The sequence below is a fragment of the Peromyscus maniculatus genome, chromosome 23 (assembly GCF_049852395.1).
Source record: "Peromyscus maniculatus bairdii isolate BWxNUB_F1_BW_parent chromosome 23, HU_Pman_BW_mat_3.1, whole genome shotgun sequence".
Taxonomy (NCBI): domain Eukaryota; kingdom Metazoa; phylum Chordata; class Mammalia; order Rodentia; family Cricetidae; genus Peromyscus; species Peromyscus maniculatus.
Window position 1 is genome coordinate 24945182 of NC_134874.1, and position 72089 is coordinate 25017270.

The 72089-nt window shown below is 43.9% G+C and overlaps 1 long non-coding RNA gene across 2 annotated transcripts; it reads right to left on the minus strand.

The window, feature by feature from the left end:
• Window positions 1–28149: 28149 nt before the first annotated feature.
• Window positions 28150–50023, minus strand: LOC143270527 (uncharacterized). 2 transcript variants are annotated; one of them, XR_013047722.1, is made up of 5 exons: window positions 49944–50023; window positions 48954–49222; window positions 37045–37192; window positions 34300–34360; window positions 28150–28443 (listed from the first exon to the last, which is right to left on the minus strand). It is a non-coding gene; the product is annotated as an uncharacterized LOC143270527 (long non-coding RNA). The 2 variants fall into 2 exon arrangements; XR_013047721.1 differs by lacking the exon at window positions 28150–28443 and having other exon boundaries at window positions 34270–34360.
• Between the last annotated feature and the right edge of the window lie 22066 nt (window positions 50024–72089).

Below are 72089 nucleotides of genomic sequence, written 5' to 3' on the forward strand. Positions count from 1 at the left end.
GGAAATTTATCTCTTAACAAGAGATTTTCCACAGCTCTAATGACTTATCAGATCCCCTTGCAGGACAAGACCAGATACCAGAAAATGATGAGTCAGTTGTGGGCAGGACTATACCTTGACCCAGGAACCTAGACCCAGGATGTTTCAGTGTGCATATTCATGGCCATCTATTTAAACCATAGTATCACTTCCAGGCCCTGAAGATAGACTAGAGAGGGTCCCTGGATCTCTTTATCCCCTTTCTAGTATGGCCACCTTTAATAAACCTCCTTTTCCTAGTTTTTGCTATTAATTTGGCTGTTTTTATTGTTTTTTTCTAGGACAGATGGCCAAATCTGGATTTTAGGGGTACAGGCTATGACCTCAAGGTTTGTAACAGCATGCTTGCTTCTGTATCCTTCGTTTTCAGTCACTTGCTTACCTCTGTCTGCACGTGTGTATGTTAACCACTCAGGGGGTGTCTGTCTATAAACCAGTGAGGCCTGATACATCTCCTTCCCCTTCAAATTTGGAAGCATAGAGATGAGTCACTAAGGTAGCTCGCCATCAACATCGTGCCTCCTTCAGGGCCCCTCAAAGATGACTGAAGCCCCCCCCCAGGCATTATCATAAATTTCAGTCACCTTGGATTGCAGGGACCCCGGCAGATCACCTCATGATGAAAGGACACCCCAAGCAAGAACAGTCATCCTAGAAGAGAAAGCTTGTCAAGTCAAACAACAAGATTTCTTTGGGCCACGTTGTGGAAGCAGAGCAGAGACAATGCCCAACCAGACCACAACTTGACCAAGACTGCTTAAACACGCATGCCTCTTGTCCCTGCCCAAATTCTTCCTCTTTTTGAAACCAAGCCTATGTCAGATGGACTCAGTCACTGGCCCCCTTCCCCTGTTCCTCCTCTCAGTGTGCGCATTGATCGAATCTCATTCCTCTGCTTTGTATCATGATTCATGTCCTCAACTGGTGCGTTGAGGACAAGTGGCCAGGTCCACTCTGTTGGGCAAAAGCTAGGTGTGCTGGCACATGCCTGTCATCCCAGCACTCAGAAGCAAGTGGCTGGGGGATCATTAGTTCAAAGCCATCCTGGGCTACCTATCAAGACTGTATCTCAAAAAAAAAAAAAAAAAAAAAAAAAAAAAAAAACATACAAACAGGGTTAAGAATGTAACTCAGTTGTAAGAATGCTTGCCTAGCATGCACAAAGCCCTGGGTTCTACTTTATAGTTTATCTGTTTTTCTACAGTACCTCATTGGGTAAGATTACAATCCCATTTTATGGATAGAAGAATTATTTCAGAATGTTTGTGCCAATTGCTGAAGGACGCCCACAAGAAAAAGGATTTACCCACAGTTGGGTCTATATGGAAAGCCAGGATTCTTCCTCGGTCACCAGGGATCTGGGGACAAAAACTCAATATATATGGAAGATGAATTTAATTGTAAACCAAGTGAAATCATTCTACCTACAAACAGGTCACTTTGTTTCTAGGTATGCAGATAAAAGCTTCTTAGGAACGTTTTGGCTCACCGCTAATTAAACGATGTGGGTAACATTCAAAAAAATGAGCTTGTAATTTCCACTTTTTAAATTTTTAATGAATAAATAACAACCATATTCTTTATTTAATCCAGCTTAAAAATGTTAATGAATGGCTCGCTTTCTAATTGCAAAACTGAGTGTTTAAGAGAGCCTGACACCTCATAAGCGTTGAGCTGTGAGCTTTCCTGTGTTGGTTTTCTATAAACATAGGAATTGAGTAATTACCATCCCTGCTATTCATTAAAATTCAAAATTAGATAAACAATAAGCAGAAATGTGGGGTTTTTATTCATTACTATTCAGATCAAGTATTTTGTTTATAATTTCCCTTGCCTTTTATTGTGTGTGTGTGTGTGTGTGTGTGTGTGTGTGATTTTTTTTGTGTACTGTCCTGTCCTATTGATCATTCCATGTTACAGAAACTCTTTTTCCTTCAGATTTAACTTTCATTAAAAAAAATTCTGTAACCTTGTGTATGTGTGTGTGAACATATGTGCAGTGCCTGGGGGAGGCGAGGGGAGGGGTGTCAGATCCCCTAGAGCTGGAATTACAGGCAGGTGTGAGCTGTCATGTGAACGGTGGGAACCAAACTCAGAACCTCGGCAGGAGCCGCAAGCACTCCTGACCCTTGAGGCATCTTCCCAAACCCTAAATTTAACTTCCTGTTCCCAAGGGAGTTGTGTTTATGCAGCAGGGAAGGGGGTGTCAGAGAAAAATAGAGGCTGAGGGTTGGGAGAATCCTGGTCTCAGATCACTCGATTGCAATGGGTCCATACCCACGTCACTCACCTGCATTGGGCTTTGGTGTCTTTGAAAACACCAACAAAAAGATAATTGACAGCAGGTGCTGGCTGTTCAGTCTCATCTTCCACAGACATCTGGGAGTAACTGTGTGCCAGCTGCTGTCCTAAGTGGTAAGGTTCTTCCTAGTGGTAAATAAGAAATGGGAAAAGCTATTTGTGGTGGTGTGCAGCAGTTTCCTCCAAAACTAAACATTGTATCTAGAAGAGAAGCTCTCTAAGATGCAAGATATTCTGAAAGGGGAGGAGGGAGTGAAAAGTCCATCATGTAGGGAAACTTGTTAAAACAATTCAGAAGCTTCAGGAAGTCCCTGAAATTGATCAGGTATACGGGCCCCTCTCTCCCAAGCTTATATAAGAAGGAAGGACTGATGAGAGGTGCTTTCAACCAAGATGAACTGTCCAGAAGAGGCTCAGGCCAACTCAGCTAACAAAATGGGACACTGATCAAGCAGTCTGTAAGTTGTACAGCGGGTTCTGAGTCTCCAGATTTTGTGAGTGCTCATGCATGCTGAGGTTGACTTCTGGTAATGCAACTGTCTTTGAGTCATTTCTGCTCCTGTAAGTAATTCCTCGCCCATATTCCTGTAAGTAACTTCAATAAAACCTGCCGGTTCACCAAGCTGGAAATTAAAGGTAACTTTACTTTGGTCTGTTGCCGAGTCACCGCCTGCTGTGAGTAGATGTTTGCTTACATCTCTCACAACAGGTACGACACAACAGATGGCACAGGCCTCTTCTCATAGTACTCAGGAACGGGATGCTGATGCATCATGAGTTCAAGACCAGTCTGGCTTTAGTAGGACTCTGTCTCAAAAAAAAAAAAAAAAAAGACACCACAGTAGCCTGTAATCCCAATACTCAAGATGTAAAGGCAGGGAGGGGTGAGGGGAAGAATTCAAGGTCATTCTGGAGTACATAGGAAGTTGGAAGATAGTTTGTGCTAAATGAAACCATGTTTCCCCCAAAAACCCAACCAACTAGCAAAGAAGTAAGGCTGAGGAGAGCAGGGGGCAGGGGTGGGGGGGTGGGGAGAGAGAGAGAGAGAGAGAGAGAGAGAGAGAGAGAGAGAGAGAGAGAATGAGAGAGAATGAATGAGAGAGAATGAATGAGAGAGAATGAATGAGAGGGAGAATGAATGAGAGGGAGAATGAATAAGGAGGAGGGGAGAGACCCAGAGAAAGAGAGGTGAGAGTGAGACAGACAGACAATACAGAAATGAGAGAGAAGAGAAAGGTGGGGGGACCCATAATGACATACTTTCCTCCACCCAGGTGCCACTTTCCAGTATCCTACTGATGAGACTGAAGCCCTATGATGTCTACACCTCTCTCCTCTGAGCTCTGCTGCAATGAGAAGCCTTCAAAATAATTTTTTGAGATATTTCAGATCCAAACCACAGCAGAAGTTGTTCAATAAATATTGTTTCCACTTTGTGTGTGTGTGTGTGTGTGTGTGTGTGCGCGCGCGCGCGCGCGCGCGCGCGCGCCTGTATATGCACAAGCCTGTATATGTTTGTAGAAGCCAGAGGTCAACCCCAGCTAATGCTCCTCAGTGCTAGACACCTGTTTGCTTAAGTCTTTTGCTGACCTGGAAATCACCAAGTATGTTAGACTGATTTGCCTGTGGGCTCCAAGGAGCCCCCCCATCCCTCCTGTTTCCACGCTTCCAGTGCTGACATGGGATTCCAAGCACATGCCATCACACCTAAACCTTATATGGGTTCCGGGAACCGAACTCAGATCCTCCTGCTTTCCTGGCAAGCAATTGAGCCATCTCCCCAGATCCTCCTGCCACTTCGTAAGAATCACTTCTTAGCTCTACTATGCATTAACTCCACTAGCGAGCTTTAAGTAATAAGAAAAGCTTCCAGGAGGATCACGCCAGATCATTGTAATTAGCATCCCTGGGAATACACAATATTCACAGTATCACAGAAGCCTTGTGGGCCTCTGTATGGGGGCCCACCCTGAGTCTGGCTAGGATTAAGCAGTCTCAAGACTGAAGGCTCGACGCTGGGACCTAGAGGACTTAAGGCCTGTGTACACATGAGTGACAGCAACAGCTAGTGGCTGCTGCAGTGACCTTTCTAGGCAAGCTAGCCACAGGTAGACGTGTTTGCAATTTCTGAGGGACTCCGAACTGTGGAAATGGGATTTTCAGTAATAAGGTCTCCAACACAACAGGCTGTGTCAGCAGGCAGTGTGGCCGCAGGCTGCTGGGGAATCACAGGCAATCAGCTGCAGCAGGCTGGCGAGGCAGCTGCAGTCCACTTTGTAGCTGCTTAGGCTGGCTTTGTGTGGCTTAATGAGGCTTTCCTAGGCTCTTCTCTGCAGCCAGCTGGCAAAAAGCTGGGATTGGATAGAGGGGGCTGCTGAGGCCACCCTGTGAGCGCAGGCAGTGATGCTCAGAACCCCTCTTCTGTCCTCTGAGCTTGATGGAAAGAGAAGAAAAGCAGGCTGGGGAGATGGCTCCCTGGGTAAAGTGCCTCCCACATGAGCATGAGGACCCGAGTTCAATTCTCAACACCCATGTGAAAAAATGCCATTTGTGGTGGTATATAATTGTAATCTCAGCGCTTGGGAGGTACAGACAGAATTACCTCTGGGGTTCACTGACAAGCCAATCTAGCCCGTTTGCAAGTTCCAGGCCAGTGAGAGACTCCATTGGAAAAAAAAAAAGAAAGCGGGCGATTCACCTTCGATCATCTTCTGCCTCCACAAGCACACCCATGTCCACATGGGTGAATATGAACACACACAACAATATCAACAAAGTGTTACCTCTTCTTTCAAAGTAGTTGTACCCTGCTATGCTTGTCTTGAGGCGATGACTTATAAAAATTGTGAATGGAATAGTGAATAGCCAATGAAGAAACAGCATAACCAAGACAGAGACATCTTCCCTGGCATCAGTGTATACTTCCTATGTTCCGCTTTCAGTGTAGCAGGTGGTAGGTGAATGGCTAATGTGGGAACTTAACAAGGTAACTCCACGTAGTTAAAAAGGAGGTTTATTTGGGTGTAACTTACAACCAGTAAAGTCTGGATTGGTTACAGGATCCGGGAGAGGTGAGGTGCAGTCCCACAGGAGAGAACCCTTGACTCGGTCTGCCATCCAGCATCCAGGATCACCAGGAACCAAGAGAGGTTGGCACATCTGGATCTCGGGTCTTAAGGGCTCCTGTCCCAACCATGCCCCAGGGGCAGGTCCTAGGTAGGCATGGCAGTTACTGGCTGCCTCACTGGGGGCGGTGCTGCTTCGAGGTCAAAGCTGGAGCAGCTACCCACTACAAATGGCACTAAGTATAAATGACGCTGGGCATGGTGGCACACAGCTGCAACCACAGCACTTGGGAGACTGAGGGGACAAGAGGCTTCGACCTGCAGAACCCAAGCTGAATCTGAGCTACACAGTGAGTTCAAGGCCAGCCTGCCCTTCATAGCCAGACTCTCCCTCAAAACAAAATAGCAATCAGCTGGGGCTGGAAACATGGTCCAGGGTCAAGAATGCTTACAACTCTTGTGAAGAACCTGAATTTGGTTCCAAACACCCATGTCAGGCAGCTCACAACTTCTTGTAACTCCAGTTCCAGAGGGTTCCAATCCCTGTGGCCTCTGTGGGCACCTGTACTCAATGTGGGAGAGTACACACACACACACACACACACACACACACACACACCAGAGAGAGAAAGAGAGAGAGATTTTAAAATAAAAACAAAGTCATTTTTAAATCAACCAAACGATTGAGTACATAAATAGTTGAAATCAAAGCTCCTAGGATGTGTAGGTACTCTATACCTAGAGGCCAAATAGAGGCAGATGCACCAGAGTGATGGTATAATCCAGGTTGACCTTGAATTCACTATTGTAGCACCCGTCTATCCTCTAATTCATGATCCCCCTGCCTCCACTTCCCAGAAGCTGGGATAACAGTTCTGCACCACCATAGCTTAGCTTCTGGATTAGTGATCATTGAGAAGCAGAGGAGGCTTTCCGAGGAGGTTTCTAGTTGGAAGAAACAGATCACTGGTGGCATTCACGCTTTTGATGGATAGGATGGCTAGTAATGATTGCCAATCTGACAGGATCTGGGATCACCTAGGAGACAAACCTCTGAGTGTTATCTATAAGGGAGTTTCTAGATTGGTTTAAGTGATACAGGAGGACTCAACCTAAATGTGGCTGTCTTCATTCTCTGGGCTGGGTCCCATATTGAATAAGGAGAGAGCAAGCTGAGCACCAGCATCCATCTCTCTCTGCTTCCTGGCTGTGGATGTCATGTGACCAGCTGCCTCATGCTCCTGCTGCTGTGCCTTCCCCGCCATGATAGACTGGTAGTCCACAAACTGTGAGCCACAGGAAACCTTCTTTCTTTATATTGCGTTATCAGGTATTTGATCTCAGCAATGAACAAAGTAACTAATAACACAAAGGTTTTATCTTGTCTCTGGCCCTTTCTCTTCCCTTCTTTGCTTCCCAGCCACCATGACCTAGGCAGCCTTGTCTGTCCCATGCTCCCTGCCTCCACCATTACCTACGGCACTTTGGGCCCCAAAGTTACCAGGCCAACCATATACCGAATCCTCTGAATCAGACCAAAACTAAACCTTACCTCCTCTTAACTTGTATCTTGTCACCAGCGGAAGAAGGTTATCTAACACACTGGCTAAACCTCACGACTGGGAGAGGCGGAGGGGAAGTTGGAGGGCTGGATACATAGAGGAAAGAGAACAGTACTTAGGAACTTAGGAACAGTAAACAAGATGTGGAAGACAGCAGCAATTCTCCAGGAAGAAAAAGAAAAAAGGCAGATCTTCTGGAAGCTCACACAGGCTGGCTCCAGGGTCAGGTTAATGAGTTTTTGTAGACACTGGTAACTCCTCCCAGATGAACAGATGTGAATGCATTCACCTCCCATTCTACAGAAATCACATCAATACAAGTCATTGGCTCCAATCCCCCTATTGCTAATGAGCCCCAGGTGTGGGGGCTCCTTGCTCCTCTGTCTTGCACCTCTATGGCATGGAAAAAAGTATGAATTTTAGACATACAGAAAGCACTTTGTTTGCGATGACATTAGACCTCCAAAAGCAAGTGTGAACATAAATTTGGAGATGAATAGCAGAGCGCTGGAAGCCTGCCTCTCTGCTTGACTTCAATAACTTATCCCAGCGAATCCCCAGCAGAAAGCATCTTACATCCTTCAGTTCTTGAGAAGATGAGACGTGAATGCTGGGGGATTATAAGACAGAGGGGCTTTATTGCAACAGTGAACAAGCTGAAAATTACAAGGTAATGGAACACAGCGGGAGGCCCTCCTACCCTGCCATTAGCTAACTCCCACAATGATTGCTTCAGGATCAGCTCGGGTTACATCAACTGCAGCAAGGTTTCCACATTTTGCACCCTCATCTGGGCTTAGCCCAGAGACAATTGCACCAGAAGGCAGGATTTAAAGCTGCCTTCCAGAATCTTCCACCTCGTGGGAAACTCTCCACAATTACCTGATTAGAGGGTGCTTTATCCTACTAGAGGTGGTTTCATTTGGGGCTCTCACAGTGTACTGTAGCTAAGGAGAAGCAGGGAGGTGTCATGCATCTCTCTGCAGGCTGTGCAGACTTTGTGACGTCACTGCACTGAGTGACGAGCCTGAGCTGGGACCTCGATCAAGAGCATAATGATGCCACATCCTAGAAAGCTCTAGGCTTTTAGGAATGGGGGTGAAAAATCTTGGCCTCATGGTGCATTTTGCAACACCAGGGCCCCCATCACTCCATGATGACACCAGATACAAGCTGTAATCCAGGCCAGGCGAACTCCACATGTCTTTCTCTGACCTTTCCAATAGCCTCACCTGGCAGCTAGTCTCTGTTCTAGTACACAGCTCATGGTTCAGGGATACGAACACCTGGATTATATGTTTCCACAAAACACTGTATTCTAAACTTTTGCTCTTTTTATTTATTTATTTATTTTTTATTTTTTGAGACATAGTTTCTCTGTGTAGCTTTGGTGCCTGTCCTGGATCTTGCTCTGTAGACCAGGCTGGCCTCGAACTCACAGAGATCTGCCTGGCTCTGCCTCCTGAGTGCTGGGATTAAAGGTGTGCACCACCACTGCCCCGCTGAACTTTGGCTCTTTAGGGATTTTTTTGAGTGTGTGCATGGGGTAAAGGGGTGTGTGTGTGTGTGTGTGTGTGTGTGTGTGTGTATTTGTAGTGACACGGTTCACAGAGCAATGTGAACCAATGTCAACTGACCCCCAGATAGGGAACTGACAACAAAGTAAATAAACCACCCAAATCCAACTTGGTGAACTAGTGAGTTTTATTGTGATAACTTAGAGGACTATGGGGAGGGGTTACTGACAGGAGCAGAAAAGGCTCAAAAGCAGCAGACACACACACACACACACACACACAAAATGGGTGGCAGCTTATGAAAGCTGTGAGCATGGAGCTTAATCCAGTCATTTACAGGAGGTTGAACAGGACAGATCAGGGTGTCTTCTAGACAGCTAAGATGGTCTGAGCCTCTTCCAGATCACTCCAGTAGACTGCGTCTCCTAAGAAACACAGCTGGTCTGCATTCTAGGTAGCTTGACTTCCTTCTCTCAACCTCAGGGGTAGCTTGGCTTGTCAGAGTATGTCTCTCAATAGTCCTTACTGCTTTACATAAGCTTGGGAAGGAGGAGTCTTGTGAATCTGGTCATTTTCAAAGACTTCCTGGGGTTTTTAAGTTGTTTGCTTCATGAGTTTAATGAGTTTCCCAGCAGGATGGAGTGTTTCACCTTACTTTAACACAGTGGTTCTCAACCTTCTTAATGCTGCGACCCTTTAATACACTTCCTCAGGTTGTGGTGACCCCTCGACCATAAAAGTATTTCATAACAATAATTTTCCTACTGTTAAGAATTGTAATAAAAATACCTGATATGTGCCTCCCAGAGGGGTCACAACCCACAGGTTGAGAACCATTGCTTTATAACACCCTATGTTTTAAAGGGCTTCCTTCCAAGATGCAATGTTTGATCTCAGAGGATATTGCAACAACACAAGATATTACATGACTATGTGTGTGTAGGTGCAAGTGCATATATGTGTACATGATAGAAACTGGCTCACATGATCATGAAGGCTAAGAACTCCCACAGTCCTCTTCCATCTACAAGCAGAAGAATAAGAGAGTGTCAGATTCCCTGCAGCTAGAGGGTGCTAGGAACTGATGTCTGTCCCCTACAAAATGAGTGAGCACTCTTAAGCCCTGCCCACCTCTCTGTCACCTGGAATGGGTCTTCTTTACTTAGTGAAGAGCTCTTCCACTTTGAAACACTCTCCCAAACACGCTCAGAATAATTGTTCCTGATATAGAATGTTCCCTAAGGCTCATGCCCTGAATGCTTGGTCCCCAAATGCCGTGTTATTTGGGGATGTCATCAAACCTTTAGAAGTCAGTCACTGGGGATATTATCTTGGAGGCATGTAATCTGGTTTCTTCCTGTCTACCAAGAAGTGAAAAGTAACTTCCCTGACATGCTCCTGCCACACAATGGGAGCAGCTCTACCACATCTTCCCCAGCACCATATCCCAAAGCCCCTGAAACCACAAGATAAAAACAAACGTCCTTCTCTTAAGTTGTTTCTGTCTGGAATTTTATCACAGCCGTGAAAAATTAACTTGTGCACCCAGAAACAGTATTTTAACAGCTGCCTGGGTATTCCCAAGCCCACTCAATTTGACACCCAAACTAGCCGTTATATTATACACTGTTGTAGAACATTATTTTAAGATGTATTACATTTGCTGATGCTGTGAAACATTTGTTTTAATAATGCAAAGATGTGTTGCATTCTTTTATGTTGCATTTGTTTAACTCTGTGAAGCTGAGTTACTTTGCCTGTCTAAAACACCTGATTGGACTAATAAAAAGCTGAATGGCCAATAGCAAACCAGGAGAAAGGATAGGCAGGGCTGGCAGGCAGAGAGAATAAATGGGAGAAAAAGAGGGATGAGGAAGCAAGAAAGAAAATCAAGGAGTGAGAGAAGGAGGAGGACTCAAGAGGCCAGCCACCTAGCGATACAGCCAGACATGGAATAAAAAGTAAAGAAAGGTATACAGAAATAGAGAAAGGTAAAAGCCCAGAGGTAAAAGGTAGATGGGATAATTTAAGTTAAGGAAAGCTGGTTAGAAATAAGCCAAGCTAAGGCCAGACATTCTTAAGTAAGTATAAGACTCTGAGTATTTATTTGAGAGCTAGGTAGAGGGCCCCCTCAAAGAGCCAAGGAGTAAAATCAACCAACTACAATACACAATGTAATACTTGTTAATTACTCATGTTTAAACCAATTGTCCATTTTTCCTGGGCTCAGATGATTTAGGTAACAGCAGAGAGTTAGGATGTAGCATCTCAGGAGGGGCCAGGTGCTTGACCACACGCAAGAGGTGAATTTATCAGAAAAAAATAAAAAAATAAAAAACTGTATTTCCTGAAACAACCGTGACTCCAAGGAGAGTCATGAAGAACATGACAGAATTCCCTCAAAGATGGTGTGGTGGCCTAAATTGATTCTCAACTTGACCAGACTTAGAATCGCATAAGAAATAAGTCACAGGCAGATCTGTATTTCCTTAGTTAGGTTAGTGAAGGTAAGAAGACACACCTTAAAATCTGGGCAGCAGAGTCCATGGACCAGAGTCCCAGGCTGAATAAAAAGAATCTGGCTGAACAGCAGCCTTCACCTCTCTCTGCTTCCTGACTGTGGATACCATGTGACCAGCCACCTCCTGCTCCTGCCATGGTGACTCCTCTGCCTTGATGGACTGCAACCCAGAACTGTGTGCCAGATAAACTCTTTCCTCCTTACGTTTGCTTCTGGTCAGGTATTTGGTCACAGAAAGTAGAAAGTAGCAGAGACAGTGGAAGACGGTCAGATCCATGGCAGTGTGGATCTCTACAAGTGCCTACAGATTAAAGACGGAAGCAACACCCTTAACTGCGGTGCATTTCGTGTCAATCAAGGCATGGTGGAACAGCTCACATTATGATGGTGGGGGCATGTGGAGAATCTACTCTTCAGTTCTTGATAGGCAGTAATAGTGGACAAGAAGCTTCATTTCCGGGGAATGGGTGGCCTAAGGTAACATGGGGACACCATGATGTGTCCTAGAGCAATGATCAGCTCAGAGTAGCACAGAATAGAAACCAAAGCTGAGCAGAGAGCTCAGTTGGTAAGTGATTTCCATGCACACTCGAGGACTTGAATTTGATCCCTAGAACCCACATAAAAGGCCAAACTGTTTGGAAGCCCAGTCCTGGGGAAGTAGAAACAGGCAGATCTGTGAAGAATGCTGACCGGCCAGTGTAGTCTACTTGTCAAGCTCTACATCAATGAGAGACTTTCTCAAAAACCAAGGTGGATAACATCCAAAGAATGAGAGCTGAGGTGACCCTCTGGCCTCCATACATGTGTATATGTATCTATATACCTACAAAAATGTATATGTTTCTACACATGTGCACACACACCACACACACACACACACACACACACTAGAGCAGGAATCCAGGAAGCAGGCCCAACAACTATGGTTCCTGTAGCAGCAGCTCGTCCTCTATGTCAAGAGAAGAAATGTTTATTTTCAGCTCCTAGTGGGACCAGGACACAGGTCGAGGACCTGTACAAATGCACCAGCAGAGTCTAGAAGAACACAGGCTGGGCTCACATGTCTTGGAACGACTCCCAGGTGTATGCTAATAGGTAGCAGCTCCATCTAATGTTTACAAAGCTCTTACAAGCAAGGCTCAGCTGTCATCCTAGGCAGAAGGGAACTGTGTGGCTAATTATGTATGAAAGAATAAAGTGCTAAACCCAGAGCCATGGAAGTGTGAAGAAAGGGAGAGGAGCCAGGCGGCTCCGGGGCAGAAGAGTGACATCAAAATGGGTCAAAGTCGAGGCTGGAGAGAGGGCTCAGTGGTTAAGAGGACATGCTGCTCTTTCAAAGGAGCTGAGTTCCTCTCCCAGCACTCACATTGAGTAGCTCACAGCTACCTGTAATGCCAAGCTCTGGGGAATTTGATGCCCTCTTGTGTGGCTTCTGTGAGCACCCTTACATTCATCACATAAACACACACACACACACACACACACACACACACACACACACACACACACACACACACACGAACTAAAACAAATCTTTAGAACAGATCAAATTTGCTCTCTTTACCTTGGGGACTCCATTGTCTGCCTGTATTTCCTTTGCATCTCCCCTCCCCGGGGAGGGGGGCAGCACAATTAGCTGATATTGCAAAGTTTATACTACAGTTCAGTTTAGCCATCATGTTCTGGAAGGCTATTATGCATTCAAAGAAAGAAAAGGCAGAGACTGAGGATATATCTCAGTGGGTAGAGAGTCTGCCTATCATGCACAAAGCCCTGGGTTCCACTCCTAGCAGCAAACAATCAGGTCATCGTGGTGCACACCTGTGATTCAAGTCTAGCACTTGAGTGGTAGTTACAGAAGGGCCAGAAGTTCAAGTCTATCCTCGGCTACATACAGGCTATTTCCTGTCCATGTCCACTTCTTGCTTTTCCTGTGCTTCCTGGCTGCTATGAAAGGAGTAGTATTTTACCACCTTTCTCCTCTGTAGCACAAATCTTAAAAGGTCTTATTAATAAAAACAAACCTGGAGCCAGGTACTGGGGTCAACTGGAAGATCAGAGAAGCAGAACAAGCCACAGCTACCTCACCTTGCCAGTTCCTCAGCTGATCCTGTTTCCTCAGCTGATCATGCTTCCTCAGACTGGAAGAAAGCCTCTCAGTCCTCATCTAGAATAAATCTCAGCTGAACTGTGCTGCTCAAAAGCCTAAAACTTTTTATGTGTTCTTGGAGTCTGTTTGCCAGTATTTTATTGAGTATGTTTTGCATCAATGTTCATGAGGGAGATCGGTCTGTAGTTCTCTTTCTTTGTTGCATCTTTGTTTGGTTTAGGAATCAGGGTAATTGTAGCCTCATAGAAGGAGTGTGGTAATGTTCCTTCTGTTTCTATTGTGTGGAACAATTTAAAGAGTATTGGTATTAACTCTTCTTTGAAGATCTGGTAGAATTCTGCGCTGACACCATCTGGTCCTGGGCTTTTTTTTGCTTGAGAGACTTTTAATGACTGATTCTATTTCCTTAGGAGTTATTGGACTATTTAAATAGTTTATCTGGTCTTGATTTAACTTAGGTATGTGGTACCTATCCAGAAAATTATCCATTTCTTTTAGATTTTCCAGTTTTGTGGAGTAGAGGTTTTTGAAGTATGATCTGATGATTCTCTGGATTTCCTCATTGTCTGTTGTTATGTCCCCCTTTTCATTTCTAATTTTGTTAATTTGGATGCTCTCTCTCTCTGTCTTTTGATTGGTTTGGATAAGGGCTTGTCTATCTTGTTGATTTTCTCAAAGAACCAACTCTTTGTTTCATTATTTTTTTATTGTTCTCTTTGTTTCTATTTTATCAATTTCAGCTCTCAATTTGGTAATTTCCTGGCATCTAAAAACCACATGATCATCTCACTAGATGCAGAAAAGGCATTTGACAAAATCCAACACCGCTTCATGATAAAGGTCTTGGAGAGATCAGGAATACAGGGAACATACCTAAACATAATAAAGTCAATTTACAGCAAGCCAACAGCCAACATCAAATTAAATGGAGAGAAACTCAAAGCGATTCACTAAAATCAGGAATACGGCAAGGCTGTCTGCTCTCCCCATACTTATTCAATATAGTACTTGAAGTTCTAGCCAGCACAATAAGACAACATAAGGAGATTAAGGGGATACAAATTGGAAAGGAAGAAGTCAATCTTTCCCTATTTGCAGATAACATGATAGTATACTTGAGTGACCCCAAAGATTCAACCAAGGAACTGATACAGCTTATAAACACCTTCAGCAACATAGCAGGATACAAGATCAACTCAAAAAGTCAGTAGCCCTCCTATTGACAAACAGGATGAGAAGGAAATCAGAGATACATTACCCTTTACAATAGCCACAAATGATATAAAATACCTTGGGGTAACACTAACTAAGTAAGTGAAGGACCTATATGACAAGAACTTAAGTCACTGAAAAAAAGAAATTGAAGATGTCAGAAAATGGAAAGATCGCCCATGCTCATGGATAGACAGGATTAACATAGTAAAAATGGCAATCTTACCAAAAGCAGTCTACAGATTCAATACAATCCCCATCAAAATACCAACACAATTCTTCACAGACCTGGAAAGAATAATACTCAACTTCATATGGAAAAACAAAAGACCCAGGATAGCCAAAAGAATCCTGTACAATAAAACAACCTCTGGAGGTATCACGATCCCTGACTTCAAGCTCTACTACAGAGCCACAGTAATAAAAAACAACTTGGTACCGGCATAAAAACTAACAGGTGGACCAATGGAATCGAATTGAAGACTCTAACATTAATTCCCACACCTATGAACATATAATTTTTGACAAAAAAGCCAAAACTGTACAATGGAAAAAAGAAAGCATCTTCAACAAATGGTGCTGGCATAACTGGATGTCAATGTGTAGAAGGCTGCAAATAGATCCATATCTGTCACTGTGCATAAAACTTAAGTCCAAGTGGATCAAAGACCTCAACATAAATCCAGTTACTCTGATCCTGATAGAAGAGAAAGTAGGAAGTAGTCTTGAATGCATTGGCATAGGAGATCACTTCCTAAATATAACACCAGTAGCACACACTTCCTAAATATAACACCAGTAGCACAGACACTGAGAGAAACAATCAATTAATGGGACCTCTTGAAACTGAGAAGCTTTTGTAGAGCAAAGGATATGGTTAACAAGGCAAAGCGACAGCCTACAGAATGGGAAAAGGTCTTCACCAACCCCACATCTGACAGAGGGCTGATATCCAGAATATATAAAGAACTCAAGAAATTAGACATCAAAATGCCCAACAGTCCAATTAAGAAATGGGCTATAGAACTAAACAGAGAATTCTCAACAGAGGAAGCTCAAATGGTTGAAAGATATTTAAGAAATTGCTCAACATCCCTAATCATCAGGGAAATGCAAATCAAAATGACTCTGAGATACCACTTATGCCTGTCAGAATGGCTAAGATCAAAACACTGAAGACAGCTTATGTTGGAGAGGATATGGAGCAAGGGGAACTCTCCTCCACTGCTGGTGGTGTAGCTGGAGAATTTCTCTCCAGCTCCCACCAAATCCCGTCAGTCCCGGAGCCCACTTATAAAATAAACACAGACTCTTACATTATTTAAACTGCTTGCCCATTAGCTCAGGCCTATCATTGTCTAGCTCTTGCTCTTATATTTAGCCCATTTCTATTAATCTATACTTTGCCACGTGGTTCGTGGCTTACTGATACCTTACATCTTGCTCGTCCCCCCACCCTCAGATATTTGTCTCAGCTATAAAAGGTCTTAGTAGCACACGGTGTATAAATTTCTTGAGTAACATGTGGCATATAGCAAGTGCTCAAGAATTCTACTGGCTACTTTTCAATTGTGATAAAATACCATAACCAAAAGACAATTTAGAATAGTAAAGGATTTGTTTGTGCTTACAGTTTCAGGGGGACAGAGCCCATCAGGGCAGAGAAGGCACAGCAACAGCTGGAGGGAGCATGGCGGCAGGATCAGGAAGCTAGCCAATCCCATATTCACCAGAACACAGGAAGCAGAGGTTGAGGGCAGGAAGTAGAACCAGGCTATAAAATCTCAACCCTCTTCCCCCAATGATGTACTTCCTTCAGAAAAGCAGCAGCCCAAACCCGGAACCAAGTTTTCAAATGCACGAGCCTGTGGGGGACAAATTGCTTGCTTTGATCTTGGTTTCCTCTCTCTCTCTCTCTCTGGGGTTCATGAGGCCTCTCCACTAGCTGAGGTGATATGACTGTTGGGAGAGGGAGAAAGATGTGGCCCCTGGTTGTTTGTTTATGCTGATACTCCAGGGGTTGATGCTTTACTCCGGGGAACAATGTGGCCCCTGGTTGGTTGCCCATGGTGATACTCCAGAGGTGGATGCTTCACTCAGGCATGGACAGTGCATGAAACTGAGAGAGGGAGGACATGGTAGTGCTGGTGTCTGGAAGTGGTTGGAAATGGGGGTTGGGTAGATATGGTCAGAATGCATGGCGATGCACGTACAAGCTTCTCAAAGAATAGAGTACGGTTTTAAGAACTGAAATTCACAGAGATCCACCTGCTTCTTGCCTCCTGAGTGCTGGGATTAAAGGTATGTGCCACCACCTACAGAGTGAGATCCAGGAAAGGCACAAAGCTGCACAGAGAAACCTTGTCTCGAAAAACCAAATGAATAAATAAATAAATGAATGAATGAATGAATGAATGAATGAATAAATAAATAAATAAATAAATAAATAAATAAATAAATAAATAAATAAATAAATAAGAACTGAAATTCGGGGCTAAGGAGATGGCTCAGGCAGTGGAATGCTTATTGCATAGACACGAAGGCCTGAATTAGGGCCACCGAGAACCACATCCAACAGCCAGGGTGGTAGCATATGCTTATTATCCTAGAACCAGTGTGAGGAGGTGGAGACAGGAGGATCTCTGAGACTCACTGACCAATCATTCTAGCCTACTGGGTAAGCTCCAGGCCAGAGAGAAACCTTGTCTAAAAATAAGATGGAAGATGCCTGTGGAATGACTCCCAAGATTTACCTCTGGCCTCCATACACACATGTACACATATGAACTTGCACACACACACACACACACACACACACACACACACACACACACACACACACTTTTAAAAAATGATGGAGCTAGAAAGATGGCTCCATAGAGAATTCAAGTTCAGTTCTCAGCTCCCATGTCAGAACACTCACAATCACCTGGAACTCTAGCTCCAGGGGATCCAGTGAACTCTTTTGGCCTCCCTGAGCAATGCATCTCATGCACATACACACAGATGCACACAGAGAAATAAATATAAATAACAAATAAGACAACTGAAATTAATTATTAATCTTAATTATATAAGTTATTTCATGGCTTTGTCCTAAATCCAGAGCTGGTTACATGCCAGAATGTTCAACCATTAGGATTGGGGGAACAAAAGAACCTAGCCTTTATATTTTTTAATAGATCAGGCTACATGATTATAATCACCATGAAAGCCTTTGTTTAGCTTGAGAAATCTGAGTCAACTGTTCATGTAAATCAGAGATGCTCAACAGAGACAAATATGTGAATATAACCTTTATTCTTAGATGTATTAATTGCTTGCCTGACTCACTAAATCCTAATTAAAACCATTCTGCCAGATGATTTTATTTTATCCTTTTCAACTTGTAATTAAAGCATTTACTGGCTGACTATTCTAAAGAAATGAAGAGATTCTGCCTGGTGTTTGTAGAAGATAATGAGACAGAGGGCCCCGAGGAAGCAACTTGGATGTTTGTGGTTTAACTGAATCAACTCCTTGTTGACTAGAGGTGATTTCAGGGGATGTGTTAATGCTGCTTTGAGACATTCAAGTCAGACTTTGGGTGAGTTCAAGCCTTCTGTTCTTTCTCAGCCTGGTGGCCCAAGTTTACAATCCCAGCCACTAACAGCTACTAGGGGAGCTGAGGCAGGAGGACTTAAAGCCAGACTGGGCAACTTATTGAGACCTTGTCACAAATGAAATGTAAAAAGAGGGATAGGAATGTAGTTCATTATCAGATTTTCTGTCTACAGTCCTCCAGTGAGGGACTGGGGGTGTGGCTCAGTGGTAGAGCACCTGCCTAGAATCCCCCAGTGAGGGTCTGGTAGTAGCTAAAGCACTTGCCTAGTGTGAAGACCCTCGTCGCCATTTCTTATCCACCTTCATTTTTTCCTTTCCTCTACCCACCCTGTTCCCAAAAGTCTCACCGTGTATAGTGCAGCAGTCTAGCCCCAAGCCTTCAATCTTCTTGCCTCAGACTCCTGAGCGCTGGTATTTCAGCTATGTACTGTCACCACCAGACTCCCAGGAGTTCTGCGATCATCTTGGCATTCTGGGGAAAGTAACCCTTGTCTTCCTGAGCTCTACCAAAATTATGAGGGGCTTTCACATGGACATCTTATTGATATGGTTGAAGGGCCCGCCTAAACCAAAGCTAGGCCTGTGGTTGTGTACAGTACAGGTGAGCTCGAATCTGGGAAGAAAGTCTGAAAAGAGGCAGATATAATGTCATCCCCCTCCACATACCTGTGGGCTTATTCTCTCAACCATTAACATTAGAAAGCCAGACAAGTCCAGCAAAGTCTAGGACAAGGGCAGGGTACTTGTCAAAACTTGGCTATCCTAGGAACAGTTTTACCCAGGAACAATTTGAGACTATGGCGTGAGTTTTAAATGTTGATTAGGGTCTGTGAGGTGACTACTTGAAGAAAGGTATTTCCCACCAAGCTTGATGACTTATCTCTGACCCCCTAGGACCTCTATGACAGAAAGAGAGAATCAAGTCCTGTACGTTGTTCTCTGAGCTCCACAGGCTTGCTGTGTATGGCTAAGGGCCACCCCTGAATAAAAGTGCACACACGCACACACATAAAATAAATAAAGTTGGTTAAAATAATAACTAGTATCACAACCCAGTCATTCATCCAATTGCTAAGAATTATAACTATCCATATAAAACCCATGTAAAGAGCCACAGTGGGCTGGCTCAGCAGGTAATGGCAAGTTGACCTGAGTTTGATTCCCAGGACCCACATGAAGGACAGAACCAGCTTCTGCAGGTTGTCCTCTGGCCTCCATACATACTGTCTCAGGATTATGTGAGCATGTACACACATATATGAAATAAATTTTTAAAAAGTAAGAGAAAAAAGTTAAACAAACAAAAAAAAACTCATCTAAAACATGAAATAACACTCACCTAAAATATGAAGTAACAGTTAAACACTGCTTGGTACCATCATTTTTCATATCCCTCTCTACCTTCCCTAAAAACACACGTGGCCTAAATGTCTAACAATGAGTCAATTTCTGAATCACTTCTGATTATAAGCCACAAAGATGGCTTATAATGTTCAATGTCAAAAGGAAGCGCTAAATACACCATGTCAAGTGAAATATTTAAGAAAAGTGTTTAATACATAATGACAAGTTCAAAAACAGAGTATGTGAAACTTGCCATATGCTGTAACTTAAAACAGTGCAAAATATTTAAATATAAGTACTGCAGAATTGGATATCAGCTTATGCTGATGCAGTGGGTAAGGAGGAGGGTAACACATTACAAGAAACAGTCTTACTTTTATAGTAGCCTGCATGTACTCTCTGTGTGTGTGTGTGTGTGTGTGTGTGTGTATTCATGGATGCAAGTATGTATCGTGCACATATAGACATGTATGTAGAATCCAGAAGACAACAAACCTTGCATGTTGTGCTAGCCAGTTTTATGTCAACTTGACACAAGCTATCGTTATCTGAGGGGAGGGAGCCTCAACTGAGAAAATGCTTCCAGAAGAATAGACGGTGAGCAAACAAGCCTAGAGGGCCTTTTCTTAATTAATGATTGATGGGGGAGGGCCCAGCCCTCTGTGAGTGGTGCCATCTCTGGGCTGGTGGTCCTGGATTCAATAAGAAAGCAGGCTGACAAGCCATGGGAAGGAAGCCAGTAAGAAAGTTCCTTCATGGCCTCTGCATCAGCTCCTGCCTCCAGGTCCCTGTTATGTTTGAGTTCCTGTCCTGACTTCCTTCCATGATGAACAATGATGAATGGTGATGTGGAAGTGTAAGCCAAATAAACCCTTTCCTCCCCAAGTTGTTTTTGGTCATGATGTTTCAACACAGCAATAGTAACCCTAACTAAAGCAAGTCTTATCCCATAGGTGTTGGCAATCTTTTTATTTGTATGTGTGTGTGTGGGGGGGAAGCAGTTATATACATGTGTCTACAGGTACCTAAGGAAGACAACCAGAAGAAGACATCAGATTTCCTGGAGTTGCAGTTGTAGACAGTTGTGAGCTTCCCAATGTGGGTGCTGAGAGCTGAACTTGGGTCTTCCCTAAGAACTGTACTGTGCTTTAGTTGCTGATCCGTCTTTCCAGACTACAGTTTTGTTGTTTTTTCTTTTGTTTTGTTGAAAAAAACAAAACAAAACAAAACAAAACAGGATTTCTTACTGGCTATGTTAAGGAAGTAGGTTAGGCTGACTGGCCTGTGAGCCCCAGGGATCCCCCTGCCTATAACTCACCAGTGCTGGGGTTAAAATTGCATGCTACTGCACTTAGCTTTTCCAAGTGGGTTTTAGGGATCTAACTCAAGTCCACCTGCTTGCACAGTAAGAACTCTGCTGACTGAGCCAGCTCCAAAGCTCCTTAGTTTGTATCTTGGAACCTTTGAGAACATTTGAAACAATTTCATATTACCCAGCCTGGTCTCCAACTTTCCATGTAGCCAAGGATTGCCTTGAACTCATCTTGAGCCTCCTGCCCCCACCTTCCAAGAGCTGGGATCACAGGTATGGACAACGAGGCTCAGATTTTTGTAAGTAGTTTTTGAAACAGGGTCATGCTGTATTGCCTAGGGCTGGCCTTGAACTCCTGGAACTCTAATGATCCTCCTGTCTCATCTTTCCACATAGTAGGACTATAGCTGTTCATGACCAGGCCTAGGTACACTAAGAAAAATGAAAGGCATAAAGTGCTATGGGATATTCTGTGTGCTGTGAATGTGTTACTCTGATTGGTTTATAAATAAAATAAGTAGCCAGGCAGGAAGTATAGGCGGGATAAACAGACAAGGAGAATGCTGGAAAGTGGAAGGCTGAGTCAGGAGATGCCAGCCCACTGTCCAGGGAGCAGCATGTAATAGCACACAGGTAAAGCCACGGAAAACATGACAACATATAGATTAACGGAAATGGGCTGAGTTTAAGTGTAAGAGCTAGTCAGTAGTTAGCCTGAGCTAATGGCCAAGCAGTTTTAATTAATATAAGCCTCTGTGTGTTTATTTGGGTCTGAGCGGCTGTGGACTGGGTGGGACACAGGAAAACCTTTAGCTACAATAAATTCTTGAAGATGTTTTGAAATAGAGAATAAGTGTGTAAGCTACTATGGTGGGTCTTTGGTTTGGAATGAGTTCCTGGCTTCTTACTTCTTTGTTATGAAATAAATTGTAGAAAAATGCACAAGTAAAGAAAAATCATATACACACAACAGCTCTCGGGAAGCACAGATGAGGGAGTCAGGAGTCAGAACCTTGATTGATGTAATTGTGTGTGGCTGAGCTCCAATTTCAAAACTAAATAAGACGACACTAAAGTTATTAAAGAACGTTATGAGCTGTCTTCCCTAACCCTCGGATTTTCTTGTGGGTTTTATTATCCAGGAAACCTGCAAAAATATTGAATGGAAATTTCATGAATGTAAGATAACTTTTGTATTCTTTTAAGGATATAGTGTTCTATTATTCTAGACTATCACCAGCTCCTGTTGTCAACGTTACTTCTTGTCTCCTGAGATGAGGTATATCTTGTATCCCAGGATGTCCTCAAACTTTCTATATACTGAAGGATGACCTTGAATTCCTGATCTTCCTGCTCCACCCACCTGGAATCATAGGTGTGCACCACCATACACAGTGTGCTGTACCTAGTTTATTAATAAAATTGTATTATAGGTGCGCATATGTAGGGGGAAAAGTGCATAGAGGGCCTCATGCTATCTATGGTTTCAGAGTTCTTGGAACATGTCTTTCAAATTAGGAAGGGGTAGTGTTAACAGAAACGTAGAGACAAAAATGGGAGAGGTGAAGAGAGTCTACCGTGGAGTGGCAGGTTTGCCTCAGTGGTGAAGAAGTGTCTGCTGTTTTTGCAGAGGACCAGAGTTCAGTTCCTAGCACCAAGCTCAGGCAGCACATTGCACTTAATTCCACTCCAAGAGATCTGACTCCTTCTGGCATCCATGGGCAGCTCAGGAGTTCTGCCAATGTTGTCTGGCCTCTTCAGCTACCTACACTCACATGCACATAACCACACAAACACACCCACATCCACCCAAACACCCACACCCACACACATGCACAGAGGAGGCAGGGAGGGAGGGGAGCGAGAATTAAAAATAAAAACAATTCTTAAAAATGATACTGCTGGCTTTGAAAGTAACCGGAAAGGTCATGGTGTTTTTGGTTTTTTTTAAGATTGATTTTATTTTTAATTTTGTGTATATATATGTGTTGGAGGGTGGGGCGTGGAAATGTGTGAACGAGTGCAGGTACCCAAAGAGGCCAGAAGAAGGGCAGATGCCCTGGAGCTGGAGTTACAAGTGGTTGTGAGCCGCATGATGTGGGTGCTGGGAACCAAACTCCATTCCTTTGCAAGAACAGTAAATACTCTCCACATTGAGCAGCTCTTCAGCCCCTTGGGTATGAATTTTTCCCAAGCCTACTATCTGGTACATGGATGAAATACAGCAGCAAGCTTCTCTTTCTGTTTGTGAATCAGCACCGAGGGAGTCAGTCTCTTGCCACACTATTCCCTGGCTCTGTCTTTTTTCTCTGCTGGCTGTTTGTGGAAGGCTGCCCTTCCTATCTTGGTATTTCCAGTTGATGAGACCAACACAATAAAAATAGGTTGAGCTCTGCTGTTTCTGACCTTTAATATAGCTTGTGTCTAAGCTTGAATCAAGACATTTCTCTGAGCTCTCAGGTCCCTAGAAGATTAAAAAATGACCCTGAAGGCTGGGGAGATGCGCAGTCTGCAAAACGTTTGCTCCACAGGCATGTGGGCCTGAGTTTGGATCCTCAGCATCCGTGTAAAAGCTGGGCATAGCAGCTGGCATCTGTAGCCTCAGTGCTGGGGGGCGGGGGCAGCAGAGACAGACACTTGTAGCTCTTGACCAGCCATCATTGAGCTCCAGGTTCAGTGAGAGACCCTGCCTGAAAAAAAAATAAGGTGGAAAGCAACACCCAACACTGGCCTCTGGCCTCCACATGGAACACACACACACACACACACACACACACACACACACACACACACATTCATGTGTACTACCACATGCATGCATCCACGCACCTGCACTAGCATGCACACACATACACACACTAAACTCTTGGAGAAGCTACTGTTGTTATCCATATTTCAGATGATAATATATTAGGCACAGACAGTATAGCCAATCTGTGTGCTCCAGTCTGATTTTTTTTTTTAGCTTGCTCTGCTCCAGGAAGAAATAACTTTGGTGATACACAGAGCTGGGTATCAGGTTCTCCTTGATGGCTGTATGCCTCTGGATGGGCCATTTAACCTTTCAGAGCTCCTATTTTCTCATTAATAAAACAGGCTAAGAACAGCATCCACCTCATTGGAATTTGATGCAACAAATTGAAAACTCATGTGAGGCACTTTCACCATCAGATTCATTTCTGCCAATGCTGCTCTTGTGACCATCATTGCCACCGTCATTACTGTCATCACTGTCACTTGTCATCATGTTGCATTGTCAACATCGCCCTCATTATTGTCACCACCATTACTGCCATCATTGTTTAATTGCTGCTGTCATCACCATATCCATCATCATCATTGCTCTCATATTATCATCACAATAATTGTCACCGTCACCATTACCATGAATATCACCATGATATAGCCAATGCCATGGCTATTGACAGAACCACTGTCATTTTTTATCATCATCCTTGTCATCAGGACTCTGATAGGATTGTGCTGTTGCTGTCGTCACTGTCACCATTGTTGCCATCTTTACCAGCATCATGACTGTCAATCATCAACACTGTCATTGTCTTTTTCAACATCACCACCGGTATCCTTATCAGTGTCATTGCTGTCCTCATAATCACCATCCTCATCATCTTTCCTCGCCATTGTTATGATGTCATCTTTATTGTCATCATTATCATCTTTGAGGTTGATGTTGGCATCACCATTGTCAGTCATCATCATCATCATTATCATTGTCACATTGTCAACATCAGCATCATCATTGTCATCAAAATAATCATCAGTATCATTGCTATTGGCATTACCATCTTTCTTGTTATCATGGCCATCAATCATCATCAGTGTTGCTTATCATCACTATCCATTGCTATCATCCTTATCATCGTCACCATCATCATTGTCACCACCAGCAGCATGGCTGTTGTCATCATCATCACCACAGGACCTGGCAGTGACTCCGTCAGGTATCATCAGGATGAAAATGGTGCTGACAACTGCTTCTAACCACAGATCCAATTTTCTCAGCCTCCCTAAACCATGAGACCTGTGATTCACAGTCAGTTCTCTTTTGAACCCATTGGAAATTGATAGCCCAGACTAAATACATTCCTGGGATAGTCAACGTGAAGGCGGCTTTCTGCTCAAGTTGCAGTTGCTGTGGAAACAAGGGCTCCTTGGGGTCCAAGAAATGCTGGCAGGGACTTGGCTTCTGGGGATCTGGAAAATAATTCTGTACTACTTAGACTTGCAGAAGGGTCCACATACTCATGATCATCTCTGCTTCGTTGCTATTGATTGGAGCTGTCTACTGGCTTGTCTGTATTCCTGGTCACTGCTAGTTGGATAGTGTAGATGTGGTGCTGACTTTGAGGTTCAATGGGTGTGTGTGTGTGTGTGTGTGTGTGTGTGTGTGTGTGTGTGTGTGTGTGTGTCAGTCCATGGCTGCAGGCATGGGCACATGCACACACACACTCTTACCTACATGTTGAGGCAATATGTTTATATCCAGAATCTTTCTCAGTTGCTCTCCACTTTTGAGACTTGATCTCTCACATAACTTGGCACTTACCAATTCAGCTAGACTGACTGACCAATAGGTCTCAGAATCTTCCTGTCTCTAACTCCCCAGCATCAGGATTACAAGTACATATTGCCACACCCTGCTTCTACATAGGTGCTGGGGAGTGAACTCAAGTCTCCCTGCTAGTACAGCAAGTATTTTATTGACCGATCTATTTTCCTAGCCCCAGTATTGATTTTATATTTCTTTGTACTTTTTTCCTATTTTTTTTTGAAACAGGATCTCTATGTTCACAGTGGCCTCACATTCACTGTGTAGACAGGTATGGTGTTGACATTCTGATCCCCCCAAGAGTTGAAATTGTAAGAGCAAGCTAGTAGACAGTTTCTATGGTCCTGGGAATGAAAACCAGGGCTTCGGTGTGTGCTGCTCAAGCACTCTTCCCAGTTCTCTACATCTCCAGCCCCCACTAATTTTTCTGAAGGGTAGTGTCTATGCAGGCATGTCACACCAATCTGCCAATAGCCACACCACCTGATAGTTACATTTGTATTTCTTTTCAGCTTCATGAGAGCAACCTCTCTTTGCCCACACTTTTAGTGAGTGCTGCATTCTTAATCTAAAGAGAGTTACAATTTGCAAGGCTTTAACACTACAAGAGAATCTTAAAGAGGTGAATACCAGCTCGCTAGATAGGACTGTCCACCATAAGGTATGTCTACTGTCTGGGTTGAGAGGACCTTTTGGATTATCCCTCGTGTTGCCACAGTTCCACCTTGGGCAGCTGTGTGCATTTTTACCCACACATGCATGTTTGTATGAATATCAACTTCCTAATTTTCCTTGGAATAGTTTGGAGATATTAAAAATGTTAAAAATAAACAGAAGAGGCTAGGGATCTGTCCATCATTGATTCCTTTGTCTAATTTATCCACCAGTCTGCCAATCTATCTATCTATCTATCTATCTATCTATCTATCTATCTATCTATCATTTATCCATCTACAGTAAAGATTAAGCACCAGACTTAACTCAAGCTCTGAATATGTGTTATCTAATTTACCATATCAATTTTCTATGGCAAGAACCATTATTATTCTCAAGTCTATATGATGAAATCATATGTTATTTTTTAAGATACAGTATCTAAGAGGCTCCAGACATTGACACAAAAGATCTTTAAATATATAGTCATGGTCCCTTTTGCAAATCTAAGAAATTCCATTTTTTCTCAGTAAAAAGGGTAATTAGGAGATTGAATTGCTATTGGTAAGTACGTATACCTGAAGGTATGAAAAAGAGAGGAGCTGGCCTGCTCTGTGCACTGTGCCTTCCTGTTCTTGATAGTAAAGAACACACTTTGAAGCTACATAAGGTTGTTCAGCTCTGTATTCCCTACAATAAGAAAGCTGAGACAGGAAGGTCTGGAGTTCTAGGTCATCCTGTGCTACATTAGCCAGTTTGACACCAGCCTGGATTGTAGACTTAGACCCAGTTTCAGAAAAACAAAAAGTAGGGATGAAGTGGAAGAAAAAGAGGAGGGGGAAGAAGAAGAAGAGGAGGAGGAGAAAGGGAAGAAGGGGGAATAATTGAAGGAAGAGAAGGATGATGTTGTTAACAAGGAGAAAAAGGAGGAAGAAGAGCAGCAGGAAAAAGGGGCATCTTTCAGCCCACCCAAGTGCACCTCGTTGAAGATCCACATGGATTTCTACAGTCAGTTCCCAGTATCCTACAGTGCAGAACCACAGTGGACATTCCATCAAACATGTACACATTCTCCTTATTGAGCTAATGGATCTTAAATTAAATATCAATATTAAATTCTGTGATGCACACTCTTGGGTGTAATAGCATGGGTAATTTGGAGGAATGAGTAAAAACTCAGCCATGGATGGTTTGTTTTAAGAACACATTCACAGATTTGTACATGTATAATTACATATGGATTTCCTCTTCATGGAATTCATATCACTACTTGGAAAATGATAGGGTGTGATGACCTGAGGCTGGTGGCTACTGCTTCTCTGCTCTACTCAGCATTCTGCTGTTTCCATCTTCCAGGAGGGTAAGAGTATCATCTCTACACTAGGATCACAGATGGCCCATTTAAGATGCCTTTGGCTTGGGATGGTTTTGGTTTGGTTCAGACATACAGTAGCTTTGAGAGCAACTTATGGCCTTTCTTCATCCCTCCCTCCGTCCCTCCCTCCGTCCATCCCTCCCTCCGTCCCTCCCTCCCTCCCTTCCTCCCTCCCTTTCTCCCTGCCTGCCTCTTTTCCTCCCTCCTTCTCTCCCTTCCTTCTCTCTCCATTCCCCTGAGCTGAAGTTCAGTTCCCACCAGTGCTCAGTGTGATAGTTCATCCTCACTGCCAACACGACTAGGTTTGGAATCACCTAGGAGACCTATCTCTGAGCATGTCTGTGAAGGAGTTTAACTGAGATGGGGTTAACTGAGATGGGAAGACACATTTTGAATGCGGGTGGCACTAGCCCATGGTCTGGGGTCACAGACTGGAAAAAAAAGTGGAAGAGCCAGCCAAGCATCAACAATCATCTTTCTCTACTTTGTGATGGGGGGATGCAGCGCAATCATAGCAACAGAAACGAAGCTAGGACACACCTTGTTCTTATTTGCCCCCTCACCATACTTCCCTCTCCTACTCCCTCCCATCTCTTTCACCCCCTCCCCCAAATCGTTTTCCCTACTTTCTCAAAGAGCTCTTTCTATTCCCGCATTGTTCATTTTCTGCTTTCAGAAATCAGTATGGAAGCTCCTCGAGAAGCTACTACATGTTTCAGCAGGTCCACTCTTGGGTACATGGCCAAAGGGTTCGAAATCAACATGCCACACAGGTATCTGCATATCCACGTTCATCATGGCAACATTCGCAATAGCCAGGATTGGGAGCGGCTTCAACGTGCATCAACAGGTGACTAACTTTCAAACATGTAGACATGATGGCATTTTATTCCACCACAAAGAGGAATGAAACAATGGCCTCTTCAGAAATTGGGGGAGCTCGAGGTTCTTGTGTTTAGTGCTTGTGTTTGGTGAGATAGGTTGGCCATCTTTTAGCCTCCGGTACCCTGAGAACTGCAGCCTACCTAATTTCCAGAGGCTCTGCTTTTTTTTCCTGGCCCTAGTACCACATCAGCTCCTGTTAGCTCCACTCTGTGAGCCGCTTTGTGAAGTATTCCCACAGGTCTTCTTCTGCTCACTCACAGTCATCTCATCAGGGTCACAGATATGTCCTCAGCTCATTAGGCACTGACCCCTTCCCAGAGCAATCACCATAAACCACCGTGAGCTCTTCCCAGTTCAATGGATGTGTAAGCTATTTAAGACAAGATGAAATGAACAGGAAAAGATTTTCTGGTTTAGTTTAATTGCTTCTCAGGTGCCCTCTCATTTACCAAGCTCTGCTACAAGGGAAAGCCGCGGCTACCCCAGTGAAACAAATACGAAAGGGACCAATCCTTTGGGGAATAAGGCTCAGTTCCACGGGTCCCAGGAAACTGGTGCTTCCAGAGTGAGAAGAAGATCGTCTCTATCTAGGGCCGTGGTTCTCAACTTTCCTAATGCTGTGACCTTTAATACAGTTCCTTATATTGTGGTGACCCCCCCACCATAAAATTATTTTTGTTGCTACTCTTAACTGTAATTTTGCTACTGTTATGAATCACGATGCAAATATTTTTGAAGACAGAGGTTTGCCAAAGGGGTTGTGCCCCACAGGTTGGGAACTGCTCATGTAGGAGATATTCTATTGCAAGTCTTTTCTTCCTTCCTATACATGTACATAGTATTTTGAGACAAGGTTTTCCCGTGTCACTCAAAAAATGATCAATGACTTTCTGTTCATTGCCTGGCATCCTGAATTTTAGGATTTTATGTGTATATCACCAACTCCAGCCATATATATTATTTGATAATGCATTATTTTATGTACAATGTGTACGTTGTACTGTCCACATATCTGTTGCTCTTTAAACAACAAATAATGATGGATAAACACAAATCAATTGTCCCCATAGGCAATTGGAGCAATTCTCCAGTAGTACATATGTTAAAACCATAACACACAGTTTAGAAGTTGCAACGGTTGAGCTGGGAGTGGTGACATACACCTGCAGTCCCAGCCATTTGGAAGATGATGCAGGAGGATTTCAAGTTTAAAACTGGACTGCATAATGGGACTCTGTGCAGTTAAACAGTGCAGTTATACAGTAGGATGGGTGGTACAAGATGGGCAGAGGATGGAGGACTCCTGAGGTCACAGCATGGTACATGTCACATGTGCCTTCCCAGTACTGAGATCGAAAGTGTGCACGTTACAGTTTTTTATTCCCACGTGGATGCTGGAGATCTAACTCTCCTTCATGGACAGGGGAGGTAGAGATAGAAGAATCTCCAGGAGCTCTTAGGTCCACTAACCTAATGCATGCGATGGTGAATGACAAGAGACCCTCTGTCTCCAAAAAAGTGGAAGGCAAGAACCTATACCTACACCAGTGTTGTCCTCTGACCTCTGCATGCATATACCCAAATTCACAATTCACACACATGACATGTACACACACACCTATACACACATGCATATACACATCCCTCTAAAACACACACACACACACACACACACACACACACACACGAAGAGGATGTGTGTGCGATGTCTCAAGTCTACACTATATAATTGTTCAAACTGTATCCTGTTCAAAAGCCATGGACTAGTGATCAAATTCTAAGTCTGTGCTATGCAAGGTGCTGCAACCAGGACCATGAAATACAGTATAGTAATTTATATACTCATAGCAAGCACCTTCAATCTGCAAAGACCCTGGGTGTTCTATATATCTATGGCCCTGCTTTCTTTTCTCCCCCTTTCTTTTGGTCTCTGTTCTTTCAGTGAACATGGGTCATAAAATCCACCATGCTGAGCCACTTGCTCCGCTGCACTGGGCTGTTTAGCCCTACTGGAGTGAGCTACAGCTGCTTCTAAGCAAATGAGAAGAGGAAGATTTCTTGTTACCTCTGGGGGCCTTAACAAGCATTGGTTCTGTGTCTGAATGGAATCCCATTTAAATTGCCCTGAAATTGCATTGCTTGCCTCCATTAAATGGAATCCTATGGACTATAAATCTGACTCAGAAGGGCTCAGTGTAAATTTGACTAAGATGTTACCAAGAGTATACAAAAATGTAAAACATTTGTCTATGGAAAATCAATTATGGACCAGCCCGTCTCACAGAGGACTAAAGAGTTCTCATTTTCAAACTGGATGTGTGCATAGTCAAAATCATATACACATGTGCCATTGGGAGGTGCAGTGGTTGTAGTGTCACATTGTAAGGATTAGATGAATGTTAAAGCATGGCATGTTGTCTAGTGATAGACAAGGTTTCACTAAGGAGGAAATACCCATCCTGAATGTGGAAATTTCCACCCTATGGTTTGGGGCTCCCATTTAAATGAAAAGGAGAAGGTGCACTATCTGCTTCTTGACTGTGGATGCAATGTGAGCAGCTGTCTCACATTCCTGCCACCATGCCTTCCCAACACTGATGGACTGTATTCCTCCAAACTGTGAGTCACAACAAAATCTCCTTTCCCTAACAATGACAAGAATTCCCACACATTTTCCTCAATGGGTCCTTGTGGTCAATTGACCCATGACATCTGTAGGCTACTCACAAAGCTAGTAGAAGGAAGAAAGGTGCTTTATACCCTTCATGATTCAGATTCCATACCATCCAGGGTCATGGAAGAAGTCACAAAATTGACTGAAAAAAAAATCTCAGCTCCTGGTGTTGAAGAAAATCTGCTCTATAAGAACTTGAGATGCTAAAGCAAGAAGCACATCTTTCAGGCAATGATTTCTGAAAGCTGAGGCAAGATGTGATTGGCCAGTGTTGAGAGAAACCTAACCATGAAACCAACAGATGAGAACTATCTCTCAGGTCTTACCCTTCCATGAAAACTGCATGGCTGGTTCTATAATATTGCTGGCAAGGCCTGGGGGACATGGGAGAAGAAGATTGAGAGTGGATTGTAGGCCTCACAAAGGCAGTGCTTCTAAAATTTCCCAATGTGATGACCTTTAAAGAACATAATATATGTGTATGAAGTCATAGGCTGCTGTGCACAGTTGTTGAGGTTGTGTCCTGCTCATGGAAGGCTCTCCAGGGGCCAATGATAGCGGATGTTCTGCTTGGGAACTGTTAGGGTTAATGCTCATTGTCAGCTAGACAGGACTTAGAATCATCATGAAAACACATCCCTGGGTATGTCTATTCAGTTGTTTCCCAAAATATTTGACTAAGGAAGGAAGATTTATCTTGAATGGACAGCACTATCTCATGGTCTAGAATGCCAGACTGAATAAAAAGGAGACAGTGAGGTGAATGCCCATATTCATTCCTCTGTTCTTCCTGGTTGTGGATAAAAACCATCTCACACTTCCACTCCCATGCCTTCCCTGCCACAGTGAACCATACCCCTGAACTGCAAAACAAACTAAAATAATGAGGGGGCAGGAGATGATAAGGCAACATTAATATGGAGAATTTCAGAGACAAATCTGACCGCCCAGTGGCATGGGCAAGATGTAGCTTTAGAATAATGGTCTTTCGTTGTTTGTTCTCTCTATATAAGGTGCTGGCTGGGAATGAAATGAAAAATAAATCTGTCGCTCTCATCTGCTGTCGTCTCAGATTGCCAGCTCTCTACTTAAAGCACAATTTAAAGATTCAAGTCCTGTCCCTGATTATTAACTTGCACCATGAGCACTAGTATCCTAGTCCCAGGAAGTTATTTAGATCGTGGTTTCAGGGGTTTCAGTCCATCATGGTGGGAAAAACATGGTGGACCAGAATAGCTCATAGTGTGGTTGACTGGAGGAAGAGCAGAGTGGTGATAGGAAAGGACATGGAAAGACATCACCGCTGATGACAGATTTGCAGTGGCTTCTAAATAAGACTCATGTTCCATAGTACCACCATCTGGGAGGGAGATAAAGAAAGGAGGAAATCCTGAATGAATTGAAGGGGCGTGTGTGTGGTAAGTGTATATGATCACAATACATTATATCCATGTACAAAAATTCTGAGAGAATGAATAAGAACATTCTACTAAAAAGAGGGGTCTGGGATATAGACTGCTTGCCTAATATACAGGAAGCTTTGGGTCCTTTAAAAGGTGTGACTTTTTTATTTCTGGAATTTTCTATTTAATACCTTCAGATCAAGGTTAGCCACTGGCTCCTGGAAATGCAGCAAGTAAAACCGTGGATAAGGGGACAACTACATTTGAATGGAATAGTATTTCCTGTTTTGATGTCCCTTGGGTGAGAAAGTGTTCTTCACTTCATAATAAGAGCATTCTCATTTCACAATAAGAGCACCCAGAAAGTGAGGGAAGTAGAATCAACGCTGTTTACTAAATTTAGGGCGTTGCAAAGTTGGGGTGCCAGCCTAGAATGGCAGCACACTGATTTGAGTGCAGAGAAAAGTTTACAAGCCCTGAATGGAAGACTCCCCCTCCTTTTCTTTGAGTAATCAAGATGATGTGACAAGACATTACCCATGTCTTATCTCCCCTCTGCCGCTTATATTTGGCTTTTTCTCCACAAAAACATGGTGTGGGCTCTCTCTACATTTCACATCTTGCTTATTATAAAGGTTGGCATATGCACGGCCTTTCAGGCAAGCTTAGTTGTAAGCAATTTTTTCCTTTAAACCCCCAGTTGCAGGGGGTTATAGTTTAGCAGTTTGGATGTGAGAAATGGGAGAATAGCTATACTAGCAGGTATTAGCAGGGATTTAGTTTTTTCTGTTAATCTGTAGCTTCAACTCAAGCACGCTTGAGGTACCTATGAAAATGAACAAATAAATACTGTTTCTAGCACTTGGAAATAGCATCTTTCTGTCATGGTGAGATTGGAGACTTGAGGTTAGTTCTTCTGTCCTCAAGGATGGCCATGAGCCCAGGTTGGCCCAATCAACAGTTCCCAATCTCTACTAGTGATTGGTTCTATGATAAGCATGATTTCTAAACTGATCCAATGAGACTCAACCCAGACATTGTTAGAAATTTTAAGAAAAAAGAAGTTCTGAGCCTGACAAAACAGCTCAGCAGATGAGAACACATGCTGGTCTGCAGAGGACCTGAGTTCCATTCCCAAGACCCACATCTTGTCTGTAACTCCAGATCCAAGCCTGATGCCTTCCTCCAGCCTCTGTGGGCAACTGCACTTGCAAACACACATGCATACACACAATTAAAAACAAAAATAAATCTCAAAGAATTATTCCGTGAAACTTGGCATCTGACAGTCACATAAACTTCAGAGCAGTGTGGCAGAAAATTATACAGCATTTGAAGAAAAGTGACATTTGGCAGGAAATAAAAAAATACAACTATGATTTGAGTTGTATTATCCATTTTCATATTTACATTGTTTTAAAGCCCACTGGTAGAAGAAAAGTTTCATTAGTTCACAGCCATTGTGGTCTGGAAGCTTCCTTACCGACACAGCCAGACAAATAACCTAGGTGTCTTTTAATCCAATCAAGTTGTCAATCAAAATCAAGCAACCCATAGGGTGAGTATTCAGAGAGAAATAGGTAGTGGGCTGGTTGCTCAGAAGTCTTCAGGATTTTAGGGGTTTTAACTTGGAGAAGTAAGGAGAGCCTTCAGGATTTTTCTGAATGTGGGTAAGGGTCAGCAGTCATGGGGGAGAGGGAGGAGTAGTTCAATCAGTGAGACATCACAGCCTCCAAAATGCCTCGGCATGATAGTACCTTTCCCACATTTGAGAAGGTATAAGAGGCACACAGAAAGAGACAGGCATCTTGTACAACAGCTACCTAAGGACAGAATGCTATAGTAAATTAGGGTGACATTTGGAAATTCTGGAGCCCTTTATACTGCCTGAGTGGCATATCTTGTAGACAGGAGTACTGTCTTTTTACAGCTTAAGACTATGTGAATGTTATGCTTCTGGCCCTTTCTTAAGAGGTCCCACAGTGAGAGACCATCATTTGATAAATCTCAGGTGCCCTCAGAATCCAAGTGATCATGATTTAAACAAGAAATTCAGGAGATGCTGAGGCCAGAGAAGGAGGTAGGTTAATGGTCTGCCTCCAGGCCACTACCTCATCCCCGCCTCCAGGGAGTGATCTTCTTCACTTACTCTTGCAGGTGTCATGACTATGGGTTCTGATTTCCCACTGGGTCCAATCAAATCCATAGACCTGGAGGAAATGTAAAGAAAGGAAAAGATAAAAACCCTTCTTAAATCCAGACTGGGATGGCCCAATGGTTCCAAGGGTCCCAGGTTTGGTAAGTCACAGAAATTTCTCAATGGTTTTTCTCAAATTCCAAGCTACTGTAGGCTGGGAAGATGGCTCAGTCATAGAGTATTTGCTGCCTTAGTTAGAGTTTCTATCGCTGTGATAAACACCATGACCGGAAACAGCATGAAGAGCAAAGGGTTTATTTTGCTCACACTTTCATAGTCATCATCGAAAGAACTCAAGGCAGGAACCTGGAGGCAAGAACCGAAGCAGAGGCCATGGAGGAGGGCTTTTATTGGCTTGTGTAGTCTGCTTTCTTACAGTACCTAGGACCACCCGCCCAGGGGTGGCACCTCCCACAGTGAGCTGGGCCCTCCCACATCAATCACCAACCAAGAAAATGCACCATGGCCGTGTCTACAGAACCATCCTGCAAAAGCATTTTTCTCTATTAAGATTCTTCCTTCTCATATGACCCTAACTTGTGTCAAGTCGACATAACTATCCAGCAAACTTGCTTAGCACGCACAAGGTCAGCACTATAGAAACTAAAGCATCAACAATAACTGCTGATTGCCTTTTATTGTCAACTTGACACAGCCTAGAGTCACCTGCAAAGAGGGAACCCCAATGAAGGCATTAGCCTTAGCCTGTAGCTGTGTCTGGGGGGCATTATCTTGTTTGAATATTGATGGGCAAGGTCCTCACCCACTGTGGGTGGCACCATTCCCTGGGCATGTTGTCCTGGGCTGTATCAGAATGCTGGCAGAGCCAGAGCTAGGGAGTGAGCCAACAAGCAGTTCTTACATGGCGTTTCCTCCAGGTTCCTCCCTTGAGTCCCTATCCCGATTCTCTTAATGGTGGACTATGACTGGAGGTATAAGCCCACATAAACCCTTTCCCCTCCAAGGTCCTTTTGGTCCAGAATTATTGCAGCAACAGATTTGAACCAGAACAACAACCCAATAAAATTCCTAGCTAATTTGAGATCAGCAAATGATGTGGACAACACCCAGGCAAAAATGGATGTTCCCAAAACAGAAAAAGCCAAGGTCAGATATGTCAAATTCTCTCAGGGTGTCCAACCTTTTGATTTAAAATAGAGCATCTCTTTTATACTCTGGCAATTTCATATAAGTAAATATATGATCTTCATCATCTTGATCATATTGATCCCAAGGCCCTCCTCCCACTCACCTCAGGGGTGTCCAACCTATTGACACTGTGACATGACACTGGCATTTATAAGTGTTCTGTCAAATTCATAACTATTTTGGGACTCATGCTGCCAATGGTCGACAGTTTGGACATGCCTGGAAGGGTTATAGACACCCCCTCATTTGACTTCCCTCCTCTGAGGCTGCTGTCTCTCCCCTCTTTGGAGGACGAGCCTCCAGCATGCCCTGGAGATCAAAGGGAACCAGGAGCAAAATTATAGAAATAAATACTCCAATACTGTCTTCTCTTTACAAAGAAAGAATTGGAACAAAAGAGGGATGAAACACTGAGGGTGCGCCCCCTGTCGGGCGGCCCCAGTTCTACCTTCCTAGTACCACCCGGCAGCCACAATTCTGGCTGCATAGTCAAATTGAGGAAGCTGAAAAGCTTGATCTGAAAGGTGACAAATACAGTTGCCCCTTTCATCTGGTTCAGGACTCCACACTCCTGCCATCTTCCGAGTCCTCACAGCGTCCCCTCCTAAAATGCTCCCCCCTCCACCTGAGAACACTGAAAAGATCAAGGTCTTTAACTCGACAGAGAGGGAGAAGTCCTCATCGAGGCGGCTCAGAGCGCTTGAGTGACACCTTGTTTTTTAACATTAGAAGAGAAGGTTCTTAATGGCATGAAAATGTCTTTAATCACAGGAGCCGCGCTGCACTCTGCGCAGGTTCAAGGTGAGAGGGATGCTCTTGTTCGGGCGCCTGCATTTTCATCTCACTTAGATTAATTCATATTTTAATTGCTTCTCTCCCTGATTGAAGTACCAGAGAGGAGCGCTCTCCCTCCTTTGATCTCGAGTTCTCCTGAGCACCGCCAAGGTCAGGCACCAGGCATGTGAGCGCGACTCGGAGATTTCCATGAAGGGCACACAGAGTGTGGCGTCCCTGTGTGAGCACAGTTGCTCTTCAGTTCCAGAGAACTCCATTTACTAAGCCCGACCAGACAAGCTCCATCATTTTTCTTCCAACACACGTGTGTATGTCTAATTTTTTGGCTAACACATGATAAACTGTACAAGTTTATGTGATACAGTGTGATATTTCACTATAAGAATCTAACACATAATGCTGGATCACCATAATGGGCACTATCATTTATTAAGCCAATGAGAACACTGGAAACAGGTATGATAATATACTAATCAGGGTCCTCTAGGGTAGTGGTTCTCAGCCTTCCCAATGCTGTGACCCTTTAATACAGTTCCTCACGTTGTGATGACCCTAGCCATAAATTATTCCATTGCTACTTCATAACTGTAATTTTGTTACTGTTATGGATCAGGTAAATACCTGATATACATCCACCAAAGAGGTCATGACTCACAGTCTGAGAACCACTGCTCTAGGGGAACAGCACCATATATACATACATATGTATGTATGTATGTATGTATGTATGGGGGATTTATTATGTTGACTTACATGATATGCTCTGGGTAGTCCAACAATACCTGCTCACACCAGAGAAGCAGAAAATCCTGGAGTTGTTCGGTCCAAGAGGCTAGATGTCTCAGCAGTCTTGATCAGGCACTAATGGTCTGGGAGATTCTTGGAGACTTGACACTAGATGCTGAAAGAAACTGGTTCTAGCACCCATGAAATCAGAGGCAGGGACAGGCTAGATATTCATATTTGAAGAAAATACCTTTATATAATTATGTACAATGATACACATTTTTTGTTGTTTTATATAAGGACACTATTTCCATTGAAGGTCATAATCACAGGTACTGAGGATGAGGACCTGAATATGTGTTCAAATCCAGAAAGTTGCCTCAGTTTTGAAATTTTAAGCTCTGTCTTTCTTATGGGCTGAGAAGTTCCCTTATCTTGTTTTATGCTAATCCTTTGGGCTCACATAAGGTATTATGGTGTTGCTGGGGAGACTGAAATTCTTTTTTTCCAGTTCTTAGTCTTGTTAATGAAAGAATTTGAAAACAGACCCAGAAGGAAGCTCACTTACAATTCTATTAGAGTTTGAGATTAAAAACAGCCTTACAAGCAAGTGAAAATCCTGGCAGCCACCAGGAGGAGAGATGGAGACAATGTCATGTCATTTGAGTTAGGCATGGAGGTCAGAGACACACAGAGAGAGCTGAGTGTCTGGGAAAGCATGCTCATTGGCTAGTATTAATACAGAACCTCAATCAAAGTTCAAAGAGCAATTGATCTCAGGCTCTCGAGTGCCAGGGCAGAAGGCTGCACCAGAAACACTTGATGAGAATAAAGAGTGGTTGTGAAGGAGGGAAATGAAGTCATAAGGATTGAGAGTGGGCTAATGAGCTGAGGAAAGAGTCTCCAAGGTCTCTGGCTATACATCGTGTGGACAGTTATAGCCCCCTCTTCCACCATTGGTATTTCAGAGGTTCCTTCCTGACCCTACCCCACCCCCTCAACCCCTCACCAATCCCACATCCTCTTCCTTCTAGGAAGCCAGGGCAAGGAAGGGCTTCCAGACTTCCTCTGCAAACTGACTCCTTTCGTATGTTCATCTGGATGCTTCAGTTCAGTCAAGAGAAAAAGAGATGGCCTCCTCAGTGACATCCAAAGAAACGTTAAAGCATTCCCATCTTCTTAAAATGAATTCTACCATTTTTTTTAAGTCTATGTTCTTGTACATCCCTGGTAAAGGGGGAGAACTGATTCCTGAAAGTTGTACCCTGAACATGCTTTTCTCTCAAAGAAATAAGTGTTAAGTTAAAGTATTTTAAAGACTGAGTTACAGAGACCATAAAGGAAACCTGGGGTCTAGGACCCCTTCCTCCAGGAAAAGATTGTTTACTCTGTCTCACAAATAAATTTTCTTATATACTACCCCTATCTCACAACTTTCTATAAATTACTATAAATTACTGGCTCCGTGGGGAGGAAATTAGTCTTCTCTCCTCAACCTCAGTTTAGCCAAACTGTAAATAAATCCATTTTTCTTCACTCATTCCTAACATCTTCAAAATGCAGGGGAAATTGGGTGGTTGGTTTATGGACCAAAGTACCCAATAACAATAATTGCTTATTATGTGTGAGGCATTTTTCATTATATTAACTTCTAAGTTTCTCATGCCAACCCTGGACGTTTCAAAGATTTGAGACTCGGGGCTGGAGAGATTGCTCAGAGGTTAAGAGCACTGGCTGTTCTTGCAGAGGTCCTAAGTTCAATTCCCAACAACCACATGGTGGCTCAAAGATTTGAGACTCATGCTGACACATGCCTAGTATGGCATAGACTGGCAAAAGCAGGCATGGACTTAAAGATCTCTAATGGGAAGCCAAGTCTGTCTGACACAGCAGGGGAATCCAGCTCCCTGCCCTCATGATTGCCTAGTCTTCCCAGGAAGGAGAACAGGATGGCGGGAGAGATGGGAGAGACATCAAGATCAGTCTATGCTGCAGCAGAGACTTGCAACTGGTCAGTATACAGAGAAAAAGCAATGGTGGAGAAGAGAGCCTTAAAGGGGACTCTATACAACACCTCTCCCCACAAGGCTCAGGGAACATCTTCAAAAGAGAGCAGGCAATCATAAAAGCCAGCGGTTGGGGAGGAGCAAGGCAAAACATCTTCTAGACATGGCAAGGCCTTGCACTCATGAACTCACAGCAGCCATAGTTGCATGCACAAGACCAGGCCAGTCAACATTTCAGCTTGGAGGCTGGAGAGAATCATAGGCCCTACTCTTAATTGAGTTCTTGACAGCTGATGGCTGATAGAGGAGAGAGTCAGTTCTTTCCAGGAATGTGGCTCTTGATAGGTCATCCATGCTTCAGTGAATGGCCCCATACCCACGTGCACATGGGAAGCACTAATCAGATTCAGTGATTTTAGTTTGTTTTAAAGAAGGGAACATGAAATTGGGAGAGGGCGTAGTGAAAGAGGTGTGAGGAGCTGGGGCAAGTGGAGAGTAGACACATCAAAATATATTCTATACATGTATAAAATTCTCAATGAATGAATTCATTTAAAAATTTTAGAATTAAAAAAATGAATATATGAAGCAGAAAGACTAACACCACTGTAAGTGTGCTGCATGTAACACAATAGATAAACAGAACATGTGCACCAAATGTGTGCTATGTAAATATTACATAAAAAAGTCACAAGGCTCCCAGCATGGGCTCCCCTGAACCAATGACCAGTATCTAGCTCTGGCTTATTTCCAGAGCTCCTCTATTATAATAATAATAATAAACTGTCTCTTCTGCTCCTAGCAGATGTGTCTGTCCAAATATTTGTTCAGGAAGCAAGAACCTGGCAAGCCCATCGGTGCCCCCCGGATGGGGACCCAGACCCAGTTCTCTTGATTTTATGTGGTGTTCTTCCACTAGGACCGCAGCATGTAAAAGCAACCTTGTTCTGGCCACTTTTATTGCTGCTTTGATAAAATGCTGTGGTCAAGATGTTTCTTTGTGCACTGGATGGCAGTAAATACAGAAACTCACAACTGGTCAAAGTGCTGAGACTAAGTAGAGTGCTCAGCCACAAATGCCACAAATGGGTCATCTTTATCACATGTCTCCCCTACTCGCCAACACACACAAGGCTCAGGAACTATCTTGCAAAAGGAGGCAGAAAGATTATAAGAGTCAGAGGTGGGGGTTATGCCAAGACAGGACAGTTGCACCATGAACCCAAAGTAGCTATGGTTGCCTGTATAAGAACTGCATAAGATCAAGCCAGTCAACATTTCAGCATAGAAACAGTCTATTTCAGTTTATACTTTTAGGTCACAGTACATGTGGGAGCCCACAGGGGTTTCCTAATGAGATCTGAGCTTGCTTTACCTAGCAGGGCTGCATAAGGGGATGACTTGACCATGTGCATGCAAAGCTATCCTGTGTTTCTGTCTGTCTCACCTCCACTATCCTTCTGTCTACATATTCCTTATTCCTCTCTCCTGCTCATAGGAACCCTGTAAAAGGTGGGAGCTGGCCTGCCATAAGTACATTAGTGAGGGAAGTTGAGGCAGGAACCCAAGCAGGAATCTGGAGGCAGAAACCATGGAGGAACGCTGTTTGCTGGTTCACTGCCTCACTGGCATATGTTTTAACTACCTTCCTTAAACATCCCAGGACCGCCTGCCTAGGGAATGGTGCTGCCCACAGTGAGCTGGACCCTTTTGCTTTAATTAATAGTCAAGACAACCCCTCACAGACCAACTACATTTAAAGTCACTCAACCAAGACTCCTTTTATCAGGTCATTCTAGTCAATGTCAAATTGATGGTTAATTCTGAGACAGTCCAAATACTGTTGTAACAAATTGCCACAAACTAGGGGGTTTAGGACAACATTCACTTAACAGTTTTGGTCCTGGTGTTTCTACAATGAGCAAGACTATAGATGCAATCTAGCAGGGCCAAACAGCCTCTACTGGTACACAGAAGAATTTGCTCCTTGGTTATCCTAGCTCATGGGAATTACCCTCATTCCTAGACTTGCGGTCTGCCTGATCACATCACCTGCTCTTTTCTTTGTGTACATCACAATATAGCTCTTGAGACACTATCTCAATAGGTGGGGAGTAATAGAGCAGGACACCAACATCCTCTTCTGGCCTCACAGGCACATGTACCAGACCCCCCCTCCACACACAATTTTGTTTATTCTTTGAGAATTCCATTTATGTATACAATGAAACATGATCATATCTACCCCATATTTCCCCCCACCCCCAACTCTCCCATCTCCAGACAACATGTTCCCTCCTAGGTTTACATCTTCTGCATTTTAAAAAATAACTCTCTGTTCTAGTTTCACTTCTTTCTCTGTGATAAACATCCTGACCAATGACAGTTTATGAGATAAGGGCATATATCTGTTTCACAATTCCAGGTTATGGTCCGATATTGTGGGAAAGCCAAGAGGGGAACTCATGCAGCTACTCATATGACACCCACAATCAAGAGCAAAGAGAAAATAAATTCATGGACACTTGGTTGCTTCTGAGCTGGCTTTCTCCTTTCTTTGTACTCATCAGGATACCCTGCCTAGGGAATGGTGCTGCCTACTAAGGGGCTAGGTCTTCCTATATCAACTAACCATCAAGACAATTTCCCACAGACTTGCCCTCAGGTCAACCTGATCCAAATAATTCCTCCATTGAAATGTTCTTCCTGGGTAATTCTAGGTTAGGACAAGTTGACATTTAAAACTAATCATCTTGGCCAGGTGGTGGTGGCACATGCCTTTAATCTCAGCACTCGGGAGGCAGAGCCAGGTGGATCTCTATGAGTTCGAGGCCAGCCTGGTCTACAGAGCGAAATCCAGGATAGGCACCAAAACTACACAGAGAAACCATGTCTCAAAAAACAAAAACAAACAAACAAAACAACAAAAAAGAGAAAACTAATCATCTTATTCACTAAGTCCAAATAATTAACACTTCCCATATGTGTATGTGTGTAGGGCCCTCCACTGGAGCATGGGTAACATACCAATTGACCCACTCTCCAGGAAGAATGATTTTCCCTCCCACAGGAGCTACCCACTATCAACAACTCCTCTGTAAGGGGATGGTGCCTTCTGAACCCCTCCTCTATGTCTGTTGGAATTCTAGCTATTTCTCTTTTAAAATAAATGTGACTATGTGGTTTGTTCCACCTGATTATCCCAGCAGCATCTTCCCATACCAAGACTCTTGGCTTAGTCATATTTATACCTTCATTCCATGTAAAGAAACAGCTACGGATTACGCTTATCTTAGAGTCATTTATTAGCTTACCATTTCAGCTCCTGCTCTGGTTACAATTCACAGGCACTGGGGTCCTTCTCCTTCTCATACCTTGACTCTTCTCATGTAGGGAAGAGGGCAAGAGTCACTTCTATGGGGCCCGGTGACAAGACTGCCACACCAGGCCACTCCAAGGAGGCATCAGGGAGCTCTTTCTGTCTGGGTTTTATAAAATGGTTGTAATAATGCTTGTTTGAAAGGGGGTTGGGGATCCTCCACTGAAGACAAAAGTGCAGGCTGTTTTGGATGGTAGATAGCTGCTGTGAGCCCCCAAGATCCCATAAAATAGAGGTCTTGCAGAGCTGAAATGAGAAAATTATTGTCCTACTGGGGAAAAGAATTCTTTAGAGTGCGGAGGAGGGAAGTTATCTGTCCATTGACCAATGATAAGACTGAATATGTTGTCACTCACTGTCAGGGAAGAACCTGGTACCTGTTTGCTACAACCTAACAAATGACAGTAATCATTGTAGATTGGTCACTAGTGCCTGGGTTAAAAAATCCACAGACATTCGTCAAAGTTTTGTACATTGGTACTTGGGACCAGAAGCCTTCTCAAAACTCTTTGTTTTAAACTGTGTGTGTGTGTGTGTGTGTGTGTGTGTGTGTGTGTGTGTGTGTGTGTAGGTGGGGGGGACTGAGATGTGTGTGTGTGTGTGTGTGTGTGCATGTGTATTTGTGAGTATGTTCACATGGGGGCCAGAGGTCTATATCAGGTTTCTTCCTCAACCATTTACTAACCTCTATTTTTTTTTTAAAGATTCATTCTTACTTATGTGTGCAGGTGTCTGCCATAGAGGCCAAAAAGGGCATCAGAGCCCCTGGAGTTACAAGTAGTTGTGAGTTGCCTGATTTAGTGCTGGCAAACCCTAACCAACTGCAAGAGCAGCAAGTACTCTTAACCAAATTCCACCTTTTACTTTTTGATGCAGGTTCCTTACTGAGTCTGAAACTCATCAATTAAGCTAGAATACTTGGCTAGTGAACTCTAAGAAAGCATTTGTCTCCACTTTTCCAATGTGGAGATTATAGACACCTCCACACCCAGATTTTTATGGGGGTGCTGCAGATTGAACTAGGGTCCTTCTGCTGGGAAGCATTTGAGTTATCCAAATCATGCCTGATCCTCAATGAAAAGCAAAGCCAGACACTGGGGAGATGGCTAAGTGGACAATGTGTCTGCTACACTAGCATAAGGACCTGAGTTTGGATCCCCAACACTCACAAAAACAGTTGGATATGGTGGCAATGTGCTGTAACCCTAACATTGAAGAAATGGAGGCAGGTGGATTTCTGGAGTTCATTGGCCAGTCAGTCTAGCCAACTGGTGATCCCTGAATTCAGTGAGAGAACTTGTCTTTAAAAAATGAGACAAAAGCAATAGATATGAAATCAGCCTTGAGCCCCCCACAGGCTCATATACACATGAATAAACACACACACACACACACACACACACACACACACACACACACACACAGCTAACAACAAAGCCAACTGTAAACCAGACCTAAAGCAGAAGGTTTTGAAACACAAGAGAACACAAACCAAGGTCACCCTTGAACTCCTTCTAGAATATTCCAGACCACCCAGTTCATTGTTAACTTTCACAATTTTACATCTAAGACACCGTGACAATGACAATGAACGATAAGAAAATTCTGTAAGAAATTAACCGATTTTAAAATTGTTATTTGTACGACTTGCCTTCCAAGTAACTATGCTTTTGTTTGAAAAGCCAGGAGTTCTTTTACAAACCGAGGTCTTTTGTTCCTTTCTGCCCATGACTCCTCCTTTTAGAGTATAAATTCATTTAACTTCTTTTAATGCCTAAACAGATGGCAGATTTCTAGCGACATTTTTTTCTTTAATTCTGCCCCAGAGAGAAAAGATCCAGAAGGCCAAAAGTCTCTGGATTACTGGAGGTTCTTCCCTTACTTTGGTCTACACAGTTGTCTTCCAGCCAAACCTCTTCCCCTTCACCATTTTCCAGAGCCAACCTTATTCTCCCTTTCCCCTCTCCATCTCTCTGTTCCATGAAAATTTTGTAATTCTCCCACTTCCCAATCAAGAATAACCTTCATTATCATCTGTGTGGTTTGAAAGAGAAATATCCTCCACCAGCTCATGCATTTGAACACTGGGTCCCCAATAGGTGGCGCTGTTTGGGAAGATTACAGAACATTTAGGAGGTAGAGCCTTGCTGGGGGAGGCATGTCACTGGTGGCAGGATTTGAAGGTTTACAGTTTGAGCCCACTTCCTGGTCAGCCTCTCTGTGTCCTATATGTGGATGTCTCTTTGCTTTCAGACTGCCAGGTTGGCCAAATGCTCTTGCTTCCATACCTTTCTTGCCATGACAGACTTAATTCCCCCTGGAATGTTAGCCTAAGTAAACTCTTTCTTCTCTAAGTTGTTTTGGGGCACGGTATAGGAAAGTAAGTAATACATAGTCTCTCCCAAGATCGCTGCACACGGTCCTTCTAATGAACTGCTGCCAAATAATCCTCCTCAAGCACCAATCTCATTCTGTTATCCAGAAAAGCGTTGCTGGTAAAAGGACTTCCATGCCAGGCGGCGGTGGCGCACGCCTTTAATCCCAGCACTCGGGAGGCAGAGCCAGGCGGATCTCTGTGAGTTCGAGGCCAGCCTGGTCTCCAAAGCGAGTTCCAGGAAAAGGCGCAAAGCTACACAGAGAAACCCTGTCTCGAAAAACCAAAAAAAAAAAAAAAAAGGACTTCCAAACTCACTACATAGCAGGCAATGCCTTCCTGACCCTAGCTGGCCTCAAACTGTAAAAGAACAGCTTCTCTTTTATGAAGGCCAATATGAGAAATTAATAGTGAGGCTCACGGTCAATATCTCTAGCCTCTCCCCTTTTATTCTTGTGTCTTTCCACTGATCCTGTTTCTGTTCTAGTTTCATTGCTGTTTCTGTGATGCATTGTCCCGACAAAAAGCCATTTATGGGAGGAAAGTGTTTATTCCAGCTTAAAATTCCAAGTTATAGTCCACTGCTGTGGGGAAGTCTAGGCAATAACCTAGAACAGCTAGTCACATCACATCCACAGTCAAAAGCGGAGAGAAATGAATACACGCATGATCTCTTGATCATGCTCAACTGGATTTTTCTACTTTTACACAGTTCAGAACTCCTGCCTAGAGAATGATGCTACCCATAGCAGGCTGGACCTTTCCACATCAATTATTGTAATTAAGACAATCCTCCACAGATATGCCCACAGTACAACCCAGTGTAAACAATCCCTCATTGAGACTCTTTGCCCAGGTGATAATAGGTTTTATCAAGTTGGCAATTAAAACTAATCATCACAATTTCTGATTCTTAATTTTTTTCCCTCTAGCCATTTCTCTTCTACTGGGTGCTACTGTTGTGTAAATTTTTCCTAGAGAGACAAATACGTGCTCTTCTACCTGTGGAACATCAACAACAAAGCAAGGGAACTATTATATTCAGTTCTGTCATGGGTGTAGATGTAACCAACCGTCTTATTAAATAAGAAACACAGAAACAATGTAAAAGAGAAAGCCGAGAGGTCAGAGCTCAGAGCTAAAATCTCACCCTCCCGCCTGCAGTGTCCCAGCTTCCCCAATGAGGGCTCTATTTCCTGTCTGTTAGTCTATTTAAAGAGACAGAACAAGCCACAGCTATCTCACCTCACCAGTTCCTCAGCTGGTCCTGTTTCCTCAGACTGGAAGCTTCTGTGTCCTCATCCCAATATCTCTCAGCTGAACTGTGTTGCTCCAAAGCCTGAAAGCTTAACCAGCCAAATGCTTCTAGTTTCTGGTCCTCACGCCTTATATATCTTTTTGCTTTCTACCACCACTCCCTGGGATTAAAGGCTGGCTTTCTGGGATTAAAGGCGTGTGCCACCACCGCCACACTCTTGCTATGGCTCTAATAGCTCTGACCCCCGGGCAACTTTATTTATTAACATACAATCAAAATCACATTTCAGTATAATTATATTACCACCACACATGGGGAAGCCAATGAGTTTAATTAGAATAACTTGGGTTACCCTAATGGATAAAGGGTTACTTAGAGGAAGGTGGATAACAAGCCAGAAGCTACACCACTGAAGAAAATGTCTGTCCCAACAACTATTAACTGCTTATAAATTCCTTGGGAGAGGGAGGACATCATTAGCTCCCCTAGCAACTGTTAACTGCCTATAAACTCTTAGAGATGGGCTGAATTTTGTGAGTCCCTAATTCTTGGGAGAGATGGGGCTTCATGAGCATCCCCTCCACTCTAATAGCTGTTAATTGTTTATGTAGCCTCAAGGATGGGCAGGCTCTCATAAACCCATCTCCTCTCCAAGAAGGACCTTAAGGGACCCAAACTTGTGCAGGCCTTATCTGGGCAATCACAGGAACTGAGAGAGTTCAAGAAGACAATGGCCATGCCAGGGGTATAGAAGACATAGTTCCAAAGCTGCTACTCAAACTATGATCCCTTGTTAGACTTACAGTTCTGTGATAGAACACTTGTCTAGCAGTCACAAAGTCCTGGATTTTGTCTCCAACATTACTAAGTTTGTAAACCAGGCAACCAGTCGATTAATCAATCAGCCAATACAAACAAAAGCCAGTGTTTAGCAGCATCTGGGAGCTGTTTAGTCAAGGTCATTGATGGTACTCCTCACACATGAAGTCGTAATGACTGGGCAAGATTGTGCACTCTATTTTGTCAGGTCATTCTTTTGTACACTCACGTTTGAAAAATTCTCTTGTAGACTGTAATTCAACATTCTTCTGAAATTATATCATTTGTCAAGCTTAAATTGTTGATTTATTATTTTGCAGTAGAGCAGGGTGAATAATCCAAGCATGTTTTTTTCCCCTTCATTTGTTTAATAATGTAGGCTATCTCACTGTCTGGCAAATATTGAGTTAGTGGAGAAGTGAAGCATAGGTCTGTTTCTAATATGAACCACCAGAAATTATCACTATCCTATACACTGACATATCCAAGGAGGCATTGATAGATAGTGACCTATTATCTTCTACTGTACTGAAATACTTAATGTTAATTGTCAACATCACAGTATCTAGAATTGTCTAGAAAATGAGCCTCAGGAGATACCTGTGGGGAATTGTTTTGACTGTATTACTTGGTGGGAAGACCTGCCCACTGCGGGTGACACCATCCTATAGGCTGGGATCCTGGAGTGTAGAAGTGGAGAAAGACAGCCTAAGCAGTATACATGCATTACTCTTTCTCTGTTCCTGATTATAAATGTGTCATGATGTGACCAGCGGTTTTAAGCTCTTCCTGATTGAACTTCTCTGCTGTGAGCTAAAATAAACCCTTTCTCCCTTAATTTCCAGTGTATTGTATCACAACAATGGAAAGAAAACCAGAATATCCATAGTACTGTTCACCATCAGTGGCACTGTAACATCTAACCACTGTTGACTGTGTGCCTGGAGACGTAAGCATAGAGACTTGCTTTATGATGAACCTGAGAAGACTCTACTGAACTTGCCTGAAATATCTTTCTCTTCCATACCTTCTAACTTCCATTTGTGTTTTTTAACTTCATACTCCCTGCTGTGGGTGCATTTTTAATTCCCACTTAGAGCAGTTTCCAGTTCAGTCTATTTTTGTTTCTATTCCCTATTCTTCTGAGTAACCCTTCAAAACTAATGTTGCAAATGTTTACTACTTTATCCATTAATGTCTTAGGACTTCATGGGTCCTTTTTCACGCCTTGTCTTCAGCCCAGCCATGAGACATGGAAAAGACAAAGATAGGCCTCGGTGTTGCCACCCAGATGCCAAGATTTCCTACAGAAGGCAACCATCACTGTGGCAACCATCACCATGGTAACTATCACTGTGGTAACTGTCACCATGTTGCTCGCAGTTCATTTCCTTTCATACCCCTATTTTGGCACCATTGGGTCTGCCAACCTGCCGACTTGTCCACTTTCCTGTCATACCTCTAGTTACCTGCTGCTCCATCCTGGCTGTGGCTAGATTCTGCATGCACTTCTTCTCATCATTGTCTTGCATGCATTCTTAAGAACTCTCTTTCTTCCTTCTTCCACCCCTTGTGCCTCAGGAAGGAACTCAACTTTCATACCCACCAGCCAAACACAGCTGTTGATGGCCATCCAACAGTGTCAACAGGCTCAGTCTAAATGGTCTTTGGCAAGGGGAGCCTCAGCAGTGTGTGGCATTCCATTTCATCTCCACACTCAGTTCTCTACCATCCTCCAAAACCATCTCCTCAGACTTATTGGACTTTATTTTCTCCTGAGAAAACAGAATAGAAGCCTATCATCACATTTTGCCAACTTCTCATCTACCAGCCTGGCTGTGCTACCTCTCCTCCTCACATAGTGAACAAAATAATCTTGCACACTCTCTCTACCATTATGCTTGTATCTCCTCCAGTGGCGTTCTCGCTCTTTTAAGAGCCAGCCCTACCATCATTTGCCAATACTGTCACAGAGCACCCATTAGAAAATACCCTCACTGGAACCTGGCCTCTCCTTCATTTGCTGCCCCATACACCCATGTATTTTCTCTCTTTCATGAGTAAATTCCCCTACAATGGTTGCTTTTTCAGACTACTTACATATGTCACAGATTTTCTCCAACCCACAACACTCAGGTTTTTGCTACCAAGCTGTGTGAAGACTCCTCTCCAGTAAGTAGGGTCCTACTCCTCTTTCTGCCATGTCCAAGTATCAGTTCTCTTGGCTCACTTGACTCCATGGTCCAGCATCACATATGACAGTCACTCTCGCCTTGTCCTGAGTAACTCTTCTCTAAAGCCTTGGTCTCTGTGCTCCCTTGGTTCCTCAGTGATGTGATGGACTGATCTTGATGGTCAACTTGATTGAACTGGTAAATATTTAGGACATTAGTCGGGGAAGCTTTTGGGTGGGCCTGTGACGGTGTCACCAGAAAGGATAAACTGAAAAGATGGACTTGCCATAAATATGAATGGCACCTCTCCTAGGCTGAGGGCTAGAGAGACTGAAAGGCAGGAAAGGAAGAAGTCTGCTGATGTACGTGTATTCTCTTTCTTTTCTTCCTTCCCTGCTCCCTTCCCCCTTTTCATGCCCCTCTTCCCTCCCATTCTTCCTCCACTTCCCTCCCCTCCCCTACTTCTCCCTCTTCATTTCTTCTCTCCACTTCTCCTCCCTCTCCTAATTCTTCTCCCCTCTCCCTTCCTCCCCCCTCCTCTTCCTTACCTCCCTCAGTCCCTCTCCCCTGCTTCTCTTTCCCTTTTCCTGGTTTCTGTGATGTGAGCATCTCTTCATCTTTGTGCTCTCCCTTCCATGATGGGCTGAGATCTCTGAAACCATGAACCAGAACTAATACCTCATCTCTTTTCAAAAAAGTTATCCTCCGAGGTATATGACCATATGACTAGCAAAGCTGACTAAGGCTCCAGGGTGGTGCGGTGGAAACCATTCCACTCTATAACGTCAGATGGCCTTTGCTCTTATCAAGCTTCAGCATCTTCCTGATGATTTTTGCCCCAGATCCTGGTGATTTTTATAGACCTTGTACCTCAACCCTCTCCTCGTTTTTTTGGCCTCTTTTCCAAGGTCACCACCTTAAGTAGTCCCGGTTCTGGTTGATCCATACTCCTCCCTATCTTTTCGTCATCCTGCTGAATGTCTTTAAATGGAAACTTACTGCCTGGTGCTGTGGAGCCATTCTAGAATGCTTTGTCTATAGTTAGCACCCAGCAGAGTTCTGGCCCTTAGCATTACTCAAAGACTGTGTAACTGAATGTGTGTGAGGTGGCAGCCCGGGGGACATACAGAAGCAAACACGTGTATGGTCCCTCCTCCTATCATGTTGAGAAAGAGAGAATTTCTGATGCTGTCTCTGTGTCTTTATTCTAGTTTTATGTCTCCAGAGTCTGGCACAAGGAAAAGGAGTGAGAGCTTGGCCAATACCTGAATGACTTTTCTTGTTACCATGACAAAATTCCTGACAGGATTGGCAGGGGAAAGGTTTGTTTGGGTGCATGGTTACAGAGAGATTATGGTTCATCATGGTGGGTGTCTGTCTTAATGTTTCTATTGCTGTGAAGAGACACCATGACCACAGCGACTCTTATAAAGGAAAAACCTTTAGTTGGGGTGGTTTACATTTTCAGAGGTTTAGTCCAGTACCATCATGGTGCGACGTGGGGGTGCGCAGGCAGACATGGCGCTGGAAAAGTAGCTGAGAGCCCTACATCTTGACTCAAAGGCAACAGGAAGTGAACTGGGACACTGGGTGTGGCTTGAGCATATAGGAGACCTCAAAGCCCACCTTCACAGTGACACATATCCTCCCACAAGGCCACACCTCCTAGTAGTGCTACTCCCTATGAGCTCATGGGGGCCAATGACATTCAAACAACCACAGTGGGGAAATGAATGGCAGTGGGATCACGAGGGGAAGGCTTGTTCACCGCATGTTGGTAGAGTAAGAAACGGAAAGGCATGGTCAGAATCAGGTGACACTCTACGGCTTTCAAAGGCCTACCCCTAGTCATACTTCTGCCATCCAGGCCTTACCTCCTACTCTACATAACACTCATGGTCAACCTGACACCACCTAGAATCACATTAGAGAAAAGCCTCAATTAAAGAAATACCTAGATTAGGTTGGCCTGTGGGTGTGTCTCTGAAGAAGCATCTTGATTGTTAATTGATTTAAGAAAGTCCTTCAAAATAGAGCAGCCTGAGGATAACAGAGCCTTCAAAACAGGAGCCTATGAAGGGTATTTCAGATTCAAATAATAACAGCGAACATTAATTACATTAATACATGTATCTATGAATGCATGCATGCATGAATGAATTTCTGAGCTCATTGGTCATAACTCTGTAGTACTTTGAGGTATGGTAAGAATATTTGATCAACTCTGTATCAAAACAAGTGTTCTGGCCAATGGAAGGACAGTCTTCTCAGAGCAAAAACTAAAGCAAGATTCTTATAATAAAGACAGCCTCCTATATGAAGGCTGTGGGATTGGGCTTTTAAGTTGATCATTGCCTGACCCCCACCCCCACCCCTTACCTCATCCAGCACAAGCTTGTCCGGCCTTAGATACATTTACACATCCTGCCTTAATTTGATTAGCGACAGATGCTATTATCTGAGGAAATCTAAATTGCCTCTTCCTGTGCTAATGAACTACTGTACCAAGTACATGGGGATTTGAGAGCAAGATAGATTTATTAATGAGAGCCTAATTAAAGGGACAGATACAGAGTTCTGGGGGAGAGGGAGAGAGTGTTTCCATTTCTTATAAAGACTGATCCTTTTTCATGACAAAATGAAAATGTTTTACATCTGGTTAAGATTCTTAAATGTCACAATTTAGAAGCTGAATGAAGAGTTGGGTTTAATCAGATGAAATGGAATGTGCCACTCTCCTCCTGGTTAAAGATGGGGACCACCAGCCTTTTTATCACAAGTTTCCCCAGCCTCCCCCACATGAAGCCCTGCTGCTACATTTTTTTCATCTAATGATGCTCTGATCATCCAGCTGTGAAACTCGTGACTTTGTCAAGCTATAATAGAAGTGAGCGTCTGAGAGTCTGGCCCATGCTTGGTCTATGGTGGATGTGGACACAAGTTATTTGTTTCTGTTGTTCCTGATGTTGGCATTTATTTGTTTTGTTGACACACAGTCTCATGTAGCCCAGGCTAACCTTCAACTTATCATGCAGTGAAAGATTACCTTGAATGTCTGATCCTTAGTCTCTACCTTCCAAGTGCTATGATTACAAAAATAGACAACGATGCTCAGTTTATGCTGTGTAGGGGAAGGAACTCAAGGCTTTGTGCATGCTGGACAAGCATTCTACCAACCAAGTGACATCCTCAGCCCCACAAGACACACAAAACCATTCTTTTTTTTTTTTTTTTTTTTTTTTTTTTTACAAACTGCCCCCTTGCCACTTCTCAGAACACAGTAGAAATAGACTCACTGATGGATACTTGCTGTGGTTTGGATATTGGGATGTTTCCTATTCCAGTTTGTTTTTATGTTGCTGTAATGAATATCATAATCAAAAACACTTTGGGAGCAAAGAATGTATTTGGCTTGCACTTCAAGGTTATAGTTTACCATTGAAGAAAATGTGTGTGTGTGGGGAGGGGGACTCAAGGCTGAAATCTGGAGGCAGAAACCATAAAGGAATGCTTCATAGGCCTTGCTTGCTCTGGCTAGTGCTCAGCATATTATCTTCTACAACTCAGGATGACCTGCACAAAGGCAGCACTATCCATATTGGTCTGGGCACTCCCACATCAATCAACAATCAAGACAATCCTGTTTAGACATGGTCTCAGGTCAAGCTGATTGCTCCAGTACATCAGCTGAGACTTCCTTTTCCCAAGTGACTCCAGATTCTGTCAAGTTGACAAAACAAACCATCAAATCTAAACAGTCCATTTCCTCGGAGGCTTGGTACCTAATGAGAGATGGTAGAGACTTCAAAAGGTGAGATCTAGTAAGGAATCTTTTGATTAGCATGGGCATGTCTTCAAAGGGATAGAAGACCTCTGGCCTTTTTGTCTTCTGTTGTGGGAATTCCGCCATTTGCCCAATGACCAATTGGATGGAGCCTTCTTTGGATTTATGGGCATGGCCTTCTCTAGGATATGGGACATCTTAAAAACTGTGGGGCAAGGGTCGCATGTCTTTTGGGTGGTTGCTGTGGAGAAATGTGGTTTGCAGTTTGGTTCCCATCACCCTTGGGCAGAACAGAAGGACAATGGCAGCTGGATCAGTAGCAGTGCCTACTATGTTCTTTGTTGTGAATGCACCTTATTGATTTCATTCCCTAATAAATTTTACTTGGCCCATTGCATCAATGTCCCATTTTAGTCTTCCTCTCATCAGCTCTTGGCCATGACTGGACAGTTTTCTCTATCATATGCTCCCACCACAATGTGCTATCTCACCACAGACCCTCACACAATGGAACCAGTTAATCATGAATTATAATACCCCAAATGATGAGCCAAATAAATTTTTTTCTTATGCATCTAATAGCTCATATTTTTTGCTATACCAATGGAAAAATGGCTACTACAATATTTTTATCACCACCATAATAATACTCTAGTGTGAGAACATAAATTGGCTGGAGCAGCAAGTGTATGTACTAGGGAGTTAACTATGTTCAGGCTTTCTTAAACATAAAGGCTATATCTTTGTTACTTTCGCTAATTACTGTGATAAAATACCCCAATAAAAGCAACTTATGGAAGAAAGGACTTATTTTGGCTCACAGTTTGATGGCACAGTCCATAATGTCAGGGAGGTCATGATGGCAGGAACATGAGGCAGATGCTCACACTGCATCAACAATCAGAAAACAGAAAGAGATGAAATCTGATGCGCAGCTAGTTAATTAATTAATTTCCAGAACCTCGGCCCTTAGAGTGGTGCTGCCCACAAGTTAGGCAGATCTTCCTACTCCAATTAACCTAGTCTAAGAACTCCCTCACAGGCATGCCCTGAGGCTTGTCCCCCTACATGATTCATATACTGTATCAAGTTGTCAATCACTATGAAACACTCAGATTACTAGTCATGTTTGTGAGAGAGAAGTTTGGTTTGCAGATACAAGTTGATTTCATTACCTCTAAATGTCTGTGATGGAGTACTTCTGTCACCCATTAGGCATGTAACAGGAAGACTGGGGTGCTCATATAGAAGAAGAAAATGGAAATAGATGGGTGTCTTAGTTTTGCTTCCTGTTGCAATGATAAAATACTCTGACAAAAGCAAGTCAAGGGAGAAAGGGTTTATTGGCTCACAATTCCAGGCTTTAGCCCATTATTGCCAGGAAATCACAAAGGCAGAATCTTGAAATAGATAGTCACACTACCTCCACAGTTAAGAGCAGAAAGAACAGAAAGTAGTGAATTAATGCACACATGCTAGTGTTCAGCTTGCTTTCTCCTTTCTCATCAAATTCCAGATCCCCAGCCTAGGGAATAGTGACACCCATGGTGGGCATGTCTTCCCACTAATGCAAGACAATACCCCACAGGCCAGACTAATCTAGGAAATCCCTTATTGAGATTGTCCAGGTGATTCTAGATTGTGTCCAGTCAACAATTAAAATTTTCCTAAGTGATCTCTCTAGCTCCAACATCTCATCTGCCTACTTGATCCCCATATCTTAGACAATGAGCTCAAAACCCTGTGCTGGAATTGGCATATCCCCTAAATAGAAGAAAGAAAAAGAACCAAACATAAATGACAACTACTATTCACATCCCTCACTCTGTCCCTTTGCAAAAACTAGATCTATGACCCTTTTCTCCTGGGTCTATAGCCAGAAGCTTCTGGACTTTCCTCTACCTGACTCTCAGCAGCTACAATTGTGTTGTGTCTTAATATTGAGTTCCAAACTACTTTGTGGATTTCCTTCTTTTCATGGCCTTTTATCAGCTGGGGAATTCTGCCTTATTTGATACTATAAAACACAGAGATTCTGTGTTCCCACTTGCCAGCTAAAGGGACTCTTGCAAATGGGTATATTTTCCCAGCCCTACACAATAGGCTTAATTGCATGGGTTTGCAGTCTAAGCGGAGGTCGTTTGATGACTAGCTGTTTTGTATCATGAAAGTGCACATTAATTATTTAAAAGATGGACTTATAATTATTGTAAGCCTTAAGTAATTACCTATAATTTTGGCAAGGGTTAGAAAAACTGATAGTCTAGCAAATTCAGGTTTTAGTCATTAGTAAGATCATAATTACATTTAAATTGCAAAATGAAAATTATGCAATTTATCTCCCCAATAATGCATAAACATTAGAGTGATTGTGGGTTTTAATGGACGATAAAAACTGGAGCCACGATGGGCAGTCAGGGGCAATTTAAGTCCCTGGCTATTATTTTATATTTTAACTGCCTCTTCCATTGCATGGCCCTGTCCACGCCTATTCAGATTATCCCTGGGGCTATGGCATTGCTCTGAACAGGAAAGCAATAAGTTCTCTGAAAGAGGGGAAGGAACTGCAATGAGATGGATGAAACTTGATCCACCCAAAGAGACAGAAAAAGATGTGCATGACAGTGAAAGAAGGAACAGGCTTCATGGAAGAACTAAGAGGTTACCAAAGACACCCCTACTTCAATATTCATCTGAATGGGACTGTCCCACCCATTTCATAGGTGAGGAAACAGAGACTCACAGAGTAGATGGGGCTTGCTTGTAGCATCTGATGGTTTGCATTTCAGTTTTCATGCATTTAAGGACAGTAACATGTAAGAACTTACATAGGCTGGGGGTGTGTTTAGGGGGATGGTTTAGTGGGTGAAGAACTTGCTGTGATGATATAACTATGGTTTCTCCAGGACCCACATCAAAGTCAGACATGGTAGCAGGCATGTATATAATGCCACTGTTCCTACACTAGAATGGGGGCAGAGGCAAGAGACTCTCTGAGAGGTCACAGACCACTTAGCTTGGAGACTATGTCAACAAACAAGAAAGCTTGCCTCAAACATGTTGGAAGATAAGAAGCAACATGACAAGTTGTCCTCTGACCTCCATGTATGCATAAACATGCACACACTGAGCCATCTCCTCCACTCTTATTCTATCATTTATGAAGCACCCACTTCATTGTTGATTATCCTGTTCCAAATAAAAACAAGGGTTGTGATAATAGATAATACAGGCCTGGGGGGACAGCTTGATGGGTAAGAGCATTTGCTGCCCAAGTAAAAGGACCCAAATTTGAATCTCCTACACTCACATACAAAATGCTGGGCGTGACAATGCATAGATATAACTTCAGTTATATCTATGCATTCTTCAGCAAGAAACAAGAGAACACTAGGACTTGCTGGCTACCTGCCTAGCTCCAGGCTTAGTAAATGACCCTACCTCAAGGGAATTAAGGAAGAGCTTGATAGAGCAGGAAACTCAATATCTCCTCTGGCTTCTATGTGCACATGGGGACATGCAACCATCTACACATGTACACATACCACATATTCGCTCCCTCCCTGCCCCGTCGCTCTCTGTGTCAGATAAACATAGGTAATACTGTCCCTCTGTTCAAGGATTTTATAGTCCCACAAATGGATTCAGTGAAAGAATTGCCAAACAAACCAGACAAACCTATCCATAATCATTGAACAAGCCCCATAGTTCAAGATGTTGCTGTGATGCTGACTTCCTCTGTTGGAGTGTTGTAAAAGAAAGTCTAGGCACAGACAAGGAGATCAATATTTCCTCTTACCATTATCTAATTATGGAATAATGCCAGCTATAAATATTGACTGAGCAACTAATCTATGCAAGACGCCATGCTGGGCAGAAGGGCATCCTGAAGAACAAACCCCATGTATGCATTGGTCAAGAAAAGTTGAGCAATTTGTACAGAAGCGAAGCACTGAGAAAATAAAATCTCCAAGAGAGGAGTAAAGTGGGTAGATTAGCGATACTGAGAACAGGAGGGATATAAAAAGGCGTCTTTCGTTTAAAAAGAAAAAGGCTGTTGTGATGGTAAATCTTTTTGGAGATTTTACTATTTATTTACTTATTATGTATGTGTGTATGTGCACATAAGTGCAGTACCTGTAAAGGCCAGAAGAGGGAGTCTGGTCACTTGCCGCTAGACCTAGGAGCAGTTGTGAACTGCTGGATTTGGGTTCTAAGAGCCAAACTTGCAGAGAGCCCTCCTAACTGCTGAACTGTCTCTCCAGATTCAGTGATGTCAAATTGATTGGATCTGGAATCAGCTAAGAGATGTGACTCTGGGCAGGTCTGTGAGGTTATTTCCAAAAGAGATCAACTGAGAGTGTGTGGTGCCTTCTGACAGGTGGCTAGATAAAAAGGGATCTGAGGGAAAGGTCGCTTGCTTTGCTGCCCTTCACTTCTTGCTGGTAAATACATCTACCTGCTGCTGCTGCTGCTGCTGCTGCTGCTCCTGCCTCTGCCTCCAGCCTTCTGACAACAGACTCCAGGTTCTTCAGCCTTCCAGCATGGGCTAAAGACCACTTACCTCTCCAGGAAACTTCCAGTCCATCAGCACCGTAGTGGGATTGCTGAGATACCCTTCGTCACAACCTGAGTAGTTAGCAGATTCTCAGCCTCTCCACCACCCTGATGGTCATTGTTTGACGACTCGGTCCATGTCTGGGAAGCCATTCTAGTCAACTTCCTACCTTTTTTTTTCTATTTTTATATGTATTTGCACGGGTTATTTTGTTGTTGCATGCTTACAGGCACACACGTGTGTAGGTGCATGTGTACGTGGGCATGGAGGCCTGAGGCTGATGTTAGGAATCACCCTCTACCCTCTGTCAATCCTCCGCCTTAATCGTAGATGCAAACCCAGAGCAGGAAGATATGGCTTGTCTTGATAACCAGCTTGGTTCAGAAATCTTTTGTCTCCATTTCCCAAGGTTGGAATTACAGGTGGGCAACCACTCCCATGCATCATTTATGGGGGTCATGGGATCCAAACTTCAGTCCTCATGCTTGAATTCCAACTGCTTAGCTGTCTGCACAGCCCCTTCAATTCCCTAATCTATCCCTCCCTCCCTCTCTCTCTCTCTCTCTCTCTCTCTCTCTCTCTCTCTCTCTCTCTCTCTCTCTCTCTCTCACACACACACACACACACACACACACACACAACTGTTCCAGTCTTCTAGGGAATCATTTATACATTTCTAATAGAACCCCAGAAGAACTAATGGTCAGAGAAGGGGCAGAATAGCTGTTCTGATTAAAAGTCACAATATGACTGAAGTAGGAAATGCATTGAATTTGCACATGATGTTTTAGACTGCAGAGTATTGACTCCTTGGATGACACCACCATATGGCAATTTCCAAAAGCTTCTTCTGTTAGCTTCTCTATGCTATGCTGCCATGAACAGAGCCATTTAGGTGGTCCTCTAGAACCATGATTTCCCTGACTTCATAGTGGCTCAGAGTTAGAGGTCTCCGTAGGTATTGCTGCTCTGCAGACCTTTACATACTTCCAGTTTGCTATTTTTATTCCCATAATAACTGCCTCCCCTGACAGGAAATCAGAACCTCACTTTGCTGTTATCACTCCTAGTGGATTTCCACCAAAGAGAAACTTAGATTCTGTTACTGTGCAGGAATAATACAGAGCCCAAATCAGTGCCCATAAGGGCACCAGTGAGCATGGGCAGAGACAGGGCAACAAGCATAAACACAGAATTTAGAAGAGCCTGGGAGGCAGTTCTGTGTCTGTGTGTTCATGGGTGGAAGTGTGGGCACAGGCATGGCATGGTATGTGGGTGGTCACAAGACAATCTAGGGGATCAGTCCTCCTTGTCTTCCTAGTTTGAGGCAAGCCCTCCCTTCCTCACTTCTTCCTTCCTTCCTTCCTTCCTTCCTTCCTTCCTTCCTTCCTTCCTTCCTTCCTTCCTTCTTTCTCTCTCTCCCATTCTCTCCCTTTCGGATGCAAACTAGCAAACTAGCTGACTTGGAAGCCTCTAGGGCAGTGGTTCTCCACCTTCCTAATGCTGTAAGCCTTTAATACAGTTCCTCATGTTGTGGTGACCCCCCCAACCATAAAATTTTCATTACTACTTCATAACTGTAATTTTGCTACTGTTATGAATTGTAATATAAATATCTGTGTTTTCCAATGGTCTTAGGTGATCCCTGTGAAATGATTGTTTGACCTCCAAAGGGGTCACAACCCACAGGTTGAGAACTGCTGCTCTAGAGTTTTGTTTTTCTTTTTTTCTCCTGTCTTTGTTCCCCATCTCATGTTAGGAAAACTGCTGTTATACGGGTGTGTTGCAGAGTCTAGCTTTGTACATGAATTCTAAGAATTCAGACAATGGCCGTCATGCTTGCACAGCAGGTCTTGACCTACTGAGCTATACCTCCGTCATCAAAATCAGTTCTCTGTCTTTTTAAAGATGTAACTTTTATTTATGTGTGTGTATGTCTCTCTCTCTGTGTGTGTACATGTGCATGCATGTATGAACACCTTGAGGAGGCCAGAAGAGTGTTTCAGATCTCCTGGAGCTAGGGTTACAGAAGGTTGTGGGTCACCTGATATAGGTGCTGGTAATTGAAGTCAAGAAGAGTACTACACCTGATATTGATATGGTAATTGAAAGTCATTACCTACAAACAAACACACACACACACACACACACACACACACACACACACACACACACACACTTCCTGGTCTCATGAGCCTTTCCTTCCTTCTGGGAAAGAATGTCTCCATTTGGAGGAGATGGCTCTTTACTAGTGATCCCTCTTTCTACTCACTCTATATCAGTGCTTAGCATAACTTTTTAGCAGGAGAAGTGCCAATCCTCGGACCTGGACTAAATTTAAAACTCATGTTCAGAACACAACATTTGTCTGCTGGAGGCAGCTTGATTAGGAAACTCGAATACTTCAAGAACTTTGTTTCTAATGCTTAGAACACTCGTGATAAATGTGAATGAGTGTTTATAAATGATGGTTTAAATGCTAGATATTATGGGAAGCACCAAACAAATGATTATGCAACGCCTGCTCTTGGAAGTAATTAATTCATTAAGGATACATTTCAGAGGTCTTCAACAACATACAACAGTGTTGTGCACTGATAAATCCATCAAATATAACAAATACTAAAGCTGAAGGTTTCTTAAATACATCTAACCTTCAACACATCTCAACTTAACCTAGTCTGCTTCTTACAGTACTGCCAAGAACCTACAGCAGGGCAAACATCATCCAACAGAGAGAACTTCATCATAAAGAGTTGAACATCCCAGGTAATTTATTGAACACTCAAATGATAGTGATAAAGAGCATCAATGTAATGTTAAAAAAAATCATGAATTGAGCCTCTGTATCTCAGGGGTTGTCTGTGTGCTTAACAATGAAGAATACAACACACACACACACACACACACACACACACACACACACACACACAATACAGAATAAAGGGCTAAGAGAGAGAATTGTTCAGTGGTGGAACAGCTGCCTAGATTCCCCTAAGTAGCAAAGGATTTGTTTAACATGTGCAAGACCCTGCGTTTATCCTCCCTGCCAACAAAATATAAACAGTACAACAGAATAGAAGAGGGTGTGAGCACTTGGGCCAGAAATATTGACCAGTAACTTTAATTAAGGCTTTGGCATTTAAGCTCAGTCTCAATGGGTCAGAGCCATAGCTCAATGGACTATCCTAGTTTGGGCATGGGAAAGGGACTGAGTCTGATCTCAAGCACTGTAAAAACGACATGAAATTTAATCCTGTTCAAGGACAAAGGCAAGATTGGTGCCCACCGACCAGCAGCTTCACAGGTGAAAAGAGGACATGTCAAAACACGAAGCTGGAGGGCTGTAGATGTATGTTACTTCTGCAACCACAAATCTGAGTAAGCAGAAGGGACATCGTTCATGTGAGATTTCTCCTAGGAAACCATGACACACATGTCTACTCACCCCAAAGAGTGAACCTAGAACAGACCATGATAACAACCTCGCTAACGTCCAATTTAGTGAAATAATGGAGTTTTAAATTGGGTTAATGACATGAGCATAGGTGAGGGGTTACTGACAAGAGCAGGTGGACTCAAATGCAACTGCATCACTGAAAAGCTCACCCCAATACAGACAATGACTCAGGAAAGCAGCATCCCTGGACCTCTCTACATGTCTTGCAGACAGTGCAACAGATCCAAGAACATCCTCTCAACAACTTAATCTGGTCCATCCCCTCTCCCATTGGTCGTTTACTGTTTCTACATCCTGGGGAGGGGCCCTCGTGAATCTTGTGTGTTTCAGCATCCCCAGACTTGTGTTTATTTCCTGAGTCTCATGAGCCTGTTGCATCTTACAAGAGGGAATGTTTCAGTTAGGAGGAAATTAGTCCTCGGCAACAGACATCCCCAGGAAGATGGGAGAGATGGCAAAAAAAAAAAAAAAACAAAACCCAGCCTACTTCCCAGAAGAAAGCAAGAAGAGATGGGTCAATAAAATAACAGATGCTTTGGAATCGAAGTCATGTCGAGTGACTGGAAATGCCGGCTGTCAGATTTCAGAGCATGGCGGATGCTAGCCCTCTAGTCTGATCTTTGTGCTGGAGACAGTAATTGGCACTGTTACATTTTGAGCGGATGTTTCTATCTGGTCATTTTATCTGTCTTTTCACCAGCTCTCCATTAAATAAACCACTGCTGATAAGAATAAAGGGATCTATTAGAGACAAATAAAGTTTTTTATTTAATCACAAGTAGAGACCATGGTAGATAGGATAGAGATAAAAAATATAAGGTGCTCCATTAAAAGGTGTTTTACTTGTAAGATAATGGCTAATTTTAATTGTGAGCTCATGCACACATATACGCAGCCAAGAAACTGATGCTAGAGGTCAATGGCTTCCCTTCCCCTAAATATATCCTGATGACCTCCTGACATACAAGGGGTAGTGTAGATGTAACCAACCGTCTTATTAAATAAGAAACACAGAAACAATGTAAAAGAGAAAGCCAAGAGGTCAGAACTCAGAGCTAAAATCTCACCCTTCCTCCTGCTGTGTCCCAGCTTCCCGAAAAAGAGCTATTTCCTTGTCTGTCAGTCGTTTCCAAGTCATTCTGCCTTCTCATTGGTTGTAAACCCAAACATGTGACTGCCTCATCACTGTCTGTATGTACAGCCCTCTAGGTCTTAAAGGCGTATGTCTCCAATGCTGGCTGTATCCCTGAACACACAGAGATCTATGGGATTAAAGGCGTGTGCCACCACCGCCATGCTCTTTCTATGGCTCTAATAGCTCTGACCCCCGGGCAACTTTATTTATTAACATACAATCAAAATCACATTTCAGTACAATTAGAATACTACCACAGGGTAGTTCAATAGAGGCATCTTGGCCTACCTGACATTCCAAGCCTATATATCAACTCAACTAACAGAAGAATACAGTCTCTCTCTGTCTCTCCCTCTGTCTCTCTGTCTCTCTGTCTCTCTGTCTCTCTCTCTCTTTATCCCTCCCTCCCTCTCCCCATCAGTATTAAGGATCAATCCCAGGGCTTTTATGCGTGATACACAAGGGTTCTCACTGAGCTGCACACCAACTCTTCTAATTCTCCTTTAATAAAATATAATTTCTTCCTCTTACCTCCCCTCCCCTCCTCTCCCTTCCCGTCTCCTCCTCTCTCTTCTCTTCCCTCTTTCCTTCCCTTCCTTTCCTTTCCCTTCTTGTTTCCCTATATCCCAGGATAGCCTAGAACTCACTATGTATCTCACGCTGGCCTTGAAGCCCTGGTCCTCCCGCCCAGGCCTCTCAAATGCTGCCATGACAGGTGTGCATCGCCACACCCTACTAATCATTCTCTTGGTTATACTTGAACTTAACTCATCTCCTCTATGGTTCCCTCAGTTCAGCAAACATTGTAGGGCTAGGGAAGAGCAGCATGGGACTTTTGACGGTAGACCCTGGCAAGAAGAGTTTACTAATCAGATTCAGATGTCTAGAACAGGTATATAGGGACTTCCTTGATGAGACCACTGGAGTTTTCCTCAGAGGCACTATGGAAAGATGCTTGGATAGCCTTTGACAACCTAGAAGGTAACATCTAAGATCAAGGTCCCATACAAATATTCCAGGGACAGTAGATGTGGCTCAGTAGATAAAGCTGCTTGCAACTAAGCTTGACAGCCTGAGTTCAAATCCCAAGTACCACATGGTGAGAGGAGAGACCTACACACACACACATAGTACATAAATAAGCAAAAAAAAATCATCCCATTCACAAAACTTAGATCTATGGAATGTTTTAAAATACCTTATGATTTGATTATACATGTATCGCATACTTATAGAATGCATGGAACTATATTCATTTAAATATGCATTTCCCCAAACTATAAATAGCCAAAATGAATAAATAAAATCACACAATAAAAGCCTCACACTAGGTGGCTAGATAAATGACTCGGTCAGTGAAGTATCTCTTGCGAGCCTCAAGACATAAGTTCCATCCCCACAGTGTGGTGGCGCGTGCCTGTAATCCTAGTGTAGGCAAGGCAAAGCCGGCAGGATCCTTGGACTTACTTAGTGGGTCCCAAGTCAAATGAGAGTCTTTGTCTCAAAAACCAAAATAGATGGTGTGCCTAAATAAGAAAGCCGGGTTTGACCTCTGACCTCCACATGCACACACCACACACACACACACACACACACACACACACACACACACACACACACACTTTCACAGTAATTTTTCCCTGGGACTTTGATGGTATTTGGTCACCTTTGGCTATGGAGAAGTGATTTTGCCATTAACAAATTCAAGGCAGACAAGCAGGAGACGGGGAACACAAAACGGGAGGCGATGACAACCTCCTCTTTTTGATTTTCGACATGTATTTTCTGACTTCCATTTGAGTGTAGGCTTGTCTGGTGCATTTGAAAGCTCACTTCAAAGGAAATCATAAGAACCTGTTGCAAGAGAAATTGAGAGGCTTTCCAGTTTCCCAACTTCAATAAATTGCTTCTTGGCCGCATCTCTGAAAGTCACTCTGGACAGGAAATTGATAGCGATGGTTCATTTGGGGAGCAGGGGGCATGGAAATATCACTGGGCTGGGGCAAGGATATCACTGGGACAGAGAGATACTGCTCCCTACAGCGATAGGTACTGAGATCCCAAAGCTTCATATACAAAGAACATGGGAACTGCAGTCCAGGAGTCAGCCCCTGAGATGCCTGAGCAAGGGATAGACGGTTTCCTAGCTCTCATTAAGCATTGCACTTTCTTTTTGAGGCTTTATTTCACTTGTTTATTATTATTTCCCTGTGTATACAATGTGTGTGTATGTGTATTTGTGTATGCGTGCCACGGCATGTGTGTGTAGGTCAGAGGACAACTTTGTGACATTTGTTCTCTTCTTCCACCTTTCTGTGGGTTCTGGGAATCCAACTCAGGTTGCCAAGCTTGGCCACAAGCCCCTGAGCCATCTCACTGGCCCCAGACAGCATGATACTTTCAAATGAAGACTAAGCCCAGCCAGGGCTGTGTCGTGTTCAGTATTATTATAAGCAATACTATATTCATTACTGTTTTCATTGCTGTGACAAAATGCCTGAGAAGGAAGACTTTCTTTTACCTCAAGGTTTAAAAAAGGATACAGTCCTCTGTGGTGGGGAGCCTATGACCAAACGATGAGGGGGGCTGGTAACATAGCATCAAGCAGGAGGCAGAGAGCAGAACAAGTGGGGGCGTCCATCAAACCTCAAAGCCCAACTCCAGTGACCCACTTCCTGATATGGGGGTTCAACCCACAGCCCCATGGTCACATTGTGTGAAAACACCATGCAAAGCAGATGTATGCTAGGGCAACCTACAGGCACAGGTTGGGAACTTCTGGATTTCATGTACAACCCAAGATAATTCTTCAACCAGAGAAGCCCATTGGGTAACTTTGCACCCAAAGTTTCCACAACCTTTAAAATAGCATCACCAGCTAGGAACCAGATGTTCGAATGCATAAACCTATGGGAGATATTTCACACTCAAACCACAACAAACATCTCCCTGCTTCTGCCATTCATAAGCTTGTACACCGAGAGTGTACACTCAGTAGCCTCTCCTAAGGCCACTGTCCAGGGGACTTCCTAATACATTCTCCCAAGATCGCATTTGTCTGACTATTCTTTTTGACTCCTGACTCCCATTTCCAGCTCATGTTCCTATCACATCAGACCTGGTTTTTTGTTTGTTATTTCTTTTGTTTTGTTTTCCTTTTTTTCAAGCATCGAACTATCTGTGTCCCTACCCGGACTCCTTCTTCAACTATGTTTTTCTTTCCACAACTCTACTTGCCCTGATCATTCCTTTCAGAATCACTCTAACAAACAAAATTGCAGCAAAGAGCATGGGTCTGTTTGATTGCTGACTTTTTAAGTCCTGTGCAAAATAATGGGTTTCCTTACTACATTTTGACACACATATGGGAACATATTCTGTGCACGTCCATCGCAACTACCTTCCCCGCTCTTGTCTAGTGAAATGAATAACAGAAAATATCTCAGTATTAGTCTCAGTTCCCAGTTCCTCTCTTTTAACCAACAGCATCAGAATCATGCTGGTAGCAATGAAGGTACTGGGCAAGTACCTTTCCCAGTTACCACATCCTTGGTACTGGATCCACATGTTCCAGCTGTGGGAGCCCAGTCAAGCCTTGGATGCTTTGTGACAGGCAGCGCCACGTCTGACCGTTTGTCTTCCAGCTGGCACTAAAATTGAGCTGTCCCAGAGCCGGTCCACCAATCTGTGAAGTCAGATGCTGCTAGATGACAAGACCTGTGGTTAAGAGTGGACCGCCCGGGCATCGGCTTATTACCTTTCTTCTCTGCCTGGGGAATGCATCCTTTGGTCAGAAGCAATGTCGTGTGAGGCAGTGAATAATGTATTCACTTGACAGATGACAGTGCCGGTAGAGCCCAGGGCCAGGAAGCAAAAGTGAAAATCAAGCTTAAAACACAGGTCTGTTCCAGTGAGAATAAACGGCAGGGCTCTGTTAAGGGGAATAGACCAGTGTAATCAAGCTACCTCCAGGTATCTGGATGGATTTCTTCTGTGCTGTGCGTGCATGGGTGAGTGCAAGAGTGCGTGTGCATGTGTGTGTGTGTGTGTGTGTGTGTGTGTGTGTGTGTGTGTAAAAGTGAGTGCACCTAGCAGCCAAAGGTCAACGCTGGGTATCTTTCTCCACTGTGGTCCATCTTATGTTTTGAAGCAGAATCTCTCAGTACACCTCGTTGACTAGCCTGGATGGCTAGTGAACCCCAGGGATCCCCCTGTCTCTATATCCCCAGTGCTGGAATTATAGGTGTGTACCTTCACACTCAGCAATTTTACACTGGCTCTGGGGGGACTGAGCTGAGGTCCCCCTGCTTGTGGATCAAGGGTTTTATCTACTTCCCTACCCCTCAGTCCCTGTGTTGAACATGGCCCTCCAAACAAAACAGCAGCCACCATCTTCAGAAGATAAGCTGTGCCTACCTGCAAGGGACCAACATGGCCAATCAGGCTGTTGACATTCCCCCAGAGAAGGAGCGGGTGGGAAAAGTCATTGGACCCTTACCTGCGTCTTTAGCCATTTCTCCATTTTGTGTGTAGTTCTGCCATAACTGCAAATGGCCTCTGGGTCTGGGAAGGACTATAACATAAGGTCTTGGGAGTTTACTCGAAGAAGGTTTGCTCTGTGAAACTATGGGAAAGGCATAATACATACCTGGCAAAGATTTTTCAGTTGTGGCTACTTTGAGGTCAGCCGTGTTCCTGCCAGGCATCCCTTAGCCATGCTCTGTAAGAAAGCCCAATACACTCATTGGTTCCCCAGGATGAACTGTACCAGAATCTTACTTTGATTTTCCACTGAGGCTTTGTAAGGAGGGAATAGACTAGATGTTGTGTACATCTCCACAGGGAAGGAATTCTTAAAACACCCTGCTTGAACCCCTGGAGGGAGGCTGTCATACAAATAGTGCTTCCTGCCTAGCACAGGGAGAATCTCCTAGGAGTCTCCCAGGGAGGATGCAGGCTTAGACTCCTAGCAATAGCAGATAAGTAGCCTGTCTCCTGTGAGCAGATTGGTGCCTGGCCTGTCACCAGAGAGGTGTTATCCAGCAACTGGAGGAGGCAGATGCAGAGACCCACAGCCAAACAGTAGGTGGAGTTTGGGAATCCTGCAGAGGAGGAGGAGAAAGGAGTGTAGGAGCCAGAGGGGTCCACAGACACCCCAGGAAGGCTCACACAGTCAGCTAACCTGGGTTCATAGGGGATCACAGAGACTGAACCAACAACCAGAGAACCTGCATGGGACTGACCTAGGCACTCTGCATATATATTAGAGTTTGGTCCTCTTGTGGGACTCCTTACAGTAGGAACAGGGGCTGTCTCCAACTCTTTTACTACTTTTGGGGACCCTACTCCCCATACCAGGTCACCTTGCCCAGCTTCAATACAAGGGGAGGTGCTTAGTCTGACTGCAACTTGATATGCCACGGTTTGTTGATACTCATGGGAGACCTGTCCTTTCCAGGATGGAGACAGAAGAGGAGGGGATTGGGGATTGGACACAGGGGGTGGGATAGGGGAAGGGACTTGAAGACAAAGATGGGGGAGGTGGCATCCAGGATGTAAAATAAATAGATGAATTTACAAAACACTGAATGGTGCTTCCTTTGATGCGGGCTGATTAGCGATGTCAGCATGCTGGTCACTTGGGAGCAATGGTTCTCAACCTGTGGGCCATGACTCCCTTGGGGCGCGGGGGGGGGAGGGGAAGGGGCGGGGGGAGTTGTCAACAGCCCTTCCACAGGGGTTGCCTAAGATGCATCTGCATATCAGATATCTACATTACAATTCATAACAGTAGCAAAATGACAGTTACGAAGTAGCAATGAAAATAATTTTGTGGTTGGAGGATGGCAACCTGAGGAACTGTATTGCAGGGGTGCAGCATTAGGAAGGCTGAGAACCACCGCTCTAGAGTGACAGCGGGTGATAAGAAGACCTTATCCATAAGAAGACCATATCTTGAAGACTGCTCTTACCTTCCACTGTATCACTGTATATGGACTTAGATACTTGGCGATGCTTCCAGGGTGAAGACACTGGGGCAGGGTAAGATCACTCTGTCCACCCATTGAGAGATTCAACTATGAGTATTTATACTGCATACAAATATTCACAAAACCAACCTGAGGGCTGGGCAAGAAGGTTCAGCAGGTATAGGAGTTTTCCGCCATGCCTGATGACCTGAGTCCTAACCTCAGGATCCATTTACTCCTGTAAGTCATCCTCTAACCTCTACACATGCACCAGGGCATGCGTGTGCCCCAACCCCCCGCCACACACACAGATAACGAAAAAATAACCACAAGGAAAAATGAAAAGCCAGCGCAAAGCTCCCACGCTTCATAACCCTTTAGTGAAGTACTTGCTATCAGCATCTAGTTCTTGCCCCTTCCGCCCATCCTCTTTCCACTGCTACCACACTTGCCCACTGTTGCAGATTTCTCCACCTGCTTCAAAGCGCCTGTGTCCTCAGCAGCCTGGCCGACCCACAGTGGCTGCATCGGTCCCCACTGTTATGGTTTAAGTATGGAGTGTTTCCCATTGGCTCCTTTAGTCAATGCTAGGTCCCAGGTGATGCTGCTTTGAGGAGGTGGGAGAAACACACTTGGGGGGTGTGTGTGTGTGTGTGTGTGTGTGTGTGTGTGTGTGTGTGTGTGTGTGTGCAGGAATGGGCACTTGTTTGCACACAATGTAGAGGCCAGAAGAGGATGTCAGGTGTCCCTCTCTATTTCTTGCTGCCTTATTCTTTTGAGATGGAGTCTCTTGCTGAAACTGAGCCGGACTGACAGCCAGCAAGGCCCAGAGATGCTTCCACTACAATAATAGAGTTACGGGCACACATGGAACCATGTTCATCCTTTGATATGGGTGCTGGGGATTTGAACTCAGGTCCCCATGTTTGAACGGCAATCCTTCTTACCCACTGAGACAGCTCCTCAGCCGTGATCCCCTCTGTAAGGACCTTCCTAACAACAGCATCACATTAGATCCTAGAAACCCAATTTTGGTTTGGGAAGAAATCTGCCATCCTCCTGCTGCAGCCTCTGCCTCAAGTTATTGAATTTCCAGACATAGCAGAATCATATCGAAGGCTGCCACAAATGGAAAAAAAAAAAAAAAAGAAAGAGCTCATAAATGCCTGTGCTCGGCCCGTGGCAGGTTTTCATTAGGTCTTAATGAAGCCTGGGTCTGCAATCCCCAAGGCCTTTTTTAATTTCCACTCGATCGGGGCTCAGCCAGCTCCTTAGCCCCGAGGATCCCTAGAGGACACCAATAATTCTTGGTCTCACATATCAGAACCAGAACTCAAGGCTTGAGCTGGGAACAAAGAAGGGGCATTGATTAATCGTAGAAAGAGCTAGAATGACTCCAAAGAGCTGCTGTGGAAGAGTATGTGTAAATACCCTCACCTGCATGCACTGAACCTACCACAGGCATGCACAGCACATGTGCATAAAACACACACAACACACACCATACACATCACACACAGAACACATACAACACACAAGGCAAAACATATGTAACAGTCACCACAACATATGACACACACACAGGATGCACATCACATACACACAATGCACACACCACATCACACACACATACACATAACAACACACACACAGAACACATACAACACACAAGGCAAAACATAGGTAACAGTCATCACAACATAGGACACACACACAGGATGCAACATATCACATACACACAATGCATATAAAATACACACACACAATGCACACACCACACCACACACACATACACATAACAACACACACAGCACACAAAATAATGTGGTGCCCTTAGAGGGCGTGTTCCCAATGAACTACTTCCTTCAACTAGGCCCCACCTCCAGAAGGTTCTGCTGCCTCCATGGGGGTCCACATAGCTATAAATCCATTGATGCTTAACGCACTGATGACATCAGAGTTGCCATGAGCCAATCACCTGCCTGAAGTCTCCACCTCTGTACACTGCTCCACTGCAAACCAAGCTTTTAGGATGAGTGTTCTTGGGGAGAGAGGCACTTAAGGTTCCATTGTGATGACCATTCATGATCATCTCTGCTCACACGACTTGAGGCCGGAGGAGGACGGATGTTGGGTGTTCTTCTCCATCATCACTCTCCACCTTATTCCCTTGAGGCAGGCAGGGTCTCTTACCGAACCTAAAGCTAGGTGGTCAGCCGGCAAACCTCAGTGGTTCTCGTTCCTCCCCATAGTGCTGGGGTTACAGGTGCACATTTAAAGCGTGTGGGGTTGTTTACAACAGGACCGCTGTTCTGTATTGCGCGTTCACATTTGCTAAGCTAGATAAATGCACTGTGGATCCCATTTACAGTGCTTCTCCACTTCACTCTCCGCTATGGGGCATCCATCCTGGGTCTGAGGCCGAGTGGCCGCTCTAACCACTGCTGGCTGTTGGAGGTGAGCATAGGCTTGCTTTCACTGTGCATGAGTCTCACCGGCCCCACACACACGGGTCTAGATGCCACTAGCAATACTGCGGGCTTGCATGCCGTGGTCAACATTTTCATATGCTAATAAGAATTAATAATTCATGTGCGGTAATCTGCCCCGTGGTGATTTTTTTCCCTCCTCTTTACTGGTCCCTGGGGGACACAGTAGGCCATGGGCAATACTTCTTGAGGCTGAGGGCAGGCATCTCTAGAGCCTCTGGACCCGCTGAACGTGGAGGCGGTGACTGAGGTGGACATCACAGGTCTCTCGTTCCGGAAGCCCTTCAGGTTCTGTGTTGGCAGTTGAGGACCGGCTTGGTGGGGACGGGGGACGGGGGATGGGGGATTGGGGACGGGGGACGGGGGGACGGGGGACGGGGGATAGGGGTCACTTGTGTCAGCGCAGAGAATGATTCCCTGTCACTGAGCCTTTCTGTCTCATCTGACCTTCTGCGGTGATTATTTAAAAGCAGGCACCCGGCGATTGCTTCTGGACTTTGTCAACCCCGAGCAAACTCTCCCTGGGTGATGAGGCCCAGCAAGACCACAAGGGCTTTTCCTATTTAGGCTAATGTTGGTATCAACCCTGGAGCTGAGAGGAATTTTCCAAGCGACTAATTTGTACTCTGCTAGGAGACATGAGTGATGAGTGGCACTATTTTAAGCTTCCTAAATGGGAGCGCTGCGTTGGGGTACTAGATGCTCTCAAGTTCTTATCTGGCATTACTTCTGCATGTGCTAAGCGATAGCTTTTGGTGCTCCCATTTAATTCAACAAGTATTTATCATGTACCTGCTACATGCCGGGCTCTGAGCTAAGTGCCTCAGAGAGGCGGGTATAAAGATGAATGGTTCATTTATTCATTCATGCCTCCGTCTAATCATTCACTCAGCAAGCACTTCTGAGCACCTAGTATTAACTGAGTCCTCCCAAGTGCTGTAGATGGATCTGCATGCCAATGATGAATTATATGAGTTACTTTTCTCATTGCTGTGAGCAAATACTGACAGACTGCAACTTGAAGGAGACCCCAAAAATGTTCATATGTATGTGTGGTACGCATACATGTTTAAATGTGCATGGGCACATGTAATGTGAGGGATGTTATGCACTTGTGTGGGTGTGCATGAGGAGGCTGGAGGCTGATACCAGAAATCATCCTCAGTTGCTCTTTGACCTTACCCAGTGAGGCAGGGAACTGTCAGTCAAACCCAGAGCTCCCCGATACTGGATAGTGTCTGTCAACTTGACACAAACTAGAGTTACCTGTGAAAAGGTTATGTCAACCGAGGAGTCACACCCATCAGGCTCGTCTATGGGCCTTTTCTTGATTAGTGAAGTGATTGATGTGGGAGGACAGAGTCCATTGAGGGCAGTGCCATTCCTGGGCAGATAGGCCTGGGCTGTATGAGAAAGGGGGCTGAGCAAACCAGGGGAGAGAAATCCAGGCAGCACCATTCCTCCCTACGGTGGTTTTGACAGTGTTATCTGTAGGAAACAAGGACATCACCAATATGGCCAGTCTCACCAACCAGCTTGCTCTGGGGATGCCCTATCTCCACTTGCCCAGACTGGAACTACAGATAACTGAGCCAGCCATGGAGAGCAAGCCAGGAAGCAGTGCTCCTCCACGGCCTCTCCATCAGCTCCTGACTCCAGGTTCCTGC